Here is a 72089-nt window from a genome sequence, read left to right on the forward strand (position 1 = left end):
TACAAGATCTGTCGCAACATCCTCGGCTGAAAGAGAAAGTGCTTAGTTACAGCAGATCTGTAGGGTAGCGACGTGGTCAAGCCCCCACACGTTTACTAAACATTACAGGGTAGATACTAGGGCTAGTCAGGAGCTTTCCTTTGGTAGGAAGGTATTGTAGGCCATAGCACCTCCCTAAATACAAATTAATCTGTTATATCTCATGGTTTTTCCCTTTCATCCTCCATGACGGCATACCATATTACTTACTGGTAATTTCCTAAAAAAAAAAAAAAAAAGGAAAGACTCTTGGCAGTCTGTTCAGAACGACACTGAGGAGGAGCCGGAGGAGGGTCAAATTTATACTTCCTGTCCCTACCTGGTTGGAGGCAGGTCATCTCTCATGGCATGCCATCATGGAGGATTCATGAAAAGGAAATTACCGGCAAGTAATATGTTTTTTTAAATTTTTTCTACAGCGTTCAAGAGGTGGTGGTACGGACACGGCAATACGCAATATTTCCGTTTTGGGATATATTTTTTTATTTACTTGAAACTTTTTATTCCTATGAAAAACATTTTATTTTACTTTATTTTTGTTCCACTTTGGGACTTAAACTCCTGGGGTCCGATGCCCTCTGCAATGTATTACAATACAACCTGTATTGTAATGCATTGTCTGTCAGCTTTTATGCTGACAGCCTGCCTGTGAGACCCAGCCAAAGGGCTGGATCTCACAGGCTTCCGTAGGAGGCAAGCCCTGATGCCTATGGAAGGGCCGCCCGCACTGCCTGCTGTTACCGGAGCTAAGACAGAGTAAGGTATCCAGTAAACAGTAAAGAGATCACCAATGAATAAAGTTAAAGTTACTGATTAGTTTTTAAATGTTCTACTGTGAGCGGCATGGCCCTGTATATTCTAACCCCCAGGCAAGCGTCCCTGTCACCATGGGAACGCCTGGGGGTTAGAATATATATACCATCGGATTTGAGTTTTCACAAGCTCACTGAGATCGTGAAAACTCAATGATTTACTGTCAGGAGTATGGATTTTCCCAATGGTGTTCATGGATGGGGTGCAACTTAAAAAAACAAAACCCTGGAATCATTCTTCCAGTGCTTCATACTATATATTTACACTATACACAAGCTGAGCCATGCTCATACACAACGGGTGCCAGCTGTATAATACAGTCGACACACTCCGACAGTAAATGGCAGGAAAGTCACAGGGGTCTGATGAGTTTCTATGCCAGCCTTGGGCACTGTGAAGGCCCCCAGGCCTGACAACAAACTTTCTGCTAAGCCCTGACTCAGGAAGGACTGAATAGGCAGTGCAGAGCATTTCCAAAGGCTGTAATAGCGCACTTTCTATAATTAAAGTACTTACTGTCTCTTTTCATTCAAGGCCCATGCTTCAAGTATTCTGTCTATTAAGTGGCATTTCAAAAAGAGCTGGAGGAGAATTGGAAGACAAATGAGAATATTGTGTGGAAGCAGAAGGGACAAATAGTACAAAAGCCTGAATGGGAACATACATGTTTTAATAAGATGTGGTCTCCTGCAGCATTCTGCTCACTAAGCGTGCTGTCTGTATTCTCACAGGGACTAGCAAGTATCAAAGCAATGCAGATTTCCACTTGCGTGTGAAGAAAATTGTTCCATGTGTATTTAAAAAACATATCCTATCAAGAAAAGAAAATATTAAATAATGTTAATTCATAATAGAGGAAAAACACAGAAGAATTACAAGTAGCTGTTCTAACACTAGAAAAACATTGAATAAAGCAAGGAACCAGCCTGTAACTGCAAAGCAGTCTTCTCTTTGGCACATTTATGGCATAGCAACAGACCCCACACTATTGTGGAATGGGGTCCTTTGATTGTATCCACTTTTTTAAAGAAATGTTTTTATGTAAAAAAAAAAAAAAATGCAATAGGTACCCTGAAAGCAGAATGTTGCTCATAGCCAGGGCATAATGAAGTAGCTGACAGGTGCCCTTTAAAAGTTTTTTTTTTACTGCACTTCCAAGAACCTAAAAAGTTATGGTGCAACTGATTTAACCTCTGGTATAATTAACAAAAAAAAATAAAAAATACTACTTACCAAAATAACTCCTATAGTGTTTAATTCAATTATCTCCATATTAATGCTGCGCGTGTTAGTCTGTAGTAGACTGGCTATTAGTCTGATCACATGTAACCGAGTATTCCCTACAGGTGGATCTAATACTCCCCATGTTGTCTTCATGACATCCGTCTATAAAGTGAAAAATTAGATGGAAAAAAAAATGCAAGAAAAAAAATATGATAAACGTGAGGTCATAAAAAGCAATAGGAACAGAGATGTACCAATAAAAAATAATGTTTGCCCAAAAAAAAAAAGTTACTTTTGGAGGGTCCAGGAGGAGCTGGTGAAAGGACGGAAGCTTTTCCTGAATGGCAGTCAAAACTGTTCTGTTAACTGAAAAGGCAGAATGGTTGAGACCTGGAGGGCAGAGGTCTATGTGCCCTTCAAATCTGAAACAAAGAAGGGAATTTACCTTACTATATAGACTGACGCAACCCAACGTTTCCTTTGTTTAAGAAAGTTACAAGCAACCAAGTAAAACAGATAAAAGTTCCAAAAGTTAGACTTTGTGATAGCCACACAGTTTGAAGTTACCAATGAGTCTCACAGTAATACTGAGACTTGACTGTCAACATCGGGTGCCCCTCCATGAAAACAATTATCCTTTACATTTTAATTGTGTCCATCAGGATTCTTCATTTAGGTTCTCTCATGCAGACCCACAACAGGCAGACATTTAACAACGTAGACAGCAAACATACAGAATTGCTTTTCAAACCAATTAAACTTTCCGACTTACGCTGGACGTCTAGTTTCTAGCAGAGTGAGCAGTATTTGGATTGCACTGACGATCGCAGAGTCATTCTTCTCTTTTACAAATATATTTGACAATAGCTGTTCTAAAATTTCTTGTCTAGAAACAGATGAACATGTTAACGGCATGTAAAACCACATAGGCATACAACGATCATAAAACTGTTCATCAGAAGTAACCGTAGTCTACCAAGTAATTTAGTCTGCGATTTCCGTACATCAACAAGACCTGACTTCCAGCGCAGAGGGAATATGCCTGACCTTTTGGAGCGCTGTTCAAAGTAAAGCTCTATTACAGCAGCAAACAGACTTTTAAACTGGTTCTGAAGGGGGCCTGATCTGAGGCCATTGGATGGGGTTTGTGATCTGAGGCTAATGAAGCCCTTGGAGTCTGAAGAATTGGGAGCCGTGTGATGAAAATTTTTATTTTTTCCCCTCTAAATCCTAGGTGCATCTTATAGTCTGAAAACTAAGGTAGGTAGTCTTTTTTTTGACGGAAGAAAAGCAGACAACCAGAAGGTCAGAGATCAAACTGATTGAACAGATTGAAAACAGTCTGTTTAAGGGTACTTTCCCACTAGCGGCAGGACGGATCCGACAGGCTGTTCACTCTGTCGGATCTGCCCTGCCACTATTTTTCCATTGGGATGGGGGTGGAGTTCTGGTGCAGTACGACAGTTCGCGGTGAGAGGCCACCGGACTAAAATCGACTTGCAGTACTTTTAGTCCGGCGGTCTTTCGCCAAGCACTGCCGTGCTGCGCTGGAGCTCCGCCCCCGTCTCCATTATAGTCATTGGGGACGGAGCGGTGGCACGGCATATCCGACAGGGTGAACAGCCTGTCTGATCCGTCCTGCTGCTAGTGTGAAAATAGCCTTAAGCAGACAGAACACAAGCTTAACATTGCTTGTCTAAATGAGCCTATACACTATTGATTGACACTATACATGCAATGTATCTAGGATGTTATTTTGAAATAATTCCACATAGTGTCTCAATGTAATCATGGTGAGGTAAACTCAGCTAACAGAACACTTCTTGCATAATTTAGAAATCTTTAAGGCCCCTTTCAGACGAGCGAGTTCCATGATTAGGACTCACACCGTATGTCAGCCAGAGAACCCGTCCTGACATCCCAGCACTGATGGAGGTTGCATAGCATTATATTGATTTATGATGCTAAGTAACCCTTACAGTTCTGGAATGTATTGGATAACACTGACATAATTCCATTACTGTAAGGGTTACATAGCATCTTAACTCAATATAATGCTTTGCGACCCCCGTCAGTGCTGGGAGGTCAGGACCGGAGCTGCGGCATACTCTCGCTGCGAGTCCAATGTGGGGAACTCGCTCGTCTAAAAGGGGCCTTAATCTTAGTTAAATTGCATACTTTTCTAGTGTAGCCAGAAGGGGGTCTGGTTCCGGGCTGTTCTGAACTTGTAACATCTGATCTCTGCTGAGACGTATAATTTCACAAAGAGATTGCGATGCATTTGAATGCCTCTGTAAGACAAGAACAATTTAAAGACTATGCACAGATCTAGAAACCAAGGAATTAAATTTTTTTTTAGAAAAAGGCAATGTAAAAAAAAAAAAAACAAAAAAAAAAAACTTTTTATAGTAAAAAAAAATAAAATCACAAGAAAAAGCCATATAAATGTGGTATCAATTTAATCGTACTGACCCGGAGAATAAAGATAACTGGTCAGCTTTACTGCATAGGGAACTTCGTAAAAACAAAACCCATAAAACTATGGCAGAACTGCACCCCATTTGGAAAATTTTCCCACTACATCATATGTAATATTAAATGGTGCCATTAGAAAGTACAACTTGCCCCCACAAAAAAAGCCCTTATACGGCTATGTGAACAGGGAAAAAAAAATAAAAATAAGTACAGCTACATGAAGATGGGGAATAAAAAATTTAGATGGAAAAAATAAAGAAAATTTGCAGGTACTTGAGGGGGTTAATATACTGAAAGCTACCTGTAAAAGGTACATGCTCAAGCAACATTGCTCGGGATCAGTACTCAGACAATCACCATGTTAGTCAGGCACCTGCTGTCCAGGATGATAAATCACCCATCCGAACTGTTAAACCCCCTAGATGCCTGTGTCAGTGAGCATGGCATCTAGGGATTCCCATTATCAGGTTTACAGGAGAGTGCCGGCTGATTACATTTAAGAGGTATTTTAGCTGTGGCAAGTTATCCACAATATAGGGAACAAGTAGATCTGTAGGGGTCCTACTTCTGGGAAATCCACCAAATGAAAGGAGACAGGTCGGGCATGCGCACAGCCACCTATTCAACTCTATAGGAGTTCTTGAGACAGCAGAGTTCAGCCCTCAACTATTTCCAGAATTCCCACAGAAATGAATGGTGCGGCAATGCACATGCTGAACCAGATGGTCCTTTCATTTCATGGCGGGAGCCTCACATGATGGGGAGTACCTGTTTTTAACTGGTGGGTATCCAAGCAGTAGAACCCACACTAATCTAATACTTATAACTTGCCACAACCAGAATACCCCTTTAAGCTGATCATAGAATACATACATACTACTGGTTTTACTTACATCCTCATCCTGAGTGGGGTGAACTAACTCTACAAGTCTCTGAATTATCTTCTCTTCATTTAGCCACTGCCGAATAAAAATTAAAATACAATAAAAAGTGAATGTTTTAAAATCAAAGCAGCAAATAGAGAACAGAACAAAAACACCAATACTTATACAAAGACTGCACTCCATCAGTCCTATAGATGTGAATGAAGGGGTGGACTCAACATGCACACTACCTCTCCATTCAGGGACAGGACTTGAGGATCCGATCAGACAACCCCCCCCCTCCCCAAACTCCCGATCCAACCCTCATCTATCCTGTGGACAGGTAAAGAATAGTTTGTGGTAGAACTCATTTAAGGCTAGTTTCACACTTGCCTGCCGGATCCGTCCTGCCGCTGGTCTCCCTGTCTGATCCGTCCTTCCGCTGTTTCGCCGGACCGGCGCTCCGTCCCCATTGACTACAATGGGGATGGGGGCGGAGCTCCGGCGCAGCACGGCAAAAGCCGCCGGACTAAAAAGTCCTGCATGTCCGACATTTTAGTCCGGCGGCTTTCACCGTGCACCGCTGGAGCTCCGTCCCCGTCACCATTATAGTCAATGGGGACAGAGCGGCAGTCCTGCGATACAGCGAAAGGACGGATCCGACAGGGAGACCAGCCTGCCGGATCCGTCCTGCCGCAAGTGTGAAACTAGCCTAATACTGCATATCTGAACAATCAAATAAATTGTGACACTTTAATGCTGCATCTAGAATTCCTTTATATTTCTTTAATTTTGTGTAGGAAGGTTTTTATATATAGAACAGAAAATCAAACAGATTGCAGAAGTTTTTTGGACCATGATTTGAATGGGAGTTTCAATTAACATTTTTTTTTTATTTTTTAACATGCAGTTTTTCACCCAGTACAGTAAAAATACAGTATGTGAGAAAACACCTAAGCTGTCATACACTCCGCAAAACACAGATACCAGCCATGTGCGTTCTGCAACTTACTCACTTATTAATATGCACAGGAATGTCCCGAGTGAGGTGTGGCTAGTCACTTCTCATCATTGCTAGAGAAGGTGAGGTCTCCCCACTGTGAGGTTCTCTGTCACACAGCCTCCTAATCTTGCGACTTCTTGCGAGACCACGCTGTACCATAGAGTCCAAGCGGACAGTGTCCGTCTCAGACCAGACTAAGATACTGTCCTGTCAGAAGCTATGGTGCCGCGTAGTCTCATGAAGTCCGAGCTCTCACAAGATCCCGCTGTATCAATACGCGCTGTGTTACGGAGATAGTTACAGCGGGGAGAAACCTCTAGCAAAGAGACGCTACCAGCCACACCTCTGTGGCTAGTCACTTCTGATGGACAAGTGTGATGCCAAAAAGCTTAGGGGACATTACTGCGTACTATTTATAAGTGAAAGTATGCCATGCTCAGGGACAAATGGCCAACTAGAATATATAAATACATAAATCACTGCAAAAGGTGCACCACAATGATATGCAACTGACAACACATGCTAATCCCTCAGGCTGATGTAAAAAAAATAAAATAAAAAAAAATTACTTTAGCCAATGTATTCCAGTCAGGAACACATCAGAGCCCTTTTGCACCACAGTCCATGCATCTCAGTGTGGCATGGGTTCCTACCACTAGACCAGTGTTTCCCAACCAGTGTGCCTCCAGCTGTTGCAAAACTACAACTCCCAGCATGCCCACACAGCCAAAGGATGTCCAGGCATGCTGGGAGTTGTAGTTTTGCAACAGCTGGAAGCACACTGGTTGGGAAACACTGCACTAGACTACCTATGGTGTGTGAACACGGTCTGAGAGGTGCTAAGATCCAACTCACAGCCAAGCTCCCACATACCTCCATAGTGACATCACTCATGTAGTGGGAGAAGGAATAGGGCTGCAAGCCCCCCCTATAACAGGCCATGTGACACAGGCTACCAGGTGCACTAGATTACCACCAGCATGTGGTCCTCTGCCAAAATCCTCCAATGTATGCATTTTTTGCTGGGGATTGCAATTAGCAATGGATCACATGTGGAGGAATTGCTCCTCTGGCTATAAACACGCTACAGTGTTTGGGGTTTTTTGAGCATTTCCTCCCATTTAGGCCACTTTATTTGTGATTTCTCTTTATATGTATGGAATGTGCTATTGTGTACCACTGGTAGCATTCTGTTGCACCTGGTAGCCTGTGTCATATGGCCTGTTATAGGTGGGGCTTACAGCCTCATCTCTCCCACTACCTGAGTGATCTCACTATGGAGGCATGTGGGAGCTTGGCTACGAGTTGAATCTTAGCACCTATCCGACAGTGTTCACACATCGTAGGCAGTCTAGTGGTAGGACCCATGCCACACAGATACCTTAACGGTGGTGCAAAAGGGCTCAGATGTTATATACTTACATAGTTAATACAGCTATATAAAAAAAAAAAAAAAAAAAAAAAAAAAAAAAAAAAAAAAAAAAAGACATACGTCCATCAAGTTCAACCAAGGGAAAGGTGGGGACTCGAATCCCAGAAAAAAAGTGAGACTCAGATTTCTACACATTTTCATAAGCATGTTTTTTACTTTTATGAATTCGTCTAACCCCCATTTAAAACTGTCCACTGTTCCTGCTGTGACCACGACCTGAGGAGTCTATTCCACAGATGCACAGTTCTTACAGTAAAGAAGCTTTGACGCTTCTGGAGACAACTTTTTCTTCTCCAGTCGGAGGCAGTGCCCCCTTGTCTTTTGTGCGCATTTTACATGGAACAGCTTTTCACCATATTTTTTGTATGGCCCATTTATATACTTATATAGGTTAATCATGTCTCCCCTTAGAAGTCTCTTCAAGACTAAATAAATTCAATACTTTTACTCTCTTCATAACCAAGACCCTCTATGCCCCTTATCAGTTTAGTCGCTATCCTCTGTACTTTCCAGCTGCAGTGCGTCCTTTTTATAGACTGGTGCCCAGAACTGGACTGCGTATTCCAGATGAGGCCGCACCAGCGCTTTGTAAAGTACATTTGTCCACATTAAACCTCATTTGCCAAGTTGATGCCCTAACAGGAATACATTGGCTAAAGTCTCAGTTCTTAACATCAGCTTGAGGGATTAGCCAGTGTTGTCAGTTGCATATCATTGTGGTGCACCTTTCGCAGTGATTTATGTATTCTTATATTAGCATCCACACATTATCCCATCTTGTGTAGGATGCTTTTATGGCACACGTGGTCTGCTGCTGACATCCTCCATTGTATGCCTTTTTTTGCTGGGGATTGCCGCTAGCAACGGATCACATGCAGAGGAATTGCTCCCCGGTTACAAACACGCCACAGTGTTTGGGGTTTTTGGGCCACTTTATTTTAGTGATTTCGTTTTTTGTATTTTTTGTTAGAATATATAAATCTCACTTTTTAGGATTAGTGAATTGGTAACAGGTACTCTTTAAAGGGTTTACCAAACTTCCATGTGCCACGTCCAATGACTGGATGCAGTGGCGCATACGACCACGGGACCTAAGCACACTGAATAGAGTGGTGGGAACAGAGCGTTGGGAAGCAGGTAAGTATACTTCCTTCCACAGGTCCCACTGGGTGCAGGAGTTATTTAAAAGGGAACCTGTCACATTAAACATGGTGTCTGAGCTGCAGGCAGCATGTTATAGAGCAGGAGCAGTTGAGCAGATATATAGGTGTATGGGAAAAGATTCAGTATAATTTGTATTTCATTCATCTGTATCTGCTTATTCTGGGCTTTGATGTCCAGGAGGCGGAGCCATCAGTGATTGACAGCTATATGTATGCATGGTCAGAGGGAAGACTGTCAATCACTGATAGCTCTGCCTCCTGGACATCAAATCCCAGAATGAGCCTGGATATGGATGAATGCAATACAAATTATACCGAGTATTTTTCCATAAACTTATATATCAACCTGCTCAGCTCCTCCTGCTCTATAACATGCTGCCTGCAGATTTAGCATTTTTTATGGGAACAGATTCCCTTTACCACACTGAAGTCTGACAACTCCTTTACATTACAAGAAAGAGGTAAAGACTTACATTTAAGACGTCTTGCCTTAGTTGTGGTGGCTCAATGCACGTGAGAAGTCTTAGCAGCAAATCCATAATAGCAGAGGTTCCTATATGTTTTATGATCAAGTCAACAAAATCATCTTTTTTCTTTAAAAAGGCTACAATCTGAAATAAAAAATAAAAAAAAACACATGACTTTACACAGGTGCCAAGAAGTGTCCTAGAGCTAGTCTCCCTCCCCAATATCAAAGTGTTACAGATACACCGACTCCTACAATTCAAGGGGTATTCTGGAAACTAGAAGTTATCCCCTATGCCAGAGCTGGGCCCACAAGATCCCTAGTACAGAGGCCCTGATTGAGCAACAGGTCAAGGTTCATCCTCTAGGAGTCTTCTAGATATAGATGCGTGCTGTGCAGTCCCATAGAGATGAAGGGAGCCGAAATGCCCATAGCTTGACATCAGCAGCTCCAATTTATCTGAGTGCAGGACCCCCTGTGATAGGCCCACCACCGATCAGTTACTCACCCAGGGAATTGGGGATAACTTTTAGCACCTTCTTTCTGCTAACCGTAGGGATATTCATATAAATAAAATGAAGCTCCAAACTAACTTCGGAATTTGTCTTTTATAATCCCTGTACCCATTTAGATGACCAACTTTGCTTTACGTTTTTTTTTACTGACAAGTACGATGTATTTCAAAAGCTAGCCGACTTCTTACAGAGATGTGAACTGCATAACACTGTAAAATGTAATTTAAGTGTTTTAATATGTAGCAGTAAGTGAATGCTTCAGGCTGCGATGTGAAGTAGGTCTGCCTATGACTGAACATCTAATACTGGATTAAAAAAAAAAAAAATCCAAGATGTGCAGAATAAGGGTGGATACACAGTTTTTGGGAGTAGCCCTTTAAGACAGTTTACTGCTGTATTTTATGTCCCTTGGAGTTTTTTTTTCGCTTTAGATTTCCTATAAACTTCTCCATAGGAGGGGAAAAAAAATACATTCAGGGGGAAAAAACGCAAGTAAAATACATGATTGGAAAATGCCCCACCCCAAAAAATAAAACACAAAATAGTAAAATACGTATGAATTTCAAGTTTTTTTTGTTTTGTTTTTTTATTAAAAGTACGACAGCACCCTTAAGGTTCTGCATTCTGATACAGGAACGGCTGTAACTTCTAAATGGCCTCTGAAAAGATTTGTATGCAAGTCTTAATAACTAACCCCGCTGATGTGATGCGCCACACTAAGAGGTAATCATTCTGGCACATCTTCAGGAGTTTTGTGCACCAGAAAGCGGCAGAGAGCTGGCACAGATTTCAGCTACAATGTGCACCAGTTCCCTGTAAATGTGTCGGGCAGAGGAAGGCCCGCACATCGCCCTTGCCCTCTTTTTGTAAAAGTGCCAAGCATGGCAGAAAAAGGGGATGGCGGTGAGGCAATTGAAAATTGTACGGCAAAACAGCACTTGCAACAAAATATACAACTTTTGTATGCCACAAAACCAGCACACACTAATGATATATTCCCTCCCCCAATCGTATATATACCTGTTCAGGTTTCCGGCTGATTAAAATGCTTAAAACTTTGCTGAAGAAGCTGGCGAGCAATGGATTCAACGGTGAATCGTTTAAAAGAAAGCTGTATAGTCTTTTGAGTAAAGACTCGTCTTCGCCAAGTCTGTCATTTATCTGCGACACATCTGAGGTCAGTAACTCGCAAGATAAATTGGGGTACCTATAGGTGAATGAAGACAAACATTAACGGCTTACATAATCAAACGATATAGGAATCCCCTCTTTTCAGGTACGACTACGCGGTTTATGCGGCGGCCAAGGCTCTTTTGCTATGCCACAGAGGGAGCCTGCTCATGGTTCGGCTCCATTCAATGGATCTGCATGAAAACCCACAGCAAAAATGGCTGCACGGTGCTGTGGTTTCTGCTGTGGGACACAGAATATTTTGTTGCAGACAAAATCCTCATTGTGAACCTACCCTTAAAGGGAATCTTTCATGTGAAATTTGCGGTACAAACTGTAGGCAGCAAATTACAGAGCAGGAGGAGTTAAGCAGAAATATTAGCGGGAAAAGATTCAGCAGAACTTGTAGTTCACAATCAGAGCTAAACCTCTGGTCTTTCAATGCTTAGGAGTCCAGTGGGCGGTCCTACTCAATGACTGATAGAGATACATATAGAGAGCTGGCAGTCACTGAACAGGACTCCAAAGCACAAAGAGCAGCGAAGTATGTTAAATACTGTGCACTCATGCTGGTAGTAATTTGATTTGGCCGTACTGCACGTTGTGAGCACCATGTTCTAGTGCGGTCTTGCACTCCTTGTCATGTGTCTACTATATAAGGCTGAGATTCCTCCAAAGTTGATCCCCAGTCAAAACAAAGGGGATTAGGATCCATTTTCTGTCCGCAAGAAATACATGTGCAAAACTGGTCCCCTATATGTCAAGTGGAGACTTCAAATGCATAGTAGCCAGTCATGTAATCTTCACTAGCCAGTTACCAACACTGTGCCATAGTAAAGGATCATTTTACTCTGACCGTCATGAGTTGCTACAAAAAAAAAAATAGACCACCCACACCATTACACAAGGCCCGATTCTGCATCCAAACTACAGCTGCAAACTCCAGGCTGATCAGTTTTTATGAGCCAAAGTAACAGCATCATAAGGGCCACATTCGAGCACCCATATTACAGCTGCATGTCCTTCTGATGCTGTTAGTTTGGGTTATAACACCCATAGTCAGACCAGGACGTGTAGCTAAATTACGATTAGCATGTGCCCATATTATAGCCATCTAGACCAGACACATTGGTGCATTTAGATGAGTGCATATAGGCAATGATATGACTGCATTCAGTCATTTAAAGCTGATGAGAAACCAGCATTTTCATGCAAAGATTATTGTGCACAAATTTGTTCGCATGCGATAGTTTACTCGCTTAATCAAGGATCACCGACTGAGTAGATATTAAAGCAATCATTTACATCAACCATGGTTTTTTCATCTGCGAAATATCACATGATGTACATTTACATAGCACAATTCAAGGGCGACTAACGATAAATAGTTTATGCAAATGATTAAATTAACAAGTGAAAGAACGTTCTGCACATTCGTTCAGTCGCTACATTTACATTACGTGATCATCCAACATGAACCGTTAGCATTTGAACAGTAACAATCTGCTCATCTAAATGCGCCATCACACGGCTCTGTTCTATCAAAGAGGGGTTATAGTGATAACATTTGGTCTACATAGTTGACTAGTCTAGAAGATCACAAGCTCTTACTTGTAGCGAATTTTCTCATCCATGTCCTGTGGAGGTTCCTCGGTGATGAACGTCACCAGATCTTCCAAACATTCAGATTTTAATAAAAACTCCACAAGTTTACGATTCTGGGCTTTGCATTCTTGCAGAATGTCCTCCTCGTCCATGAGCTCCTTTAGTGTCACCTCATCTCTTTCTAAGAGGGTGTCTATGTGAGATGAAGAATGTAGGTCGAACTTCCAAAACATACTTGGCTGACGAAAAAAAAATAAGTTAAATTTTAACACATTAAGTACAAATTCTGTAGTTTTCTTGAGACAAACAGGTGATGCAAAACAGAGGTTTTCAGATAATTCTGATGGCCGAGCCTCAGGAGAGGTCATCAATATTAGATCAGTGGGGGTCCAACACCCAGGAGTGCCTGACGATCAGCTGTTTGAAGAGACTGCGGCACTCTAGTGAGCGCTGTACATCGTTCATTCACTTGAGTGGGACTGAGCTACTCCTAGGCCATGTAGCCAATAAACAATGTCACTGGAGCACAGCAGCTTCTTCAAACAGATGAATCGGGTGGCGGGCGATTTAGTCATGGGGGTGCAACGTTATCGCTGGGAGTCAGACCCCCATTGATCTGATACATATGACCTATCCTTAGGATAGGTCATCAATAGGGATGAGCGAATCGACTTTGGATGAAACATCCGAAGTCAATTTGCATAAAACTTCATTAGAATACAGTATTAGAGTGTATTGGCTCCTATGAGCCAAAGTTAATACTTTGTGAAGCCTCGCGGGACTTCGGGTAATAACACCGGATGTTTTCATGTCAGTGTGCAGGGAGAAGCAGCAGTGAGTGTGGGGACCAGGAGCGGCGCCGGGTAAGTATATTACCTGTGAGGGGCCCGGCACATGGTGGAAGATGTTTCAGAAATCGGAAAACCCCTTTAATACCGACTGTAAAAAACCTTTTACCGAACTCCGGCTCTGTTTCAAGGTTCCACTTGGAACCAAAACAGTGCGGTAAAAGGTTTTTAATAGTAGAAATTAATTTCTGAAGTTATTACACAAAGTTCCACAAGACTTTGCGAAGTAATAACTTCGGCTCATATGCGCCAATACACTAATACTGTACGGAGCACTTGCTCTGTACAGTATTCTAACGAAGTTTTATGCGAATCAACTTCAGATGTTTCATCTGAAGTCAATTCACTCATCCCTAGTCATCAATATTGAACTCCTGGAAAACCCCTTTATTAAGCAGGAGTATAAACTAAAGGTGCATTTACACTGCGCCGATGAGTAGACAACTATAGGGAAGGCAGCGCTCCCTCCCGATAATGCCTGCGCGGCAGTGGAGGAAAGACCAGCACTTACATGCAGCAATCACCTCCACTGTATGAGGATGAGGGATGGTTACCATTATCACTCTCTCTCAGACAGATTCATTGTTTCTGGACAGCAGATCACCATTCACACAGTAAGATCTGCTGCCCAGAAACAATAATTGAAGGCGTCTGTATGAAATATGAATTGACCCGATGTTTCACTCATTCATCAGGTGATCTGCAGCACTTTTACACAGGCAGTTTATCAGGAACGAACATTTCTAGGAACATATGTTCCCGATAATCTGCCCGACCATTGGGCAGTGTAAATGCAGCTTAAGACCTTAACGAGAGCTTTAACCATTAAAATAAACAAGCTGGAATAGAAAAATAAAAGGAAAAAAGCATTACAAACCCCTGAAAAAGGATATGCAGAACAAATCATATACAAATCTGGAAGAAAAAAAAAGCAACTAAAACAGTCACTGACCACTTAATAGAAGTACAAGGGGTTGAACGTTATACATAGGAAGGCAGTTTTATCAGTCATTACTGAACATGCAAATTAATGGGGTTTTCAGGTTAAAAAAAATAATTAAAACAATGAGGTTTGTTTTTTCTTAGCACTGCATCACTCCAGTTCTTCCTTCAGGTAAATTGACAACTGGGTGTTACTGTTCAGTAGGACGTGTTCCTACCTACTAGAACGCTAATCAGAGCAGAGAGTGCAAGGATACTTTCGCACTAGCGGCAGCCTTCTCCGGCAGGCTGTCCCAGTGGGGAAACGGCCTGCCAGATCCGTGCTGCCGGAGGTCCGGCCGCATCGCAGAAAACATACCGATAGGCGGCTGGAATAAAACTACGACATGTTGTAAGACAAAGTGCAATGCAACAGCTCACTGCAAACCAAATAAAGTACAAAATTGCATCATAATTGCAAATGCTATACTAATAAGTTGAGATGCTTGGCAAATCATTTTGTACAAAATTTTTTGAGCCCGTCTGCCGCACGTCAAGGCGATCTCTGACTGTTATTTGTCTAACAGTCTTGTTCTCAGCCATAGCAACGTGCCCCTGCGCTTTGGGATGAGCTGACTGACCCCCCATTTTTTTTCTTTGTAGCTTGTGCTGGAGGTGTGGCTGCCTCCTCAGTCGTGCACTCCTGACCAGCTCGTCTGCCCCATAGGCTGATTTTAATTAGTGTTAGTATATAGCTTGGCCTGCTCCCCCTCACTCACTGAAGCCATTTGGCACCAGGAGAGAGATAGTGTGTGGACTCTCATTGCAGTCCTTGGTGACCTTTTGGCGCCAGGGGTGATGTGGAGTAGGCCCGGCATGCATGCTGGTAACTGCTTTCCGTGGATATAATGGAGGCCATTTTGGCACCAAAAATGACAGAAATTCAGGCGGATCCAGCATGCATGTGGAACCTGCACTTTCTGAATCATGTGATAGCCGTCTTGGCACATGACAGGTAAAATTTAGTGTTAGGAACCAGTCTAATAATTTCGTACAAAATGATTTGCCAAGCATCTCTAACTTATTAGTATAGCTTTTGCAATTATGATGCTAGCGGCGATCTAGCAACCCATGTCCTCAGCTCTATACCCAAAATCCTGGTGACAGGTTCCCTTTAAAGGGGTTTTCTGAGATTTTTCTACTGGTGATCTGTCCTCAGTATCTAATCGAAACCTGGGACCCCTGCTGAAAAGCTGTTCGAGAAGGCACCAGTGCTCTCACCTTCTCTCAGCTTACCAAGCACAACGCCGGACATGGTATAGTGGTTGTGCTTGGTATTGCCGCTCAGCCTCATCACATGGCCTAGGCTAAGCTGGAAAAGGCTGTGGTACTACTGCGAGTGCCGATGCTTATTCAAACAGCTGATGGGTTGAAGTCCCAGATGTCTGACCCCACCAATCAGATACTGGTAACCTATCCAGAGGATAGGTCATCAGTAGAAAAGTCTCAGTAACTTAAATGACCATGCTCACATCTCTGCCACAATTTAGGCCAAAACAGCAAAGGGTGGGTTCACATCATGTTTTTGCCATCAGCTTAACGTATATGTTATATATAGACACACATACATGCACACTGTACGCTATCAGTCTAAGGCATCCGTTTAATGTATATGTTTACATTAAACATGGTAAAAACGTGATGTGAACCCAGCCCAACACGTGCGACTGCAACGTCGACATCCCGTATACTGCACATAATAGACACTGACCCCAGCATTCTCATGCCATACACTGCCGAGGGCAGTGACCGGCTGCAGCGATACACGGACGTCACCGCTGCAGCCAAAACATTAAAATCAAGGCTGCTGCAGCCTGGTGAAGACAAATTGGTGGCATGGATCAAAGAGGCCTCTAAAAAGGAGAGTTTGTGTCCTTTTATTACTAATGTAACTGCCTCCCTGCAGTTTTCCCCAGAAACTCCTGACAACCCCTTTAGTGCACTCTGCACCTTCGGCTTTGCTCAGCTTTCCTACAGTGTAAAGCACAGATCTAATATTTTATGAATCCGTATGCTGAAAAGTGGAGCCGGCAAGAGACGAGAAGCGCTGCTGGTGGTTTAAATAGAAGGTTTAGGTACCGTTTACACTACAGCTCTGGAGATGGGTTAGAGCCTTTCATGACCCCAAAACCTGAAAAGCGATCATACAAAAGCAAAAATTACATCTAATCAAATACATCACCCTATAGGAGGGGCTGCCCAATTTTTGGAGAAGGGAGTTAAGCAGTGCCTACCATAGCTAGAAAAGAACATATTGGTGACTTTCATAATGAATGTGGGTAAATGGATAGAACTGCCCGTCTACAGAATTGGATTCTCTTTTCCCCATCCCAATTATCAGACAAGGATATCATACAAGGCAAAAGGCATAGGCCAGGCATCCTCAAACTGCGGCCCTCTAGCTGTTGTAAAACTACAACTCCCACAATGCCCTGCTGTAGGCTGATACCTGTAGGCTCTTCAGGCATGCTGGGAGTTGTAGTTTTGCAACAGTTGGAGGGCCGCAGTTTAAGGATGCCTGGGAGGCTATGTATCAGAAAGTAGGAAGATTACAATATGGAGGCAAAAGGTTAAGAATCTGAGCAGAGTAACATTCAGTTACGACAATGCAGTGAGTACATGAACGCCATTGACATGCCTAAATGACAGAGTGCAAACAAGTTAATCACGTACATCTCAAATATATCAATACAACGTATCGCTGTAGCATGAATGCACAAATATAAAAACAAATTAAAAACGGAGAAGTGCTCGTACTGCTGCAAACATGTTACTGTGAAAGGTCAGAATGTTTCTTCGAGGCAAGATGACATTAGGGGGTTCTCATTCAACGGGGGCAGGTGAAGGCAAAGAAGATTAGTCCATCACATTCCAACTGAAAGCTGGGTCCCTTGGAATAAGGAAAAACAAGACTGAGAAAAGTGGCATGATGAAAATATGAGATCTTTTAGTGTAGATTCACTGTGGAGCCACCACCAGTTCTGGGGAATTGTTTGTACAGTTCCTTGATACACCCTAAAGCCATGATCGTGTGGGGATGCGCACACATTTTTTTTAAATTACACCATGCATTTCAAGCCTTTTGTTTTTCTGGCTTTTCATTTTGTAAGTTTTTTTTTTTTGTCTTTTTAGTTCCTATAAAAAGGTGACTTTGGAAAAAAAAACACCAGAAAATACTGCATTATCTGCTGCTTCATACGGCAGTCTGTAGACTGAGGGTACAACCGTCACGTAATCAATGTCACCGTACCCTAAAAGAAGCACTCCCATCTTTTTACCAGCGACTGTATTTGAGTTATCCCCTCCCTTCTGATCCTCAGCTTTGTCATGTGACCAACTCTGAGTTTCCAAATGACAGCATCTTGTGTGTTGACAGGATGCCAGTTTCTGTATATATTCGTATGGAAGACTCAATGTCAGTCTCCCAGGAATGACTAGAGAAGCAACCAACTTCCTTCCAATGCTGATCATGTGATACAGCTGAGGAACAGAAGGGAGGTTATAACTTGCAAATACAGTCACCAGTAAGAAGGTTATCTTAACTGCAGATTACAACTTTCCAACAGGTCAGAGAATAAGAATTTTTGCGACTGCTTCTTTATCACTAAGGCTGAGTTCACACTTCAGTGATTTCCATCAGCAAATGGGAGCCAAAGTGTTGGTCAAAAAACACAGAACAGGTAGAAATCTTTCCATTATACCTTATCTGTGTAGACTCCTCTCCTGGCTTTGGCTCACAATCACTGACAGAAATCACTGACCAAAGCACTGAAGTGTGAACTAGGCCTAATGCATATTCTGAAAGGGAGAACTTGCAGCAAAGCAAGTATATTAGAAAACTGCTGTGTAAACAATCAACTGGTGACAAGTAACTCCAAAGTGAAGCTACACTTAAGGTGGCAGACTATCAAGATTAGATCGTTAAGGCTAGGTCTACATGACTATTTGTCGCGCTACAATTTTTATAATGATAGTCTATGGTGTCGCACTGCGACATGCTGCGATTGACACGACAGTTGCAAAAAACCTATTCAAGATAAACTACCATTATAAAAATGGTCACGCCACATTAATGTCGCGCGACACATGTTGCAGCAGTTAGTAGTGCTTGTACCTAGTAATACAGCTCAGCGCCATCACTAGGATAAAGCTCCAGTGAGTTGTAATACCAGGAACAGCCACTGCTAAATGTATGGCGCTGTGCCTAGTCACCAATGGAAAGGATGCAGCACTCATCGCAGCACTGCAGCCCCTTCAGCTGCAGACTTATGGCACGCCGCGAGTCAGACCACCACTAAATAGTCCTGCACAACCTCTCTACCTTATGATTTGACCCAAGGAAGCAGCGAACAGTCACTGTAGTTGCTATACAAATAAGGCTACTTTCACACTAGCGTTTTGGCTTTCCATTTGCGAGATCCGTTCAGGGCTCTCACAAGCGGTACAAAACGGATCAGTTTTGCCCTAATGCATTCTGAATAGAAAAGAATCCGCTCAGAATGCATCAGTTTGTCTCAGTTCAGTCACCATTCGGTTCTAAAGGCAGACACCAAAACGCTGCCTGTAGCATTTTGCCATTCGCCTGACGAAGCGGAGCCAAACTGTGCAAGTCAATGAGGATGGATCAGTTTTCTCTGACACTAGAAAACGGATCTGTCCCCTATTGACTTTCAATGGTGTTCAAGACGAATCAGTCATGGCTATAGAAGATCTAATACAACCAGATCCGTTCGTGATGGATGCTTGCAGTTGTATCATTGTAACGGAAGCGTTTTTGAAGCTCCATGGCGGATCTGCAAAAAACGCTAGTGTGAAAGTAGCCTAAGAATTAAGTGCAGGGAGCCCTGAGTTACATGTAAATGTTAGTCATACACAAGTATCTCAGTGTTATGTGAATGTAAACTGGTTATTGCATGATGAAATGAACACACCATGATAAGATGAGATGGGGGTTGGGTAGTGAATACCATAGAACAGTTTTATAGGCATTATCACGCATTTTCTTGCTCAGCAGTCATGATGGGAAGGGGGGGGGGGGGGGGGACTGCTGCAATATAAAAGATTAAGTTACCATACCTGTCGTTCCTTGTACATCTGTGGTTTAAAACTAAGTTAATAAAACAGCAAAGAGTCTTAAAAATTCCCATTTAAGTTTGCAAACGTTTAAGGGGCCTAAAAAGAAAATGGTTACCCAACACTTACCTGTTAAAATGAGATAAAAGGTTAAGAAAATAAAACAATTCTTAGTAGCTTCAGCTTCTGGCCCATTACAGGGTGTCCTGACTACATTAAAGAGAAATCTGTACAGAACACTCTTCCTCCTAAAACAAAAGAAAAAATATAAAAATTAGGTAACTTCGTACCATTTCTATACAGACGTTTTACACAAAGCTATAATCAATGGGGGAAAACGAGGCAGGTTTGTGCAATACCCATGCCACTGCTGCCCTAGCGCCGCCGTGTCGGATATGGCAGCTCAGCCCTGTTCATTTGAATGGGGCAGATCAGTAATATTAGACGCGGCCATGTAACAAAGGAGTCACAGTTTCTGCAGGCAAGCTGCCATGTCTACTGAATCTCACAGAACCACTAACACTCGGTCAGCTATGTCTTGTAAGCCAGGTGGAACACATACACATCGATGGAAAAATCAAGGCAAATATATTCAAAAGTGTAGAAACTTATTACTTGTATTTCAGCTTTCCATTCAGTTTTGAAAACCTGGGTGCAAAAGTGTCTCTGCATGTGGCCCAGGGCTCTGACCACATACTAAAGCTCGACATGGGCCTGCTCCGTACATGGTGGAGCAGGCCCAACCCGTGAGCCTGCTCTATACATTCCCTTGAAAGTAATGACATATGGACATAATGCACACGTCATTGGTTGTCCTACAACTCTACTGCTTGGGAGTTAATCATAGCACTTTAGCCGGTGTTCCGGAATTTTCTGCTACCCGCGTCAATTCCGGTAGTGACGTAGGAGGTTTGTCTCTCACCTCTGCTTCTCATTGGCTCTGCCGGGGGTTTGTCGGCGCAGGCGCGGAGGATTCACCCATAGCGTGAACGCGCCGAGGGTAGCAGAAAATTCCAGCCCACTGAGCATGCGCGAAAAAGACGGCCGAAGGTAGCAGAAAGTTCCAGCCCACTGCGCATGCGCGAAAAAGACCCCCGAAGATAGCAGAAAATTCCGGCCCACTGCGCATGCGCGAAGCCGGAATTTTCTGCTACCTTCGGCCGTCTTTCGCACATGCGCGGTGGGCCGGAATTTTCTGCTACCCTCGGCGCGCTCACGCTATGGGTGAATCCTCCGCGTCTGCGCCGACAAACCCCCGGCAGAGCCAGTGAGAAGCTGAGGGGAGAGACACACCTCCCACGTCACTACCGGAAGTGACGTGGGTAGCAAAAAATTCCGGATAGCAGAAAATTCCGGAACACCGACAGCTTACCTCAAGGACCATCATTGTGAAATCTGACTGTCCGTTTATTCTTTCACATCTGCTATTGGGGTACAGTCAGGTTAGGCCATGGTGTTTGGCCTGCTTAACACCAACAATCATTTTTGTGGTTCTCTGCCACTAGCAGCATACTAAACATGAAATCTGACATATCAGAACTGGTCACCCAGATTAAAATATGTGGATTGTCTCACGTGGATCACCTTTATGGCAAACCAAATGGTCACTAAGTAATCCTACAACGCTGGTTTGGCCACCGCTTCCTCTAGTGTCAAACAAATTTAGTTTTTTTTTATCCAGCACCACTATATAAATAAAAAAAAACATTTACTGGATTTTTCAGACTAAAGATGCAATTTCCACCCCCAAAAGTGAGAGAAAAAATAAATAAATGTCGGTGTGTCTTGAGGCTAGGGCTACACGACAATTTTTATAATGGTTTCGACACCATAGACTATAGACATTGGTGCGACAGGTCGTAGTGTAGCCCTAGTATTATAGTCCAAATGCCAATGGGAGCAGCACTGTGCTGGCTGTACTCACCCTCCCTGGTCTTCTCCCAGGTCCCGCTCTGCACTGTGTCCTGACCGCCTACAGTGTCAGGATGTAGTGCACGTTGGTGCGTCCTATGACCTGAGGCTGTGTCACAGTGCAGCACAGGCCAGAAGAAGCGGTGCAGGGAGCAGCAAGTCCTAGGATGCCGTCCAGAGCAAACAAAGTTAGTTAATTTTTTTAAGGTCTGGTCTGATTGAGCTTGGGGGGTCTGATCTGAGGTCTGATCCAAGGTCTCCTGAAGAATGGGGTCTGATCTGAGGTCTGATGGAAAAATATATAGTTTTTTTATTTTCCTCCTCCAAACCCTAGCATCTTATAGTCCGAAAAATACTACATGGAGAAAATAAATAAAATCAACGCCCCCCCCCAGATGAGAAATTAATGAAGCCACTCCCAAAGCAGATTTTTTTTCGTAGTCTATGTAAAAAATAAGTCAATTTTTGCGTTAAACGTGAAAGGTTTGTTTGTGTGAATGTTACTCCACCAGGTTTGAGGAAAAAGTAACTCAGTGAAGTAATGTGCATTTTAGCATCCATAGATGACCGATGCACTTGCACACACTCCGCTCTTCATAGACAGGAGGCAGCAAAGCGCTAGGCATGATGGAAGATGTCACAGTTCTTAACTGCGACAGTCATCTCCAGACAGCAACGGGACATTTCAGGTGATGTGCAGCCTGCAGCCTCCGCCACCTCCTGTCTCTGAAGAACCCTACACCCAGCGGGGTACAAGGGTAGCTACAGGTTTCATCTAAACTAGCGTGTTATGTTTACTGTGCGTCATTATGTCGAATCACATGCTTTAATCACGGATCTCAGTTATGGAAAAGCATCATATGACTTATGCCAATATTTGGCCGCTGCTTATTGTTCTTGCATCATATGCTCCCACATACTATTGATTTACTAAAAATTGCCGTTTTGGCTTGCACAGCTCGCAAGCTGGGGGGGTAATCTATCAAGTGACTGCACCACTTTGGAGGCATAAAGTCACAAATTATGGTGCAGGTTAATAGTGACATGGACTCCAGCATTGATAATTTTTGTTTTGCTGGCATCAAGCACTGGCAGAGAGGAGTCCGGATTATTCATGAGCTGCCACTATCCCCACCTACCCACCGCTGTTTGCTAGTTTTGTTCTAGGTAAGTACTTCACATGTGGCAGATTTTACTGTAGAAAATTTGTCACTGAAAATCAGTTCCACTCACCTGAATGGAGATTGCAGAAATTTGCTTGCGCCAAAAGGATTCCATTCAAACAAATGGAAATAATTTCCATGCAATAGGCCCACGCCTCCATAACAAACTTCTCTGGCAGCGCTACCAGCATTAACCTGTATAGGTGCCGCAAGGTAACTCAGTGTGCAAGACATGTATGGAGCGGGCTCAGCATGCACCGGATGTGTAAGGCTACTTTCCATTAGCGGCAGCCTTCTCCAGCATGCTGTTCCGGCGGGTGAACATGTTTGCCGTGCTGCGGCCGGATCTCAGTCACGCCCCATTATTGTGAATGGGGTCGGAGCAGACTTCCCGCGGCAAGTCTCATGTACTAGCGGCAGAACGGATCCGGCCGGCTGTTCACCCGCCCGAACAGCCTGCCGCTAATGTTAAAGTAACCTAATACAGCTGACACGCAGTTTCAATGACAGGGATTGGAGAGAACTCGAGTGCTGGTAATTCAACCCCCTAAGATGCTGCTTCCAGTAGCAACCACAGTATCTGGGCTGTTAGCGAGGGGGCTTCCTGTCCTCCGTTCGGACCCTCTTTGGCAAAATCGAAAGGATGTGATCAGTGGCTCTGGCAGCCTAAGCACCACGCCAGTACTTAAAGGGAACCTGTCACCTGGATTTTGGGTATAGAGCTGAGGACATGGGCTGCTAGATGGCCGTTAGCACATCCACAATACCCAGTCCCCATAGCTGTGTGCTTTTATTGTGTAAAAAAACAAAACGATTTGATACATATGCAGATTTACCTGAGATGAGTCCTGCCCCTGACTCATCTCATGTACAGGACTCATCTCAGGTTAATTTGCATATGTATCAAATCGTTTTTTTACACAATAAAAGCACACAGAGCTATAGGGACTGGGTATTGTGGATGTGCTAGCGGCGATCTAGCAACCGATGTCCTCAGCTTTATACCCAAAATCCTGGTGACAGGTTCCCTTTAAGGCTATGGACACCTCTGGGGGCAATTTTTTTGTATTATTGCAGTTTGGGCTAAAAATCATTTACAATTGGCTTATTAAAAGTTTTGAGTCCGTCACAAAGGGCTAACTGTTTCTCTAACTGTGTGCCTGGTACATTCACTGTATGCCATCATCATCATCTAATAACCCTCATCTCTAAACTACTGAGGAGGTCATAAATAGTGTAGAATTCACGGACCATAACCTGTGATTCACGTAGCAGTACCCATAAGGGAATTTCTAGATAAACTGAACTTGAAACACAAGTTCACTCATCCCTAGTCATAAACACTTATTTAAGCTACATTCTTATCAGTTCGATAAGGATTGAGCTATGAGTGTTTATAATGTCAGAGCAGAGATAAGAAGTCTGTCTGCTCCCCAGATGACGGGAAAAAAACTAGCGCATTTCAGCTCTGTACATAAAAAAGGATTCCATATTTTTAATAAAGACCAATTAAAAAGAATATTTAGCTCAAAATTAGTATAATAAAAAAAATTGCCCCCAAAGGAGTACATAGCCTTTTAAAGGATAACTCACATTTAGACCCTAATTTCAATTTTCATATATGTAGTTACTAATAACATGATATTCCAGAATCAGTTACTATTAGACTGACTTGCCCCATATTTAATAAGATTAAGTCCTTAGCAACCAGTCTGCATAAAACTGCAATTTCACTATTCAGTTAAGATGGCCGCCACTGCCCTCCCCCTGAGGCTAATCCCGCCTGTCCTCATTAGCCAGTAACAATAGCCCCCCAAAAGTGTCAGTAACCAGAGTCCTCCCCCTAAAGGGTTAATCTCCTGCAGCACAAAGGGGTCCTCTTACCACATGTTGCTTTCATTTATGCACTGAGCAGATGGCAGATCTCCCTTCCCTGGTCTGCGCTGCTTCGGCCCTGCTTCTCCAGCTCTGCTGAGTGAGGGAGCGTCTGCCAAGCGCAGGGACAGGGAGAAGTGCACACAGCCCAGGCACTGTTATCAGCTGCTGGGGACGACCTGGCTCTAATCATTTACACACAGTCCCTGGCTGTCAGCAATGTGACCTTGCACACAGCGTGACGGACCATGCCTAGCAACCCTATTTTACGCTCAGGTAAAAGTAGGCAGTACAGGGAACAAAACTGTGGAATTAAGGGGTAATTGAATACACAGTGAAAAGTTGAAGTAGGGCCACCAAGAAGATATTAATCACCACAATCCAATACTCAAAAACGAAATAGAAATATGACAGTTATCCTTTAAAGGGGTTCTGCACTTTCAATTAACTGATGATCTATCCTCTGGATAGATCATCAGCTTCTGATCGGCGGGGGTCAGACACCCGGGACCCCCACCGATCAGCTGTTTGAGAAGGCAGCGGCGCTCCAGCAGCGCCGCTGCCTTCTCACTGTTTACCGCCGGGCCGCCCGCCCACTGACGTCACGACTTGTATCAACTAGAGTGGGCGCGGCTAAGCTCTGTTCACTTGAATGGAGCTTAGCCGCGCCCACTCTAGTTGATACAAGTCGTGACGTCAGTGGGCGGCCGGCCCGGCGGTAAACAGTGAGAAGGCAGCGGCGCTGCTGGAGCGCCGCTGCCTTCTCAAACAGCTGATCGGCGGGGGTCCCGGGTGTCGGACCCCCGCCGATCAGAAGCTGATGATCTATCCAGAGGATAGATCATCAGTTAATTGAAAGTGCAGAACCCCTTTAAGTTTCTCTAGTAGCAGAATCTGAATCTTCACTCTGTTTCGTCAGGCAGCTCAGCTGACGGCTCCTTATCGATAACTTTATAAACACTCACTATAGCTCAATGCGGTATAAGACTGGTTTCACACAGCGTGCACAGCCTTTCGGCATAGGATGACGGGAATTGGCCGGACACAAACCCAGCAGTATTTGTTTGGCTGATTCTCAACATATGCCTGCTTTCAGCAGGATCACCACCGGACCTCATTACGATCAATGGGACCAGACAACATTGCGGCCAGGTGTAATTACCAGTCATCCCATTCACTGCTATAGGACGGCTCTGTAGTATACACTTGAATAGAAAGGATCCACCCCACTAAGGGCTCATGTACACGACCATTGTTGTGTTCTGTGTCCGTCGTTTCGTGATTTTCTGCGGACCCATTGACTTTCAATGGGTCCGTTGAAAACTCGGATAATGCACCGTTTGTCGTCCGTGATCAGTGTTTACAGTCCAAAAAATATGACCTGTCCTATTTTTTCACAGACAACGGTTCGCAGACCCATTCGAACCGATGGGTCCGTGAAAAAACACGGATGCACACAAGATTGTCATCCGCGTCTGTGATCCGTGTCAGTTTTTTCCCTATCATTTGCAAGGCAAACTTGACTTAGATTTTTTTTCACTTTCCTTCATGTCTGGTGATCCTCCAAATATCAAGGAAGACACACGGAAACAAAAACGGATCACGGAACCCCGTTTTGCGGACCGTGAAAAAATACTGACATGTGCATGAGGCCTAAAGTGAATGGGACGGGTTGTAATTACATCTGCTCACCGATTTGATGTCAACGGTGAGCATGTAAACAACGAAGGGAAGGCTGCGCTCAAATGGAGCAAGGCCTTCTATATTTCAACCAGATGATTAGTAGTGGTGCCGAGTGTCAGAACTCCTCCGAACCAATATTGATGACCTATTATGAGGATAGGTCATCAATATTAAGATCCCGGAAAAGCCCTTTTTTCTGTCTGTAAATTGATGTGCCGTGCAGATTTGCAAATCTGCAGCACATCCATTATGTTTGCCGTTTTAGCTGCAGATTTCACCCTTTTTCAATGAAAGGCGAGATCTGCTGCAAAACGGCATCAAATCTGCACCAAAATCAATAGTTAGAAATTGCGGATATGGTGCAGGTGGTTTACAACATTTAAAGGGATTGTCTAGTTTCATGAGGATAGGTCATCAAAATCATATCAGTGGGGGTCCAGCTCCAAGCAACCTGCTTGATCATCCGTTTACAGATTGTGCCAGGTCCTCTTTGATTGCTTTCCTGCATGCTGTCTACTTTGTAATGGCGGTGCAGTGTAAGGGTCCATTCACACATCCGTGGTGTATTGCGGATCCGCAATACACCCGACCGGCACCCCCCCATAGAACTGCCTATTCTTGTCCGCAATTGCGGACAAGCAGACATGTTCTATTTTTTGGGGGCCGTGCTCCGGAAATGCGGAAGCAGAGAGCACATAGTGTGCTCTCCGTATCCATTCCTGCCCCATTGAGAATGAATGGGTCTGCACCCGTTCCCGATATTGCGGAACGGATGCGGACCCATTTACGGATGTGTGAATGGACGCAGTTAGGGTTCTTCATCCCATTCACTTCAGTGGCAGAAGCAGCTGTCATTACACTTCACCAACCACTACAAAGTAGACAGCGTGCAGGAAAATGACGAGGACACAGCGCTCAGACAAGCATGGCAGCCCTACAAACAGCTGGTAGGCGGTGGAGCTGGACCCCCACCATTGTGATATTAGGGACTTATCCTGAAAATAGGTCATAAATATCTTAAAACCGTACGATCCGTCACATCGGACATCTTCAGCCACTAATGGTTTGTTTTTAGAACAGTCAAATTAAAGGGGTTTTCCAGGATTTTGGCCTGTTTTAAATAACCCCCACAGCATGCAGTACCCAATAAATTAAGCATACCTACCTGTGGCTCCATTCCGCCACCTTGGCTCTGCTAGATGACCCTCCTGTCCCCAGCTTAGTTACTGCTGGTTGAGATACAGATGGGTCATGCGTGCTGCTGCAGCCAATGAATGGCGTCAGAGGTGACTTACCACCAAGCAGCACATTACGGCCGGGTCACATGCAACTTGGGGAAGTGTGACCGCTGAGGTCAGTCATTGGCTGCAGTGATGCAAGTAATCATGTCCATACCCTGGCCAGATCACCAGCCAGAGCAGGTAAACCTGACCCTTTCATTAGGCAAAACTCACAAGTGGGGCTAATGAAAAAGGGTCAAAAACCTGGAAAACCACTTTAATGGCAGAACTAATGGTATTGGATTTCTTCTCCTCTCTTCTATTTCTAGTTTTAAAGGTTTATGGTAGTTATCGGCCAAAAACATGCAAGATTTAATTCATGTGAATAAGGATGACCTGCAGCAATGCACAATGCAGGACGGGCCTATGCACAGAAATATCTGAAGGGGCCACTATAGTGCTACAGCCAATTCATTCTAGGGATACACCACAGCTTTTTATAGCAGTTTTGTCTCACAACCGCTCTAATTACAGAGGTCACATGACCCACATTTGACAAAGTCTGTGGCAATTGTCACACAAATTAAGTTTGCGTCACCATTGCTCTTGTTGCACCCAAGCTCCGCTCCTTTCTGTGGCTGGCAGCTTTATCACTGTCTGGCCCCATCAATACAAGCAGCCAGGGAGAAAGGAGCGGAGGTTGGGTGCAACAAGAGCAATGGCGATGCCCCAAATGCCTAACTTTCATAATAGAAAAAAGCATAACTCTGGAATGGAGACTCGGCTAACAAATGAAACACTGGTAATCAGTTGACGCACATCTATGAGTCTATGTAAAATACAACTTGTACCACAAAAATATTGGATTACACGCATCGGTAATCTGTTTTCTTTGAACCTATGACAGCACCCCTGGAGAATAGGCAAGAATTTGCACTCACCGCATAGGGGATATGTTTTAATAATTTAATAGTTTGGAGTTTTGACACAGCGCTATGTAATATGTTTATTTGTTTATAATATTTATATGTAAAATTGGGAAAGGGGGGATTTAAACTTAATATTTTAGGGTACTTTCACACTAGCGTTCATTTCCGGCATAGAGTTCCGTCACAGGGGCTCTATACTGGAAAAGAACTGATCAGGCATACCCCCATGCATTCTGAATGGAGAGCAATCCGTTCAGGATGCATCAGGATGTCTTCAGTTCGGTCATTTTGACTGATCAGGAAAAGATAAAACCGTAGCATGCTACGGTTTTATCTCCGGCGAAAAAAAACTACTGCCGGATGCGTCCTTCCGGTCTGCACATGCTCAGACCGGTAAAAAAAATGTGCAAAAAAGATACATGACTGATCCGTCTGTCCGCATGACAAGCGGAGAGATGGATCAGTCCTTGCAATACATTTGTGAATTGGATCCGCATCCAGATGCGTCTCACAAATGCCTTCAGTCACATCCAGATCGGCGGATCTGGCAGGCAGTTCAAACTACGGAACTGCCCGCCGGATCACACTGTCGCAAGTTCCTTAGTGTTTGCGTTTTGCTTTTACCTACCATTAGGCCCCTTAGGTGCTGGAACCCTTGTCCTATTCACCCTTAGGCCCCTTTCACATGGGCGAGATTTCTGTGCGGGTGCAATGCGTGAGGTGAACAGATTGCACCCGCACTGAATCCGAACCCATTCACTTCTATGGGGTTGTGCACATGAGCAGTGATTCACGCATCACTTGTGCGTTGCTTGAAAATCGCAGCATGCTCTATGTTGTGTGTTTTTCACGCAACGCAAGCCCCATAGAAGTTAATAGGGCTGCGTAAAAATCACAAGCATCCGCAAGCAAGTGAGGATGCGGTGCGATTTTCACGCATGGTTTCTAGGATGAAAGTCTATTCACTGTTATTTTCCCTTATAACATGTTTATAAGGGAAAATTATAGCATTCTTTGATACATAATGCTTAGTAGAAGGTCAATTGAGGGTTAAAAAATAAAAAAGATTAACTCACCTCCTCCAATTGATCGCGTAGCTGCCAGTCTCCTGTTCTTTCTTCAGGACCTGTCAAAGGACCTGTGGTGACATCACTGTGCTCATCACATGGTACATCACATGAGCCATCACCATGGTAATGGACCATGTGATGAGCTCAGTGACATCACCACAGGTCCTGAAGAAATAACAGGAGACCGGCAGCTGCGCGATCAATTGGAGGAGGCAAGTTAATATTTTTTTAACCCTCATTGGGACTGCACCACCAATGTTTATTATACTGGGGTGTTGGGGGGCACTGCGCCACAAAGATAACTGACCTGTTAAAACAAATACAGGAGGCGGGTGCCGGAATCAAATAGCCGGCACCTGACCTCTATGACAGGGAGCTGCGATCCACTGCAGTTACCGCACCTGAAGGGTTAACTCAACTGCAGCGGATCGCAGATACCTGTCAGAGAGGTTGGGAGCCGGCTATTTGATTCCGGCACCTGCATCCTGTATTTGCATTAACAGGTCAGTTATCTTCATTGGTGGCACAGTGGCCACAGCCCCTCCCATCTCTTATTGGCGGCAGCAGCACAGGGGGGGGGGGGGGGAGAGACTCCTTCTCGACTGCGCTGCTGAGAAGAACCTCGGCAGCGGGGCAGAGAACTATCATCTCCTGTGCCCCGCCGCTGTATTCAACGGCAGAGCTGCGGCAGCGCGTCTAGTCGCGAAAGGCGACAAGACTAAAAAGTCTTGTCGCCATTTGTAAATTCTAAGTCGCATTGGCGACCATACTATACTATACTCGACCAGGAAGAAATCATTGCGCATGCGCAGTGGCCATCGGCGAGGGACGTGCAGAGAGGCACGAATGAGCACGCAAGGACGGAGTTCTGTGTGATGTCATAAAGAGGCGTGGTCGGCCTTGCCTAAGCCCGCCCAGCCTTAGAAGCAGGAAACCAGGAAGTGAACGGCAGAGCTGGCTGCAGGTGAGGAGGAATTAGCAAGATGGGAAAACCCTTTTAAAGGGAGAACCGATTCCCTGGTCCAAGGAACTCCACTCTCTAGATTTTTTAGATCCATCCACCACCCCAAGGAATCTAAGGTCTGGGAGGATAGAGATATCTCCGAGTCCAGAGAGGGGAGACTCCCGTCCCAATCTCGCAGGATCTGAAGCTGAAGCTTTGAATGGTACTGGGCCCATTCCATCCCTGGAATAGTGGCAGTCATGAGACCCAGTACTGACATGGCCCCTCTTATAGTGACTGACAGACGAGAAGAGAAGCTGAACTCTTGATCTGATTAGTAAAGTTTTTGCAGAGGTAGCAGGCACTTCTGGGAACTGGAGTCCAAAATCACTCCTAAAAAAACTGCATCTCTGGCCTGGGCATAAGCTGGATTTTTTTAGGTTTATCTCCCCTCCCAGCTTCTCTAGAACTTCTCTCAACCAGGCTATCTGACCCTGAAGAATTTGACTTGACTGGGTCACCAGCAGAAAATCATCTAGGTCAGGTATAATGATGATGTCCTTCTCCCTAATGTGGGTCATCATTTCCGAAACGATCTTTGTGAAAACCCTCAGACCTTGAGCGAGGCTGAAGGGTAATGCTTGGAATTGAAGATGCAGAATCTCCCTTTCTAACCGAACTGCTACCCTCAGGAACCTCTGGTGGCTGGGATGAATGGGGGACATGATAGTACGCATCCCTCAGGTCTACTGTGGCCATAAAGCAAAACGGGTAAAGATTGTTCACTGCAGACTTGATTGACTCCATACGAAATCTCTCGTGCTACAGAAATTGGTTCAAACACTTCAAGTTTATTATAGTCCGAAATGAGACATTTGGGGTTTTTTTGACCAGAAAAAGTTGAATAAAACCCCTGTCAATTCCTGCTCTGGGACTCTTTAGTTCCATCAGGGAAAAAACTTCTGCGACGATGGCAGAATCTAAACAGTAATCTAATTACAAATCTCCCTACTGGAAAACTCTGGACATTTTAATTTTAGGCCCTATCCAAGGGCTGCTGGAGATCTGCCACTGAGGTGCAAAAAGAGCCCGACGACCCCCGACAGGTGCTCTGGCGTCATTGGGACCGCTTTTTCTGGTGTCCGACCCGGAAAAAAAAAATCCCTTACTAATAGAGGGAAAGCCCTTCTCTAGTAAGTCATCCAGGACAGGACCAAACAAAAAGGGATAGCACAAAGTTTTGCCTTTGAACTAGCATCCCCATTCCAGCTTTTCAACCGAATAGCCCGCCGGGCAGAGTTAGATAGGCGGAAGCCCTAGCGGACAAATCTTAAGGTATCCGCAGAAGCGTCAGCTAAGAAATCCAAAGCATTACTTATAACAGGGAAGGAAGACAATAACTGCTCCCTAGGGGGACCCCCTTTAGGGTCCATTCACACGTCCGTTTTTTCTTTCCTGATCTGTTCCGTTTTTTGCGGAACAGATCAGGACCAGATCAGGACACATTCATTTTCAATGGGTCCTGGAAAAAAATCGGACAGCACAATGTGTGCTGTCAGTTTCCGTTGTTCCGTTCCGCATGTCCGTTTAAATATAAAACATGTCCTATTATGTTCCTGAAAAATCGGATCCTGGTACAATGCAAAGTCAATGGTTCCGCAAAAAAACGGAAGACATTCGGATGTCATTCCGTATGTCTTCAGTTTTTTGCGGAATCCGTTCCTGGAAACACATAGCAAATATTTATTTATTTTTTTTTCAAAGAAATCCAAACAACTTTATTTGATTATTGAAATGTATACATGTTTCCGTTTTTTGTGGATCCGCAAAAAACGGATGACATACGGAAACATTTTCAGGAACAACGGATCCGCAAAAAACGGACCGAAATTCGGATTATAGAAAAATACTGACGTGTGAATGTAGCCTTAATGTGAGCCTGTAACTCCCCCATCCACACTTAGTGATCTGGCAACAGACGTAGCGGCAATAGCAGGTTTAAAAGCCACCGCAGAGGCTTCCCAATTTTTCTTTAAATAAACCTCTGCTCTCCTATCCATAGGGTCCTTTAGCGAACTCATGTCCTCAAAGGGGACAGTGGCTTTTTTTTTTTTATAACATTTTGCTACTGGGGCATCAAGCTTTGGGGTCCTATCCCAGGGGGCAGACAACTCCTCAAATAGATACTTCCGCTTCAGCGAAGAAGGGATAAAAGACTTCCTATCCGGCCTTTTCCATTCTCTGGCAATCACATCCTGAATGTTCTTATGCACATCAAAAACACCTTCCTCTCCCTGGGAGCTAACCCTTCAAACAGAGTCCTGGACTGAATGCATCATCCCAACCCCATAGTTGCCCAAACCGCCTCTACTAGGGAATTCGTATTTTCCCACATGAAAAAGTGGTCTCCCTGCAGCCTCGTCCTCAGAAGACTCGTCTGTTGACCCCCACTCTCCTTCCAGACCAGAAAGTATCTCACTATCGCTGGAGGAGGAGTCTTTTGCAGCAGTTGTGGAAGTATTGGGACGGTGCTTTCTCAGACCGCTAACCGACTCCCTGACCTCTTCACTTATCTGTTTTATGCTGCCCATAAAAGATGGAGCTTACTCTTCCATTAATTTGCTGATACACCCCTGAAATAGGGGTTTTGCCCAGGCAGAATTAAGCTTCTTACACACACACACCACATCCCTTCTCCTTTACTCTGGAAGTCTTCCTACAAGACTCCTTTGAAACCTAGGCAACAGAAAGTGACCCCATAAGCATTAAATGAAATATATGCTGGGGTATAACCCCTCTTACCCCACCGTGGTACCAATGTATCATTGGTAGGTCTCAGTGGGATCAGCGTGCTAAGCCTGCTCCATGTTTCGTACAGCCAGAATGGAGGAACTGCCACGCTTCTTCACCCAGTGTGACAGTGAGCCGGCTGGGCTTTTCTGCCTTGGCGCGCGCTAGCCAGAATTCCTCCCCTTCCGGTCCGCAGTGTCCGCTTCCTACCACTGCAGCAACGCGGAAGTACTCGCAGATCATCGCACGGGCCGGCGGCTGAACATGCGAACATGGCCGCAGAGGTTCGCAGGAGCCCAAGAAGGCCAGACCCTCCCAGGAACCAGGAAGGAGGACGGAAGGGGTAAGGACAGATAAGGGAGCCCAGACTTCTGCAGCAGCTCCAAGAGGAGACTTACGCCGCCCAGGGTAACCCTCCACACACTATTTTTAGTTAGGGCTCCCACAGCTCTTTTCTTGATATCCAGCAGATCCGATTCCCTCCTGCCCCATAGGACAGGAAACAGAACTGGAGATAGAGGGAATGATCCCTCCTTTAAAAGGCGGTTCTAGTTCCTGTTTCCTGTCCTGAGGAGGTGGAGGCGGTCTCTCCAGGGGTGCAGTCATAGGTGATAAAGAAAACAAAAAAGATTTTAAAAAAAGATTCCAGCTCTTGGAGTGCTACACTAGAGGGGGGGTTGTGTCCTCAAAGGAGAGATAAACGATCACTGGAAGTCTGAATTCTGGGACCCCCACCGATCACCCCCTGTAAGGCCTCATGCACACGACCGTTGTGTGCATCCGTGGCCGTTGTGCCGTTTTCCGTTTTTTTTCGCGGACCCATTGATTTTCAATGGGTCCGTGGAAAAATCGGAAAATGCACCGTTTGGCAGCCGAGGCCGTGATCCGTGTATCCTGTCCGTCAAAAAAATATGACCTGTCCTATTTTTTTGACGGACAACGGTTCACGGACCCATTCAAGTCAATGGGTCCGTGAAAGAACACGGATGCACACAAGATTGGCATCCGTGTCCGTGATCCGTGGCCGTAGGTTGCTTTCATACAGACGGATCCGAAGATCCGTCTGCATAAAAGCTTTTTCTGATCTAAGTTTTCACTTCGTGAAAACTCATTTCCGACAGTATATTCTAACACAGAAGCGTTCCCATGGTGATGGGGACGCTTCTAGTTAGAATACACTGCAAACTTGGTACAAGACTGCCCCCTGCTGCCTGGCACCACCCGATCTCTTACAGGGGGATATGATAGCACAATTAACCTCTTCAGGTGCGGCACCTAAAGAGGTTAATTGTACTATCATATTCTCCTGTAAGAGATCAGGGCTGCCAGGCAGCAGGGGGCAGACCCCCCCCTCCCCAGTTTGAATATCGTTGGTGGCACAGTGTGTGCCCATCGCCCCCCCCCCCTTCCTCCCTCTATAGTTAAAAATCGTTGGTGGCACAGTGTGGGGCGGAGGGAGATGGAGGGGGGCGATGGGCACACACTGTGCCACCAACGATTTTTAACTATAGAGGGAGGAAGGGGGGGGGGCGATGGGCACACACTGTGCCACCAACGATTTTTAACTATAGAGGGAGGAAGGGGGGGCGATGGGCACACACTGTGCCACCAACGATTTTTAACTATAGAGGGAGGAAGGGGGGGGGGGCGATGGGCACACACTGTGCCACCAACGATATTCAAACTGGGGAGGGGGGGGGTCTGCCCCCTGCTGCCTGGCAGCCCTGATCTCTTACAGGAGAATATGATAGTACAATTAACCCCTTTAGGTGCCGCACCTGAAGAGGTTAATTGTGCTATCATATCCCCCTGTAAGAGATCGGGTGGTGCCAGGCAGCAGGGGGCAGTCTTGTACCAAGTTTGCAGTGTATTCTAACCTGAAGCGTCCCCATCACCATGGGAACGTCTCTGTGTTAGAATATACTGTCGGAAATGAGTTTCACGAAGTAGCTCATATCCGACAGTATATTCTAACGTAGAGGCGTTCCCATGGTGATGGGGACGCTTCAAGTTATGTTCGGGTGTCCGCCTGGCCGTGCGGAGGCAAGCGGATCCGTCCAGACTTATAATGTAAGTCAATGGGGACGGATCCGTTTGAAGATGACACACTGTGGCTCAATTTTCAAACGGATCCGTCCCCATTGACTTGCATTGTAATTCAGGACGGATCCGTTTGGCTCCGCACGGCCAGGCGGACGCCAAAACGACTTTTTTTTCATGTCCGTGGATCCTCCAAAAATCAAGGAAGACCCACGGACGAAAAAACGGTCACGGATCACGGACCCACGGACCCCGTTTTTTCGGACCGTGAAAAAAAACTGTCGTGTGCATGAGGCCTAAGACTGGAGTGTTAGTACAAATGCATGACCACAGCTTCATTCCCAGTCTATAGGGCTCACCGAGACAGTCAAGCGCTGTCCTCCGTTTCCTCTAAATACATGGTAGAGGAGAAAAAAAGAGGAAGGGGGGGGTTAATCTCTATTCTTCCACGGAAGAAGTTCGAGAATATCCAGCAGGGCGCAAAAGGAAGGACCTGTGAAAGTATCGATGGAGGTAAAAAATTGCATTTGTTTAGTGTAAGAGGGATATTAGGCTGCCAGGGGAAAAACCACCATCGGGGGAAAAGCAATTTTGACTCACTTCACCCAGGAGGTATCGGATGGGATAAACTCAGAACACCCTCCAAATTACCTCCTGCGCCTGGGTAGCCTGTTAGATCTCACGGAATGACAGCAGTCCAGTCGTGCTTCTTGTCAATCGTCTTTATTGATCCACAGGGTAAGGGTGAAGGCATCTTGCTCAACGCGTTTTGGGGTATAAGAAAAAGCATATGCTCCTGAAGGGGTTTTTCTTATACCTTTTCTGAACTCTGCCTGCCGTATCAAGATACCGAAGACATGAACCTAGCCCTTTTTCTACTACTCGGTTGCTTGACTGAAGAGCTGATGCTGCTGTAATCACAGGACCTTATTAGTAAGTTTTACATCTGAAGTTCTGAACGCAGAGAGCATATATTTTAGCTATATGGGATCTTACCGAAAGTAGGAAGTAATGGGCTGCAGTACCAAATGTACTTCTACTCTTCTACAGAACAAATGATGCAGCCTAAGGGTCCATTCACACATCCGCGTGTGTTTTGCGGACACCAGCAATGTGCGTTCCACATTTTGCGGACCACACATCGCAGGCACTAATAGACTATGCCTATTGTTGTCCGCAATTGTGGACAAGAATAGGGGATGTTCTATTTTTTTTCGGGTATTAAAAATGTGGACCCGGAAGTGCGGGTCCGCATTTCCGGATCGGGGCCGCACATCATGTGATTGGAGCCTAATAAACAGCATTGCACATGGCTACTTTCACACTAGCGTTTTGGCTTTATGTTTGCGAGATCCGTTCAGGGCTCTCACACGCGGTCCAAAACGGATCAGTTTTGCCCTAATGCATTCTGAATGGAAAAAGAATGCGCTCAGAATGCATCAGTTTGCCTCCGATCAGTTACCATTCCGCTCTGTAGGCTGCCTGCAGTGTTTTCGTGTCCGTCTGACAAAACTGAGCCAAACTGATCCGTTCTGACACAATGTAAGTCAATGGGGACGGATCCGTTTTCTCTGACACAATCTGGTGCAATTGAAAACGAATCCATCTCCCATTGACTTTCAATGGAGTTCATGACGGATCCGTCTTGGCTATGTTACAGATGATACAAACTGATCCGATCTTGACGGATGCATGCGGTTGTATTATTGTAACGGATCCGTTTTTGCAGATCCATGACGGGTCCGCCCAAAACGCAAGTGTGAAAGTAGCCTAAAACTACACTCTTTGTCCCTAATCCTATCCTGACCAGGTCAGAAACCACAATGAAAATTAGCGGTACTCTACAGGGTTTTCAAGGAGGTTAGCTAAGATTTTTTTTTATTTGCAACCAGCAGGAAAATGTATAACAAAAAAAAAAATGCTGCAGAAGAAAATACTGCAATCGGTGCATTCACATCAAGGGTTTAGCCCTGAGTTTTCCAAAACAGTCTAAGGCCTCATGCACACAACCATATGTATTTTGTGGTCCTCAAAAAAACGGATCCGCAAAAAATACAGATGACCGTGTGCGTTACATATTTTACGGAACAGCTGGACCCTAAATATCCTCGTCCGTAATGTGGACAATAGGACGTTCTATTTTTTTTGCTGAACGGAAACAGAATGCACACTAACTGTTTTTTGTTTTTGCGGACCCATTGAAATGAATGGTTCCCTATACGGTGTGCAAAAAATAAACAGAACGGACACGAAAAGAAAATACGTTTGTGTGCATGAGGCTTTAGGATGCGATTTTAGAAAAAAAAATAAAAAAAATCACACCAAAAGCAGCAATATGACAGACATGTGAATAATCCCTGAGGCCACAAGCACGTGCAGTAGGGCGGGCAGGGAGTATTTATCATCTCCCCAAGACACATTGCCATCATAATAGTCGCAAACTCTGCGTTTTCTACTTTATAAACGCAATGTGACGCAACTGGTATTTATATATCACCGTCATTTTCCAACAACGCGTCAGGAGGCCTAGGGTCCATTCACACGTCCGCAATTTCGTTCGGCATTTTACGTAACAGAATTGCGGACCAATTCATTTCTATGGGCAGCACGATGTGCTGCCCGGTTCCGGAATTGCAGACCTGCACTCCCGGGTCCGCAATTCCGTTCCCCAAAAAATAAATAAACTAGAACATATCCTATTCTTGTCTGCAATGGCGGACAAGATTAGGCATTTTCTATTCAGTGTCGGCGATGTGCGGTCCGTAAAATGTGGAATGCACATAGCCGATGACAGTGTTTTGCGGATCCGCAAAACACGGACGTGTGAATGGCCCTTAAAGGGGTATTCCAGTTGGTTATCACCTATTAGATCGGTGAGAGTCCTACCACTGGAACCCCCACTAATCTGAGAACGGGGCCACCATACCCTCTGCAGACCCCCTGAAAAGAACAGAGGTGGTCAGAAATGCACACGGACGCTCTATTCATTTCTATAGGAGCTCCAGAGATAGGCGAGTGCCGTAGTCCTTCTCCGGAACTCCCATATAAATCAATAGAATGGCGACACGCATGTGCGACTGACTTCTACGTTCTTGTCAGGGGGTCTGCAGGGAGTACGGGACCCCTGTTCTCGTGATCGTTGGGGTAGGGAATAACGTCAACCAACCGGAATACCCCTTTGAGTTTTCTGGCATCAATGAAGACAAATCTACTACAGCTCTGAGATGCGTTAAATTCTATTTAGGCACAGGTACTGCCAATTTAGGGCACATGCAGGCGGCCATAGCCATTTTTGAAGTGCGCAAAAGACAGATACCAGGCGTGTACGTCGCGCATTTTGCAGAACGCTATGCCCTGCCTTCTATAGAACTGTCCTATCTTTGTCTGCCAAACGGACAAAAAAATTTTGGGGGAGGGGCTGCGAAACAGACATACGGATGCGGACAGCACACAGTCCACATCTTTTGCGGCCCCATTTAAGTGAATGGGTCTGATCGTCAAAAAACGCGGATGGGATGCAGACAAAAATCACGGTCGTGTGCACGAGCCCTTATGATGAGGTCTACGTAAAACATCGCTCTATGATCAATCTCTTCTAGGGGGAGATTCATCAAAACTGGTGTAAATCAAAACTGGCTTAGCTGCTCATAACCAATCAGATTCCATCCTTCATTTTTCAGAACTTCTTTGGAAGATGAAAGCTGGAATTTGATTGGTTGTTATGGACAACAAATTTGCACCTATGTGTGGACTTCCGTCGCAAAAAAAAATCCACAGCGCTATACAGAACCAGCTAAGGGTCTATTCACACATCCGTAAGTGTTTTTGCGGACCCGCAAAACACAGACACCAGCAATGTGCCGGCACTTAATAGAAAATGCCTATTCTTGTCCGCAATTACTGACAAGAGGACATGTTCTATTTTTTTAATTTTTTATTTTTCGGGAACGGCATTGTGGACCCGGAAGTGCGGATCCGCAATTCCGGATCTGGGCAGCACATCATGTGACCCCATGCGGAACAGAATTGCGGACATGTGAATGGACCCTTAAGGGGGTGAGATCTTCAAAATCTCGTCTACATTGTGCAAAAACGTTCCACACAAATTGACCTGCAGATTTCCAAAATCCCCAGCGTGTCAACTGTTTGCGCAGATTTTTTGCAATGCAAATGGTGTGATTTGGGGCAAAATCTGCAAGTAACACATGCGGATTTGATGCCCATACAAAGCAAAATTTTAAATGAAATTCTGTATAAAGAACACTGCCATGTGCATGTATCCTAAGGGAATGGCCACGACATAATCCGCCACGTATTCCACTGTGGTTTGTGCAGTGGATTTTCATGTGGACACCGTTCTAGGTTTTGCTCTATTGAAAACAATGGCAGGCCGTTTTAGCGCAGATTGATACCCGTTTTTCAGCAGCGAATCCTCGCTGGGGGGGCGGGCGGGGGCATGTAGCAGAGCTGTGTGTGTACAGGGTGCATGCAGCAGTGTAGCATCATGGTACACTGCTACATGCACCCTGTACACACACAGCTCTGCTACATGCTGTAGCAGAGCAGGAAGTCTGGTAGGGACTCGGTGACAATTCTTTTAACTAAAACTCTCAATTATCACAGTCTGCTCCACTGCAGCAGAGCTGTGTTTGCCATGAGCGAGTCCCTCCTGACCTTCGGTTCACTTGAGAGCCGACTCAGCAAGTGAACCGAAGATTCGATGAGCTGAGCATGCGCATTGATCTTCAGTTCACTTGCCTCTGCCGGCTCAGGAAGTGAACCGAAGATCCGATTCATGAATCGGTTCATTTGAAAGATCCGAACTTCCCATCACTAGTAGGTACGTGCCAACTGCTCAGACTTTTTGGACCAGTTTTGAGCCAAGCTGCCTTTGTTTGTGACCTTCCCAGACAGATGAAAGTTTTGCATGCCGCACTATGGCGGCGGGATGACACGGTCAGACAAACGGTCGCTGCGGCCTGACAGTAATAAGGCATCCATTTCAATGATAAAAGGCGGCCATCTGAAAAGGCACCAATACATTTCAATGGAAATTAATGCCGGATCCTGCAAGTGTTCAGGATTTTTGGCCGGAGAGAAAACTGCAGCATGCTGCGGCATTTTCTCCGGCCAAAATACGTAAGAGGGACTGAACTGATGTAAACTAAACGGACTGCTCTCCATTCAGAATGCATTAGGGTAAAACTGATCAGTTCTTTTCTGGTATTGAGCCCCTAGGACGGAAAAGAAAAACGCCAGTGTGAAAGTAGCCTTAGTTAAAAGTGGTTGCCGAGAACCAACATCACAGTCATTGCAGACTGGGCCTGGAAGAGAGTCCCGGCCACCTGAGAAGAGTCCTGGTTATTCATGGCTTCCTGCTGATGACTGACAGTCTTCTACCTAGATTTTCTCCCTTTCTCTCTAGGAGAGAACTGCCAACCATCAGCAGATGGGTGAGAGCAGGAGATGAGGAATAACCAGGACTCTTCTCAGGTAGATGTGACTCTTCTCAAGGCCCGGGCTGCAATGATTATGATGCTGGTTCTCGGCAACCACTTACTTTTAGCTGAAATCAGCATTTCTGTCACCATTTTAGACTGCCCTCAGTGAGGTCAACATAAAGTTGGTGACAGGTTCCCTTTAAGTCACCAAAAAATTAAAAACCCACCACCTCCCATCCCCAGGTCGCCCCCATGACAGGGGCACATGACCGCACGGTGTAAACACTGCTCAGCTGCACACAACAGGGACGGTCTCAGGACCTCAGGCCTGACAGGGACTAAACAGGGAGGACACCGCCATCTCCATGACCTGTGACCCGGCAGGGGGCTGTCACCACAACACCCGGAGAGCAGGCCTCACACGGGGCCTACAGAGCCAGGCTCCTGAACAGCTGCCTCAGAGGAAGGACTCCCCTCCCCTCCTCCATACCCAGCACCACTATCGAAAGCTCTGCCCTGCGCCCCTCATAGGATAAGTTACCCACCGGACGACGGACGCGTTCCCGAGCCACCACCGACCCCTCCCGACAACCCCGAGACGTAATGATCAAGCAGCCACCTAGCGTTACCTTATACGACAAAATAACCCAATCCAGTCAGGCGGGAAAATTGCTCAGCACTATAGGCGACTTTTCAAGATGGTGGACATATCAACTCTTGCAACCCTTCCCCTCCTCCTCCAGGGGAAGCCTCTAGCCAATCAGAGGAGAAAGACGACCTTCGCCTTTTAGACGTCAACCGTGATTGGACGGAGTCGCTGTCAATCAGTAACGTCCGCCTTGTTGTGCATTCACCGCGGCCGCGGATAGGACGCTGCGGCTGTCAATAGCGTAGAAATGCGTGACGAACGTTCTCGACACCTCATTGGTCGCCGTTCAACGGAGTCTAACTTGAACCCTGCCAATAGCCCGTTATGGCCGACGCGGCGACAGCCTCCCAGGCCTTAGCAACAACGCTGCGCTCTAGTGACTGACAGCTCTCTCGGCCAATAGCTTGACGAGAGTTTTTCTCAGCCACCAATTAAAATGCGTCGTTGACAAAACGAGTAAACGAATGGCCGGGCTCGGAAGGCGGGTGGTTATGGTTCTGTATCGGGGCAGAAGTGAGGGGGGGGGGATGGGAACTCGTCGGGTTCCCGTCGCTTGGATAGTCACCGTCCGGGGCAGATAGAATAATGAATTGTCGCCTGCGACAATATACTGTGTGTGTGATAGTGTACGGTCACAGCTGGAATTACCAGCGGACTGACAGATAAACACTGTGTCTGTGGTGAGACCCTGTGTGACGTATGAGGAAATGGAGGGCGGAACCGCTGTGTGCTGTGAGCGGGGAATTAGCTCAGATGGTAGAGCGCTCGCTTAGCATGCGAGAGGTAGCGGGATCGATGCCCGCATTCTCCACGACTCTTTTTTTTCCTTCACTTTTTTAATTAAAAATTAATTTTCATTAAAAAAATATAGAATTTTCATTCAACATTGAAGTGTTTTACTCTGTTTTGCCCCATTTTTGCCATGTCTTGCAATATTCAAGCCTTTTCTTTTTTTTCTGTCCTATAAAGGTATATTCACACATAGCGACTGAGACGCAAACGAAGAAAATTCTGTCCTTTCTTTTTTTTTCTGGCTGCAGTTTTGCAATGCTGTGATATACATATAATTTTTTTATTTTATTTATTTTTTACAGGTAAAACATATTAGTTTTACTTGTTTCACCCAATGTCAAAATTGCAGAAAATCACTGTAAAAAGGTGGGGGTTTTTTTTGGTTTTTTTTCGGATGCAGGTTGGTCCACGTATGTGTGAATGAGGCCTTAACCGCACTTCAGCCGCTACGTGCGAATACAGCCTTAAAGGGGAATTCCCATGTCAGCTTTTCATGGCTGAGGTCGGAATACCTATTCGGGAGGCAGGGGCTCTGCTATGCTGTTTCCGTAGCAACCATTAACTTCTAGGGGAGTTACTAAAGAGCGTTATATGGCTGTTCCCGTGGCTCCAGACACCTCTGCTCATCTGAATATAATGATATCTTTCACTTATCGATCAGATGTTTCATTCTGGAGAAAAAGTGCTTTTGATGATCCATAGGCAAACAAGCAGGTAAGTGCACCGAGGGCGGGTCCAAGCCTCTGTGTGCACCCTTGCTCCGCCCACTTCCTCTACCAGCCCCTCCTTTTTCATGGAGTTACAGCAGTACTTATACTTCTGTCATGCTGCTGATTCCGCAATCTCAGGCTTGTAGCTGATCAGGATGACCCTGTTTGCCAGTTAGGTGGTCACATGATCACAGCCAAAATCGCTGAATCGGCGTTGTGATGGCTCAGCATATTTGCTGGGTTTCGGGCCAATCTCTAGCCGTCCTCATTATAGTTAATGAGGGTGGACGGCAGTGACAGATCAAACCGGATCTGTAAACGCTAGTGTGAAACTAACCTTAGGCTGGGTTCACATGGGCGTTGTGGGTGACGTGCAGGAACAGATGCAGGTGCGTTGCGGGAAAATGAGTGATATTTTTCCCCCGCCAGTGCAAAGCGTTTTAATGCGCGTGAGAAAAATCGGCATGTTTGGTACCCAGGCCCGAAGCTGGACTTCTTCACAGAAGTTCAGGTTTGGGTTAGGTGTTGTGTAGATTTTATTATTTTCCCTAAGGCCTCATGCACACGACCGTTGTTGTGTTCCGTTCCGCAAAATGAGGTTCCATGATCCGTTTCCGTTTTTTTTTTTCCGTGTGTTTTCCTTTATTTTTGGAGGATCACCAGACATGAAGGAAAGTAAAAAAAAGTCTAAGTCAAGTTTGCCATGCAAATGATAGGAAAAAAACAGACGCGGACGCGGAGGACAATCTTGTGTACCTCCACGTTTTTTCACGGACCCATTGACTTGAATGGGTCCGCGAACCGTTTTCAGTGATAAAAATAGGACAGGTTATATTTTTTTGATGGACTGAAATCACGAACGGTGCATTAGCCGAGTTTTCAACGGACCCATTGAAAGTCAATGGGTCCGCAGAAAATCACGAAGAACGGAACGACGGACACGGAATGAAACAACGGTCGTGTGCATGAGGCCTTATAACGTGATGGATCATGTGACAGACCATGTGATGAGCACAGTGACGTCACCACAGGTCCTTTTCTCTCAGGTCATCAAAGAAGAAGAAAGAAGAGAAGCCGGGCTGCGCGAACAAGTGGATGAGGCGAGTATCACTATTGTACTATGTATTCTGTATTAAGAATGCTATTATTTTCCCTTATAACCATGTTATAAGGGAAAATAATAAAGATCAGGTCTCCATCCCGTTCGTCACCTAGCAACCATGCGTGAAAATCGCTCCGCATCCGAACTCGCTTGCGGATGCTTGTGATGTTAATGCAGCCCCATTCACTTCTATGGGGCCTGCATTGCGTGAAAAATGCACAATTTAGAGCTTGCTGGGATTTTCACGCAATGCACAAGTGATGCACACAGCCCCATTGAAGTGAATGGATCCGGATGCGTTCACCTCACTCATTGCACCCGCTTGGAAAACTCGCCCGTGTGAAAGGGGCCTTACTGAAATAGAGAAAGGAAACTCCCTTTAACAAGCAGCCATTTTTAAAGGGCATCTGTCAGATTTGTCCCTACGACACTGGCTGACCTGTTACATGTGCACTTGGCAGCTGAAGGCATCTGTGTTGGTCCCATGGTCATATGTGGCCGCATTGCTGAGAAAAATGTTTTATAATATGCAAATTAGCCTCTAGGAGCAACGGGGGCGTTGACAGAACCAGGTATGATGAGTTTTTCACTGCCTGCTCCTGTCAATCAAAGTGGAGGGGGCATGGCAGCAGCCTCCAGGTGTAACGGCAACGCCCCCATTGCTCCTAAATTCAAAAAAAAATTGCTAAATATAAGCGTGTTCACTGCCCCCTAACAGGCTTTTTATGATCCCTTGGGGAATATTTTATGTGGTAAAAATATATTTAAAAAAAAATAGAAAATTATTAAAAAAATTATTAAATGAAAGAAAAAGTGCAGAATAATAGTGTTAATTGTCCCCCAACAGTCTTTTTATGACCTCTTGGGGGACATATTATGTGGCAAAAATCTATGTGAAAAAAATTATACAATTAATAATAAAATACAAATAAAAGGAAAAAAGTAAAAAATTAACAAAAAGTGTCAGTGTCCCCCAAAGGTCTTTTTATTATCTCTTGGGGGATATATTTTGTAGCAGAAATATATAAAAAATTAAGTTAAAAAAATAAAATACATAAAAGAAAAAACACCCAAACCAACCAAAACCGTCACCATGATCGCCCCATTCACATGAAACCATACATATTATATAACAAAACGACCGACACAAAATAGGGAACTAATTATAATAATTTATTTTGGTGTCAGTTTGCATATTAAAAAAATAAGGCTCCTTTCACACGGGCGAGTTTTCTGCACGGGTGCAATGCGTGAGGTGGACGCATTGCACCCGCACAGAATCCGGACCCATTCATTTCTATGGGTCTGTGTACATGAGCTGTGATTTTCACGCATCACTTGTGCGTTGCGAGAAAATCGCAGCATTCTCTATTTTGTGCGTTTTTCACGCAACGCAGTGAATGGGGCTGCGTGAAAATCGCAAGCATCTGCAAGCAAGTGCGGATGCGGTGCGATTTTCACGCATGGTTGCTAGGAGACGATCGGGATGGGGACCCAATCATTATTATTTTCCCTTATTGCATGGTTATAAGGGAAAATAATAGCATTCTTAATACAGAATGCTTAGTAAAATAGGGATGGAGGGGTTAAAAAATAATAATAATTTAACTCCCCTTAATCCACTTGTTCGCACAGCCGGCATCTCTTCTATCTTCTTCTTTGATGATCTGTGAAGAAAAGGACCTGTGGTGACGTCACTGCGCTCATCACATGGTCCATCACATGATCCATCACCATTGCTTAATAATACAATATAATATAATTTTTATTTACTGCTGGAGCCAATCCCTTAGGGCTCATGCACATGAACATGAGCCAGCCGTGCCCGTATTGAGGCTCACAAACAGAAGGTCCGCAATATACAGGCAGCGGCCATGCGCATGCAGTATCATAGAAGCAGACCCATTCACTTGAATGGGTCCGCAATCCGGAAGATATGGAGCAGAGGCACAGAGCGGAAGGCCATGGAAGCACTATGGAGCATTTTTTAGTGGTGTGGACAGATCGTGGCCCCATTCAAGTTGAATGGGTCTGCATGCATCAGCGCAAGCCACACGAACGGTCCCTATGTATTGGGGACCGCCCCCGTCTCTTTCCGTCACTGATTGAAAGCCCTTGTGGGCAGGACACTCACTCTTGTATCTTAAAGGGGTTGTTCAAGACTTACATTTTGATGACCAATCCTTAGGTAAATGATCAATATTAGATTTGGGGGGGGGGGGGTCCCTGCTAATAAACAGTTTGAAGAGGGCATGGTGCTCAGATGAGCTCTGTCGCCTTCAAAGTATACCAAGCACAGCGCCATACATCTATAGTGGCTGTGCTTGGTATTGCAACCCAGTACAATTCACTTGAATGAGCAGCAGCCCATTTCAATAGCTGATCATGGGGGTGCCCATACTAATCAGATATTATTGACCTGCCCTAACGCTGGGTTCAGACCTGAGCGTACTGAACGTACGCTCTGTATGCGCGATTGTACGGGCGTTTGCAATCGCGCATACAGAGACAAGCGAACGCCCATTGTCACGCGTTCCCGCTGAAGTCTATGTACGGGAACGCGCGACAAGACGCCCCAAAGAAGCTCCTGTACTTCTTGGGGCGTCGGGCGTTTTACAGCGCGATCGTACGCGCTGTAAAACGCTCAGGTGAGAACCATTCCCATAGGGAATCATTGGTTCTTGCCAGTTGAGCGTTTTACAGCGCGTAGCAACGCGCTGTAAAACGCTCAGGTCTGAACCCAGCCTTAAGGTAGTGCGTTCAATATTTAACTCCCGACAAACTACTTAAAGGTGTTTTCTGAGATCGGCCATCAATAGTATCTGGTTGGTGGGGATCTGAATCTGAGCACCCCTGCCAATCAGCTGTTTAAAGCAACTGTGGCGCTCTGGTGTGCGCTGAAACATCTTCCTAGTCCAGTGATATCATGTTCAGCGGTCACGCGGTCTAGGCGCAGCTCACTCCCTTTCAAATGGATGGGCCTGAGATGCAATACCAATCACAGCCACTATACAATGGATGGCGTAGCGCTTAGTGAGCTGTGAGGAGACTACGGTGCTCACCAGAGCCCCACAGCCTCCTCAAACAGCTGATCGTAGCGGTGCCGGGTGTCAACCCCCCACAGAACTCCTTTAATGGTACCTTAAGGCTTTATGCACACGATCGTATGTATTTTGTGGTCCGCAAAACACGGATCTGCAAAAAATACGTTTGACATCCGTGTGCATTCCGTATTTTGCGGAACGGAACAGCTGGACCCCAATAGAACAGTGATATCCTTGTCCGTAAGGCGGACAATAACAGGACACGTTCTATTTTTTTGCAGAACGGAAATACGGACATAAGGAAACAGAATGCACACGGAGTAACTTCAGTTTTTTCTTTTTTGCAGAGACTCATTGAAATGAATGGTTCCACATACAGTCCGCAAAAAAAAAAAAACGGAATAGACACGGAAAGAAAATAAGTTTGTGTGCATGAGGCCTAAAACAAATGCTAATAATACTTTTCCATTCAGGACTGTAGGAAAGCTGAGTGAGCTGTCCTGACTGCCATATCGGTCACGCACTTTTCTCTGGAAAGAAATATATATAAAAAATGGGTAAATGAAATTCCAGACAGAAAAAGACAACTCGGGGACATATTTACGAGTCATACGTTTTCCTTAGTAAATGAAGGGCTGCATCAAAGGGATTGTACAGGATTAGAAAACATGGCTGCCTTTCAGAAGCAGCAACGCACTTGTCCATGGTTGTGCCTGGTGAGCTCCATTGAAGCAAATGGGGTTGAGCTGCAATGCCAGACACAACCTGTGCACAGGCGTGGCGCTGTTTTTGCAAGAAAGCAGCCATATTTTTCGAATCCTGTACCGCCCCCTTTAACTGACAAACCTCGGGAGAGATTTATGAAACTGTCTAAAAGAAATGCTTTTTTTGTTGCCCGCAGCAACCAATCACAGCGCAGCTTTTATGTTTTGAGAGCTGAATATGAAACAAAGTTGCACTGTAATAGGTTGCCACTGGCAACAAAGAGTTTTCCATATCTTCCCCTCTGCTTCATGATGGCGAAGCTTCTGGCCCCTGATCAGACATGACTCGGCTCATCTGGCTATGATTAAAATATCAAAGCACGCTAATGAAGGCAGCGCTACATAGTGTCATTTTATGTTTTGATTGTTGCAATTTCCTGTAGTGGGATTTGAAGTCGCTGTTTACCATGAGGGCTTGTTGATGCGGTTGCTAGCTCATCCTGTTAGATCATTGTTATTGGTCTACCGTTGCCTGGTTACCGCCCGCGTTTGGAGCTGTTGTCATGGTAAACCATGATATCACAAGTGTGACTTCCACGTTCCACTATCTGTGTACTAGTTTTTGGCTCAGAGGGGCTATATTAGATAATTTTCAGATGGTGCTGTAACATTAATATTAATATACAAAGTATCCGGCACATTTACTTGTGTATGTTTAGTTTTATAGTGCATTTAGATACATTTGGGCTGTGAACCACTTTATACGTCAGGAGGGGATCCACGTATTCTTCTTCAAAGATGTTTCTTAACATCCTTGCAGAGATGGCAGCTGCATGCAGATCGTGGCCTCACTGACAGTTTATTTTACAGCCCCTGCCTTCCTCATCGCTGTATGTACAGGGTTTAATGAGCAATGCATACATAGATCAAGCAGCAACCATGCCACTTCCTGCTTCGGTCCTAGAAATCATGTGATCACCAGGTAATGCAGGAGCTGCTGGGTCTTAGCATATGCAGATCAGCTGTTCGGAGGCTGAATTCCACTTGTAGCTGGGGCTAATATGTCAGCCCCAGTTACAGAAAAAGTCTGAAAAAAAACTAAATGTACTGTTATAATGTTCCCCAAAAGTCTTTTATGACCTTATGGAGGGGCACAAAGTGTAGAATAAAAAAATAATGATCATTGATTTCTAATATTAATCTGTTTTCCCTTAGTCCTAACAGCAGCACAATAGTACGTCTTTCTGCCCCTGTGTACTAGTAGGATAGGTGGGATTTTTAATTTAATCTAATTAATTAAAGACCCCTGAGCCTATATAAGGATAGCCCCCGCTACCATGTGTTTATTATAAAGAAATAACATACTTGGGGAGGGAACATACTGCTTTTAGGACTAAGGGAAAACAGATGCCGGAAGCTACATGATTGCCATCCGGCCACTGGATCAGCAGCGGTTTTAGTTGGCCAATATGCTGAGAATTGGTCCAGATCTCTGCTGGTCCTCAGTTTATAGCAATAACCCGACAGGCTATTTGTTAGTGATTATCTGGCGGTGTAAAGGTGACGGCAAACGTTCGTTCGTCGGGTAATTGGATGTTTTGTGTAGGCACCTAAATTGTTGTATGTTGGCAGCAGATTGTGCTGTGTAAAAAGCCTCTGCTGTCGACAAGCAACGAGCCTGTATGGGGACGAGCAATGGTATTAGCGATCACTACTCAAAAAGCTTCCTTCCCAACAATCGCCTGCAAAATTGGCCAGGGTAAAGGGACATCAGAAGGCTGATAATCTGTGGCTTGGAGATATCCATACCCTGAGTAGACTCATTTGATCCTTGTGTAATCTTTTTATGTGGATTGAGACCTGGCTATGACAAGGTCTTCATAACTATGTCCAACAGGCCACTACATTGTCCAGTTGAGTCTCCCCAGGTCCTGGCAGAGTTGCGTGCTCTATGCACACACAATTTGCACTGGGAGGTCTTCAGACATATCCTTGACTCATTTGAATGAGCTGGGAATAAAATGACCTTTTCATGGATTGAAAACCAGAGTGTGGCAAGGAGAACCTTCAGGCTGTCAGACTGAACCTCCTCAGGTCTTGGCAGAGTTCAGTGCCCTAGACCCACTCGATCTGCAGTAGGGGAAGTCTCCAGTTACACTCTTGCAGGCTCGCTCACTTTGGGGGACCTGTTCTAGAGATAGGTGCATGTCCCAGAGGTGGGACCCACTGCAATCTGACAATGGTGGCATATCCTAGCCATATGCCACCAATGTGTGAGATGGGCCAACTCCTTTAAGCTTTTGACGTTTTTTTTTTTTGGCATCTTAACATCTCTTACCATAAAAAACTATGGTTCACACCATTGTTTAGAAACGAAACCCGGCTAAAATCCATAAAAACTGTATGCGGTATGGAAAAATGTGAGTGATTTCAATGGTATTTTTCAGTGAGTAGAAAACTTCTGAAGAGATTTGTGTGTGTAGGGGCCCTATCTGATCACAGTTCTGTGTTACTGTGCTCATCAACATGACACCATCGGACTAGAAAGAGGAGTACCGCAGCGTCTTCAAACAGCTGATTGGCAGGGATGCCAGGAGTTGGATCCCCAGCAATGATATATTGATGTCCTACAGAGTAAATAGTTGTAATGTTATGTTCCCAAGTGAAATGTTGTGATTTACTATATTTGTCTACCTAATAGCCCTGTGTGGACAGTTTAGGGTTAACACCTTGGTTCATCCCCTTAGGTTGCCAGGAGATGGATTTAGGTCAATTTCCTGGCTGAGAAGTGAGAGTCTAGCTGAAGAAGAGAGAGGACCTACTTGTGCGAGCTCCTTAGACCTAGGCCTGAGCTCAGAGAACCTTCATCTCTACCTTCAATCTATGGCCACTCGCCAAAGAAAAGAAGTCAGAAGGTCCAAAATTTGCAAGGTTGTGTATGTTTATGACAGATAGAGTTCGCTGCTGTGAGAGGGAACATTGCTAGTGCGCCCTTCCACACTTGGAGACAGATTGGCTAGCCATGCCTTAAATCTGCACCCTTCAGTCCAGGAATTTGCAGAAACATTTAACAAGAACTCCATTGCATGCTTAAGGTTCTGCAGAGAGACTTTAACCCCTTAGGGACCCATGACGTACCGGTACGGCATGGTTCCCGAGTCCTTAAGGACCCATGACGTACCGGTACGTCATGTGTTGTTCCGATCACCGCTTTCCGGCAAGCAGTGATCGGAACCCGGTGCCTGCTCAAATCATGAGCAGGCACCTCGGCTTTTACCTGCGGTTTGCGGCTTTTACCTGGTGCGGCGGCGGCGGTGCCATCGGGTTCCCATTGGGCTGTGGGGGGGACCCGATGGCATGGAAGGCAGCGCAATGCCTTCCTGAGGCATCTGCGCTGCCTTCCAGTGACGAGCCTGTGAGATCCAGCCCCCTGGATCTCACAGGCCGGAAGCTGTATGAATAATACACACTGTATTACTCATACAGTACGGCGTTTGCCCACTAAAATAGTACCAATCTAACCGTCACCTCATCCCGCAAAAAATGAGCCCATACCTGAGACAATCGCCCAAAAAAAAAAAAACTATAGCTCAGAATATGGAGACACTAAAACATAATTTTTTTTTTGTTTTAAAAAAGCTGTTATTGTGTAAAACTAACATAAATAAAAAAAAAGTATACATATTTGGTATCGCTGCGTTCGTATCGACCGGCTCTATAAAAATATCACATGACCTAACCCCTCAGATGAACACCATAAAAAATAAAAATGGTGCTAAATAAACCATTTTTTGTCACCTTACATCACAAAAAGTGTAATAGCAAGCGATCAAAAAGTCACACGCACCCCAAAATAGTGCCAATAAAACCGTCATCTCATCCCGCAAAAATCATACCCTACCCAATTATGGCTCTCAGACTATGGAAACACTAAAACGTGATTTTTTTGCTTAAAAAAAGAAATCATTGTGTAAAACTTACATAAATAAAAAAAAAGTATACATATTAGGTATCGCCGCATCTGTGACAACCTGCTCTATAAAAATATCACATGATCTAACCTGTCAGATGAATGTTGTAAATAACAAAAAATCTAAACTTTGCCAAAACAGCTATTGCTTGTTATCTTGCCTTACAAATAGTGTAATATAGAGCAACCAAAAATCATATGTACCCTAAACTAGTACCAACAATACTGCCACCCTATCCCGTAGTTTCTAAAATGGGGCCACTTTTTTGGAGTTTCTACTCTAGGGGTGCATCAGGGGGGCTTCAAATGGGAGATGGTGTCAAAAAAACCAGTCCAGCAAAATCTGCCTTCCAAAAACCGTATGGCATTCCTTTCCTTCTGCGCCCTGCCGTGTGCCCGTACAGTAGTTTACGACCACATATGGGGTGTTTCTGTAAACTACAGAATCAGGGCCATAAATATTGAGTTTGGTTTGTAAAATCAGTTTTGAATACCTTGAGGGGTGTAGTTTCTAGAATGGGGTCATTTTTGGGCGGTTTCTATTATGTAAGCCTCGCAAAGTGATTTCAGACCTGAACTGGTCCCTAAAAATTGGGTTTTTGAAAATGTCTAAAAAATTTCAAGATTTGCTTCTAAACTTCTAAGCCTTGTAACATCCCCAAAAAATAAAATATCATTCCCAAAATGATCCAAACATGAAGTAGACATATGGGGAATGTAAAGTAATAACTATTTTTGGAGGTATTACTATGTATTAGAAGTAGAGAAATTGAAACTTGGAAATTTGCAATTTTTTTACAAATGTTTGGTAAATTTGGTATTTTTTTATAAATAAAAATGATTTTTTTTTTACTTCATTTTACCAGTGTCATGAAGTAAAATATGTGATGAAAAAACAATCTCAGAATGGCCTGGATAAGTCAAAGCGTTTTAAAGTTATCAGCACTTAAAGTGACACTGGTCAGATTTGCAAAAAATGGCCAAGTCCTGAAGGTGAAATAGGGCCGAGTCCTTAAGGGGTTAAAGAGACGAGAGGTACTATAACTTCCATAATTGCTACTGTCCATACATTGTTATGGAGGAATTGTTCTGTGATCGACTTGGAACTGAGCCTTGTTCTTGTCTGATGTCCTACTACTCCTATTCTGAACTTTAGTAAAGAGAGATTTATTTATTTATTTATGGCCTGGTTACTTCACCATTTGACAGCCATTGCACCTGCCTTGCACCCAGACCAACACCTAACATCAAGGGCACCCACCTGGCAGAAGCCCCAACACCAGGGTGTGCCCTGAGGGAAAAAAAGGGAGAGCCGTCCAGTCACTAAGAGGCCCCAGGAAAAGTCAGAGGGGCGATTGCCACCATGATCTGGGAGTACTACAACCAAGACAGGGCCCCAACCATCACTCCTTTTTTTCACACACTCCTCAGCGGACACCTGCACTGGAAAAGCCCTTTTAACCTCTGTATCTATGAAGAATAAGTAAATGCCAAGCGTATTGTAAACCTCCATGGATTGGAAGATGTTTTTCAAGTAAAGATCAACTGTGAGTTAAAGGGGTTTTCCAGGCTCCTGATATTTATGACGTCCTCAGGAAAGGTCATCAGTATCTGATTGGGGAGGGTCCAACACCCTGCACCCCCACCCATCAGCTGACACTGGAATTAGCACTCAAAGTATAGTGGCCGCACTGAGTTAGGGAATTGAATGGGAGCTGAGGTGCAGTAACCCATCACAGCCACTACACTTTTAATGGCGCTGTGCTTCCTGTTCCATTCACAGTCCTAGTTCCAGCGTCGGATCCTCACTAATCGGATATTAATGACCTATCCCGTGGATAGGTCATCAATATCAGGAGCCTGGAAAATCCCTTTAAAACAGCCCCTGCATCCTGTGTTTTCATGTTCCTGCTTCTATGAAATAGATCTAAGATACAATCTGGGAACTGCTCCACTCTTCTATAACATCTACTCCAGGAAGCAGTAACCACATGTGCAGAGGCTCCACCACCTTTATTTATGTCATCACAATGGGGAGGAGATCAGTATAGGGCATTGTGAGGGGCACCATTGCGGACCACCAGTTCTGCCCCAAGCACCTACCACCTCCAAGGTCTCTGCTTATCTAAATATGTAAATTCTCAAGTCTCCAGACCCCTCTCCCCCAATCTCTACGGTGCATTATATTAGCCCTATACAATAACACATCCCAATACAAGTTCCAACACTTGCATAAGGTAGCACTGCTTTCCGTCTTTCCTGGTCCCATATAACTATTTCAGAAGGGTTTGGTACATAATATTATTCTGGCTGCCACGTTCTTAATTCCATGGCTGTTTAGGTCACAGGATCCTCCTATTACGCTCCAATGTGCTGATACTTTGAAATATCTCACAAAGCATACCTCCCAACCATCCTAGATCAGGCAGGGCAGTCTCGGATTTCATTGGCTATCCCGTGGTCCCGGTTCGGGGTGAGATATGTTCCCCTCTCAGGAAGCTGTCTCTGCTTTCATAGGAAGCAGAGACAGTTGCATGTAATGATGAAGCAGAGAGCTGTCCGTCGGCTTCCTGCTCCATCATTCCTCCTCCTGTCGGCGTTCCACACTGCTGGTCTGTGCAGGGGGTGGAGCAGTCCGGGAGTCAGCTGTGCTCCTCCTCCTATACAGACCAGCAGCTCAGAGTATCCTGCTGCTGCTGGGGAATGAGGGGAGTATGTGGAGTTTTTTTTTTTAACTTACTGTGAGGGGGCACAACTGGGCATAATACTGTGAAGGGGCACAGCTGGGCATATTATTGCGAGGGGGCACAACTGGGCATAATACTGTGAGGGGGTCACATAACTTGGCATATTACTTTGAGTGGGAACAACTGGGCATATTACTGTGAGGGGACACAGCTGGGCATAATACTGTGAGGGGGTCACATAACTTGGCATATTACTTTGAGTGGGAACAACTGGGCATATTACTGTGAGGGGACACAGCTGGGCATAATACTGTGAGGGGGTGACATAACTGGGCATATTACTGTGAGGGTGGCACAACTGGGCATATTACTGTGAGGGAGGCACAACTGGGCATATTACTGTGAGGGGTCACAATCCTGGGCATATTACTGCAAGGGGGCATAACTGGGCATATTACTGTGAGGGGGCACATATCTGGGCATAATACTGTGAGAGGGAAAATATCAGGGCATATTACTGTGAGGGGTCACGCAACTGGACATATTACCGTGAGGGAGCACATATCAGGGCATAACTACTGTGAGGGGACATATCTAGGCATTGTACTGTGAGGGGGCACATATGTGGGCATAATCTGTGAAGGGGTCACATATTTGTCATAACTGTGTGGTGGCATAAATTGGGAATAATTGCTATGTGGGGGCATTTAAGGGACTGGGTGGGATTAGGTGTATAGTTATATTTTGGGCTGAGTTAGAGGTGTGGCCTAGTGCATAAAAAATTTGTCAAGGCGCGCTTCGTGCACCGCACATTGTGGCCCCCTTCCTTCTTTTCATAAGTTGAGAGGTATGATAAAGCTCAGAGGATATGGTTGTCCGGGATCAAGATTGTTTTTAAAAAAACTGTTAAATCACTGTTAATAGTGGATTGAAGGTCCCCCCAGATGTTTTTAGGTATTTTTACACTTCAGCTGGGCTCCTACAGTCCCCCACTGATTGTTTACCTCTATGTTTATGTGTGCGGTAACTTCCAGCGCAGCATCGCATTGTTTCCTTCGTGCAGCCGTCCCCCTAATTCATACGCCGCCTCCTGCCGCAACTATTCCTCCCTCTTAGTCACGCCCCTAAGCGCCTCCTGGCTCAGTCCCTCAATCCTTGCTAAGAATACGCCCTGCCCGGTGACGTCACTGGACCGGAGGGGCGGGGCTTGACGCGATGTGTTGCCGCCTAGTTTCCGCCCCTCAGTGCACTCAGAGGCTTTGCTCTGCATAAAGGGACCCAGTACGTCACTGAATCTTTGAAAAGTGGCACTTCCGGCAGAGAATTTAGGACAAGGACAGGACTGAATGTAATATTTATATGCTTGGTGTTCTCTTACAGCAATGTCATACATTGTCATGTATGTCATAATTATGTCATACATCTTGGCCTTGTGGGATTGATCTCACTTTGATTGGTATCGATTTCATGTACTGATGTTTTTTTTCTTTCAATAAACATTCTCCTAACTGTAAATTAAGTTAGGGCTCTCGTATGACCTCTGGGACACCCCACTGGGGCCTGTTCTAGTGATTTATCATAGTCCCATTGATTATACATTTATTAATGCACAACATATAGAAAAATACAATCTACAAAAGCAGCAGGAGGTTCCTGTTTTCTGTCTACATTATAGCTATATTATACATTGCCACTAGATGGCAATACTGACATAGAATGAGTTAAAAGGGTTTTTTCCAGGACTTGCTTATTAATCACCCATCCTTAGTATAGGTCATAAATATCAGATCGGCGGGGGTCCAAGTCTCACCACCCCCACCGAGACTGTTTTCACAAACTCTGGAACCATGCATTGGCACCACACAGTTCCATACACTGTAATCATGCCAGAAGCTGTGTCATTCCGGTGCCTGGCTCCAGTGCTTGTGGAAACAGCTGATCAGAGGGGGCACTGGAGACGGATCCCCACAGATCTGATGTTGATGACACTATCCTAACTATAGGCCATCAATAAGCGAGTCCCAGAAAACCCTTTTAAAGGGCCACTAACTTGTGTGTACATTAAGTAACTTTTTTCAAATAAAGTAAAGCGTTCCTGGTGCAACTGTAATTGCAGAAGATAAATTTTTGTCTTCCTGTACGCTAATCAGATTGAAAGTCTACTAAATAGGCAAATCAAGAACGTATCTACAAGGACCTGTCATGTCTGTTCAGTAAATGTGTGTGCAGTGGGTGGGTTTGGGGTAGCCCCAACGCTACGCTGGGTGCCCTGGACATCGTCAAGGTGTTGATACTCTCTGGAAGGGATGGTAAGGTGTGGTGCACCCCAATGGGAAATAAGTCCAGAGAGTCAGAGTCTGCAGTAACCAGGGTGCTTCTTTACTGGAGGAATTCAGGTGCAAAACAATCCAGGCGAGGCACAGGGCCGGCTTCTCCAGTCTCCTCCCTGGCAGAAGAAGGGTTTGATGCTGAGGAAAGGCCTAAGCTAGCTGTCCCCCCCCTCTCTCAGAAGGCTAGTACCCTGTCAAAAGGCTGGTGGCCCAGGGTCTGTGGCAGACCATCTCAGTATCTTCTTCTGGTCATTCAAGTACTCTGGCAGAGTCTCCTCTTCTAAGCACTGTTCCCTAACTGCAGAACACTAGGAGCTCTGACTGTTCTGCATATATATAGTTTCTGGCTGAACTAGAACCTTCTAGTGCAGGGATGTTAACCTGCGGCCCTCTAGCTGTTGCAAAACTACAACTCCCAGCATGCCCTAATATCTATAGGCTGTCCAGGCATACTGGGACTTATAGTTTTGCAACAAAGGGAGGACTTAAGGTTGGGCATCCCTAGTGGGAGGGGTAAAGTGGAGAAACTCAGCACAAACAAATACAATGTTACACTTTCCGTCTCTCCTAGACTTACATTAGACCTTCAATAATAGTCAATGGCAGTGACAGCAGTTTTTCCAGATGTAATAATAGAGCTAATCAAGACATTCAAATGGTCTGTCTGTTTGGTTTTGGTGGTAAACAAGTCTGACTTTTTATTTCCAAAACATGCTCTTTTTTAAACCTTATGGTAACTGTGGAAAATTACCAGCTTCTCATTATTAGCTAGAAAGTTCCAAAAGTCTCTCAGTATTCATTACCCCTTTCCACAATGCTGTGCAAACATAGTGCAAATGAACAGTATATATATATATACTGTAGTAGGGATTTGCTCTGTTAGGCAGGGTAAGCGGACGCGACACAGAGGCAAGACCATGGTTAAAAAACAAAAGTTCAGTGTTTATTTACACCAAAATAAGCAGAAAAAGAAAAACAACACTTTACAGGGTCTCGGTGTTAATTCACACAGCAAGATTCCACAAATCACCTGGCAGTCTACAGCAGGCTGCTCTCATGCGGCTCTCAGCCTGGCAACGTGGCGGGTCTCCTCAGCTCCCAAAACACAAAACACAAATTTTCTGCATTGTGAAAACAGTTTTGAGAAGGCGTTCTTCTCTTCCATCATGACTGTGACTCAGTGGACTTTGGTGTGGAAGAACTTGACTGGCCAACACAGAACCCTAAACTCAACCCCATCAAACACATTTGGGAGATTAAAAGCCAGTCCCTCTAGTCCAACATCAATGTCTAACCTCATGTTACTGTAGTGGGTGTGGAATTATTATGTCAACCAAACGTTTTGACTTTGGGCTGAACGTAATGGCGTTTCCTGGAATTCTCCTGGTATTCATCCTTTAACCCCTGTTCAGGAATCTGGACTTCGTTGCAGTGGAGCCACCAGGCTGCTACCTCTTGAAGCAGTCCTGTTGTGGTTGACAGCTGACTCCCAAGGCCAGTGCAACAGGTGTGGAGCACCAAAGGATCAGGCAAAACTCATAGTCAGTAACAGGCAGAGTTCATGCTAATATGTGGAACAAGTCCAAGGTTGGCAGCAGAGATTCACTATGGTAAATAGGCACAGATCTGATCAGGCAGAAAAAGGCAGAGGCTGGTACACAGGCAAAGAACAAACACCTTAGCAAGGAACGTAATTGCTTAGGCAAAGAGTGATAGAACCAGCATAGCATATATAGCCTTGCAGCAGCACAAAGAATCAAAAATGTATTAACCTTTACAGTACTGCAGAAAGAGGCACGAGCTGCTGACATAACGCTCTTCTGGATGAATGGGCAAAAATTCCTGCGAACACACTACAAAATCTTGTAGAAAGCTAATAAAAGATGTTTTAACTGTAAAATGGGGAGGAGGGGGCAACATTTGTCTAAACTTTTCTCCATATAGTTTATCTAGTTATGTATTGAAGAAGCCCTAAATGAACAGTAAGTACTGGTTTACATTATTTGTTTTTACTCTATAACCCCAATTTCAAAATAGTTGGCGCACTGTGTGTGTAAAATATATATAAATTAAGAACAGAATGCAATGATTTGCAATTCTCATAGACTTATATTTTATTCACAATAGATCATAGAACAGATATCTGATGTTGAAAAGTGAGATATTTTACTATCTCTTGAAAAAACTCATTTAATACTTGATGCTAGCAACGCATCTCAAAAAGGTTGAGAGAGGGGCAACAAACGGCTGGAAAATTAAATGGGTTGTCTCATTTGACACAGTCCCGACGACTAGCCGGCCAGGATACTGCAGAGCACTTTGGCACTTACTGTTTCAGTAGCTCCTATTGCGGTGCATGAGAGCTACGGAAACAGCATAGCACAGCAAGCTATGCTGTTTACAAGTTAGGGAAACAACTTCAGAAAAAATGTTCTTTATTGTAAATTGCAAAGACTTTCAATATCTCACCAACTACAGTACATAATATCATCAAAATCCATGTGTGCAAGGGACAAGGCCAACAGTCAATATCGGATGCTCATGCTCTATGGACCCTCAGGCGGCACTGTGTTAAAAAAAAGGTATGCTTCTATCAGGCCCGTCGCTAACCGACAGGCAAAACAAGCAATTGCTTGGGGCCCCGAGCTGGTTGGGGCCCCGAGCTGGCCCGGGGCCAAGCAGAGCCGGTGCTTGTTTTGCTTCCTTTAAGGCTGAGTAACTCAGAAGATCCGATGGTATATTCTAACCCCCAGGCGTTCCCATGGTGACAGGGACACTTGCCTGCGGGTTAGAATATACCATCGGATCTGAGTTTTACGAGCTCAGTGAGATCATAAAAACTCAAATCCGATGGTATATTCTAACCCCCAGGCGTTCCCATGGTGACGGGGACGCTTGCCTGGGGGTTAGAATATACAGGGCCACGCTGCTCACAGCAGTACATTTATAAACTAATCAGTAGCTACTTTAACTTTAATCATTGCTCATTGCTGAGCTCTTTACTTGGATTATTTGGATATCTTACTTTGTCTTAGCTCTGGTATTAGCAGGCAGTGCGGGGGGTGGCGCTCACTCACTGACCGACGTCACGCGGCTGCTCCTCCCACTAGGCGGCGCAGGCGCGTGACGTCAGTGAGTGAGCGCCGCCTGCACTGCCTGCTGTTACCGGAGCTAAGACAAAGTAAGATATCCAAATAATCCAAGTAAAGAGCTCAGCAATGAGCAATGATTAAAGTTAAAGTAGTTACTGATTAGTTTATAAATATACTGCTGTGAGCTTCGGGGAGGGGGATCTGTGGATGGCACTGTAGGGGGATCTGTGGATGGCAGTGCCATCCACAGATCCCCCTACAGTGCCATCCACAGATCCCCCCTAAACAGTGCCATCCACAGATCCCCCCTAAACAGTGCCATCCACAGATCCCCCCTCCCCTAAACAGTGCCATCATGGCACTGTTTAGGGGAGGGGGGATCTGTGTATGGCATTGTTTAGGGGGATCTGTGGATGGCACTGTTTAGGGGGGAGATCTGTGGATGGCACTGTTTAGGGGAGGGGGATCTGTGGATGGCACTGTTTAGGGGAGGAGATCTGTGGATGGCACTGTTTAGGGGGGGATCTGTGGATGGCACTGTTTAGGGGGGAGATCTGTGGATGGCACTGTTTAGGGGAGGGGGGATCTGTGGATGGCACTGTTTAGTGGGGGATCTGTGGATGGCACTGTTTAGGGGGGAGATCTGTGGATGGCACTGTTTAGGGGGGGGATCTGTGGATGGCACTGTTTAGGGGGAGATCTGTGAATGGCACTGTTTAGGGGGGATCTGTGGATGGCACTGTTTAGAGGGAGATCTGTGGATGGCACTGTTTAGGGGAGGGGGGATCTGTGGATGGCACTGTTTAGGGGGGAGATCTGTGGATGGCACTGTTTAGGGGAGGGGGATCTGTGGATGGCACTGTTCAAATTTCATGCACATTAAATGCAACAGCAGTGTTTGCACTGTAAACCTCCTTTTTTATTTATATAAAGTGTTGGTGAACTTAAACTGTATGGCTATACTGTGGTTCCTGTAGGCTTTGCGTGCATAAGGTGTGGAGGGGGGGGGGGGGGGGGGGGCTCCATGTCTATTTTGCTTGGGGCCCCCAAATTCCTTCAAAGGGCCCTGGCTTCTATACTGTATCACTTTATGGGCTCATGAACACCTCAGAAATCATTGTCTGTGAACACAGTTTGGTGTGCAAGCTACAAATTCAAGTTAAAGCTCTATCGTGCAAAGAAGAAGCCATATGTCAACACAATCCAGAAAAACCATCATCTTCTCTGGGCCAGAGGTCATTTAAAATGGACTGAGGCAAAATAGAAAACTGTTCTGCAGTCAGCTGAATCATAATTTTAAACTCTTTTTGGAAACCACAGACACCTTGTTCTGCGGACTCTTGAGGAGAGGGCCACCCAGCTTATCATTCCACAATATGAAAGCCTGCATTTCTAATGATAAGGGGTTGCATTAGTGCCTATGAGGTGAGTAGCTTACACATCTGGAAAGGCACTCAATGCTGAACAGAATATAGTGGTTTTGGAAAAACATATTCTCCCATCCAAAGAATGTCTTTCAGGGAAGGTCTTACCTATTTCAGCAAGACAATGCTAAACCACATACTGCACCCATCACAACAACATAGATTCACAGAAGAATAATCCAGATGCTAAACTATCACCAATATAAAACATTTGCCATATCATGAAACAAAAAATCTAGCAAATAAGACCCACGACTGTTGAGCGGCTAGAATTCTACATCAGACAAGAATGGGGCAACATTCCTCTCCAAAAACTAGATGTTTACAGACTGTTAAAAGAAGAGGGGATGGTTGCATCGACTGTTTCATTCTCTGCAGTTTTGCCTGTGCATAACCTTCAGCATGACAGGCAGATGCGCATTAAGGAATTCAATGTATGGCTTGGTGAATGGTGTCTGAACCAAGGAATTGGCTTTGTGTCTCATGTTAGCTCTAGTTGGAATGGAAAAGAACTGTACAAGAAAGATGGTTTGCATCTTTCTCTCAAGGGAATGAATGTCCTCAGTGAACAGTTCAAAGTATTTGCTAAGGAGCATTTAAACTAGGAAAAGGGGGCAAAAGTGTGATAATCCAGCAGTCCGACTGCCCCTCGGAACAATGCCAGAAGATGCCAGTAGCTTGTGTAGGTGTGATATATAGACCACCTGTCCAAGTCAAAGAATTAGATGATCTACTAGTTGAGGAAATAGCTAAATGACATTGAAAGGTGTCACAGGACGCCGAGGCGCTCGCTCCCCTCAGTCCCCCCGTCTCTGTGCAGGAGTGAGGACGTGCACAGCGTCCTCATCTCCTAGGGGATAGGGGGCGGGGCGGACACATGTCTCCTCTGCGCGGCCGGCATCCTCAGTTCCCCTGGCAACCAGGGGAGGTCTGAGCACTGAGCTGGGCACTCGGTGCTCAGCTGTATTTACTAGTGTGGGTCATGTGGCGCTGGCCACGTCACATGACCCCAGCTAGCCAGTATTTAACAGGCAGCCTGCTGGCCACAGGTTGCCTGTTAATCAGGTTCTTGGCGATTTTGTTTCCTGGCATACTTACCTGTTTCTGTGTTCCCTGACGATCCTCTGCCTGCTCCTCCTGTACTCTGCTGCTCTCCTGGCATTCTGACCCCGGCTTCCACCTGACGATTCTTTGCGGACTCCTGTTGTACTTCATTACTCGCCTGGTATTTGACCCTGGCTTCTCCTGACTATTCTCTGCTTTATCATTTTGTACTGCGTTGCTCTCTTGGTATTGACCCGGTCCATTCACTATCTGTTATTTGTCTTGTCTGTCCTCCCAGCACATATTCTAAGCTAGGGACTGCCGTCCAGTTGTCCCCTGTCATTAGGACTTGCGAGGCAAGTAGGCAGGGCCAGGGGTGAGGGCGGAGCCCAGTTGTCACTATCCTCTCCCCTGTGTGTTTGTACGTGACCGTTACAAAAGGGGAAGTTATCACTATGGGAGACTTTAATCTTCCTGATGTAAACTGGAAAACTAAAATAGATAGTTCTGCCAGGAGTACAGATATTCTAAATTCCCTACTGGGATTATCTCTACAGCAAGTAGTTGAGGAGCCAACCCGGAAGGAGGCTATTTTAGATTTAGTAATTACAAATGGGAATTTAGTATCTGATATTACTGTAGGGGAAAGCTTTGGATCTAGTGATCACCAGTCAGTGTGGTTTACTATAAGTACAGTGACTGAGTCACACCACACAAAAACAAAAGTTTTAGATTTTAGAAAAACTGACTTTTCTAAAATTAGATTAGTGGTATACGAGTCCCCATCAGACTGGAACAGTTTAAATGGAGTCCAGGAGAAATGGGACTACTTAAAAGTGGCACTATTGAAGGCAACAGATAATTGCATTAGGCTTGTCAGTAAAAGCAAAAAAAGGAAGAGACCACTGTGGTACTCAGCAGAAATGGCCAAAATCATGAAAAACAAAAATATAGCATTTAGTAATTATAAAAACAAACAAAACGAGGATGACAGACAAATTTATAAGATTATGCAGAGAGGCCAAGCAAGTTATAAGAGCACAGGCAGAAGAGAAATTAGCTCAGTCAGGGAAAAAAGGTGATAAGACATTCTTCAGATACATAAATGAAAAAAGGAAATTAAAACAAGGAATTACCAAATTAAAACAAAAGAAGGAAGGTATATGGAAGAAGATAAAGAACTAGCTGACTGCCTCAATGAATACTTCTGTTCAGTTTTTACAAAGGAAAATGAAGGAGAAGGACCTCAGTTAGGAAAGAAGACTAATGAATCTTTTGACGCATGTGTCTTTACAGAGGAAGAGGTTCTAAGTCAACTGTCTAAAATTAATACAAATAAGTCACAGGGGCCTGATGGGATACACCCAAAGCTATTAAAAGAGCTTAGCGGTGAACTAGCAAAACCATTAACAGATTTATTTAACCAATCACTGGCAACAGGAGTCGTCCCAGAAGATTGGAAATGAGCAAATGTTGTGCTCATTCACAAGAAACGTAGTAGGGAGAAATCGGGCAACTATAGGCCAGTAAGCCTGACATCAATAGTGGGGAAATTAATGGAAACCATACTTAAGGAGAGGATTGTGGAACATCTAAAATCCCATGAATTGAAAGATGAAAAACAGCATGGGTTTACTTCAGGGAGATCATGTCAAACTAATCTTATTGTTTTTTTTGATTGGGTAACTAAAATAATAGATGGAGGTGCAGTAGACATCGCTTATCTAGACTTTAGTAAGGCTTTTGATACTGTCCCACTTACAAGGCTTATCATTAAATTGCAGTCTTTGTGCTTGGACTCCCATATTGTTGAATGGATTAGGCAGTGACTGAGGGACAGACAACAGAGGGTTGTAGTCAATGGAGTATATTCAGACCAAGGTCTTGTTACCAGTGGGGTACCTCAGGGATCTGTTTTGGGACCCATATTGTTTAATATCTTTATCAGCGAAATTGCAGAAGGCCTCAATGGTAAGGTGTGTCTTTTTGCTGATGACACAAAGATTTGTAACAGGGTTGATGTTCCTGGAGGGATACACCAAATGGAAAACGATTTAGGAAAACTAGAGGAATGGTCAAAAATCTGGCAACTAACATTTAATGTTGATAAGTGCAAGATAATGCACCTGGGGCGTAAAAACCCAAGAGCAGAATATACAATCAGTGATACAGTCCTAACCTGAGTATCTGAGGAAAGGGATTTAGGGATCATTATTTAGAAGACTTAAAGGTAGGCAGACAATGTCATAGAGCAGCAGGAAATGCTAGCAGAATGCTTGGGTGTATAGGGAGAGGCATTACCAGTAGAAATAGGGAGGTGCTCATGCCGCTCTACAGAGCACTAGTGAGACCTCATCTGGAGTATTGTGCTCAGTACTGGAGACCATATCTCCAGAAGGATATTGATACTTTGGAGAGAGTTCAGAGAAGAGCTACTAAACTGGTACATGGATTGCAGGATAAAACTTACCAGGAAAGGTTAAAGGACCTTAACATGTAAAGCTTGGAAGAAAGACGAGACAGAGGGGATATGATAGAAACTTTTAAAAACATAAAGGGAATCAACAAGGTAAAAGAGGAAAGAATATTTAAAAGAAGAAAAACTGCTACAAGAGGACATAGTTTTAAATTAGAGGGGCAAAGGTTTAAAAGTAATATCAGGAAGTATTACTTTACTGAGAGAGTAGTGGATGCATGGAATAGCCTTCCTGCAGAAGAGGTAGCTGCAAATACAGTGGAGGAGTTTAAGCATGCATGGGATAGGCATAAGGCCATCCTTCATATAAGATAGGGCCAGGGGCTATCCATAGTATTCAGTATATTGGGCAGACTAGATGGGCCAAATGGTTCTTATCTGCCGACACATTCAATGTTTCTATGCTACACGATGGTAGACATGGCCCTCTCCCAACTTTTTTATATGATTTGCTGCCATCAAGTTCTAAATGAGTTAATTTTTTTTCATGAAATGTCTCACTTCCAACATCTGATCTGTGTTCTATGTTCTATCTTGAATACAAATTTTATCTATGAGATTTGCACATCATTGCATTCTGTTTTTTCTTACGTTTATTTACATTTTACAGCGTTCCAACGTTTTTGGAATTGGGTTTGTATTTCCTGAACATAATTATGGGGGTGGCCGTCTTTCCTGAGCAGCCTCATGGACCATAGACACAATAGACTAAAGATAATCATTGATTTCTATGGGAGAGTGTTTATGTTCTGTAACTTGAGCAGGGAGGGAGAGCATGTAGGCTGTGGCCCACTCCTATTATTCTGAGTGGTAAATCCGGTGTTATCTACCGTATATGCAGGTGTTATGTTTTATTTAAATCCTGCCTGTGACAATGATGACTCATGAAAAGTGATCTCTACAGAACAGGAACTGTTGGTATATGATTGGGCAAAGACACAAAAAAGGCAACAAATTGAAAAAAAAAATGCCACTAGCAAAAACGCTTGCATTTTATAATTAAAAGAGACTTTCAGCTAACATCTGGAGCTGGGTTTAAAAAACACAAAAATACAAAAACCTATGTATCAATCCCTGAAAAAAAAAGGGATTTTTTCCCCACTACTAGAAGTGATGGAATATCTATGGGATATTTCCATTACTTCCTAATTGGTGAGGGTCCAACCCTCTTTACTGGTCTTTCCTGCACAGTGACACGTCAGGTTTCTCACTTCCTTTCTCTTAAAGGGGTTGTTTATTTATTCATTGCACTTATATAATGCTACTATATTCCGCAGCACTTTACAGACATTAGCATCACGCTGTCCCCAGTGGAGCTCACAACTGATAGTTCCCTATCAGTATGTCTTTGGAGTGTGGGAGAAAACCGAAACACCCGGTGGAAACCCACACAAAGACGGAGAGAACATACAAACTCCATGCAGATGGTGACCTTGGTCAGATTCGAACCTAGGATCCCAGCTTTTTTAGATTTACATCAAGCTGACATATCAGGGGGCATGTCCATTGTGCTGCACCTCTCTCCCTATATGCGGTCATCTCAGTGAGCCACACAAAAAAATAAGAAAAAAGAACAAAAAACTGGTGGCATAAGGAGAAAAAAGACAGGAGGCAGCGCCTCATGTGTGGTGCTGTTTGGTTAAGGAAATTACATAAACAATAGTTGTGCTTACCCTTAGTTGTTGTGAAGAGTCACAACGGCTATATTTCACTTTGCTGATAATTGCCCGATTATGCGGGATGCCTGCGCTGTTGCCTTGGTTCCTACCCGTGCCGGAGATACGGTCATCGGGATAAAATGATCAGTAGCGAATAGAAGGAAAAAAGTGGAACCTCTATATCTGCGCTGTAAGTAGGAGTCTGGTAAAGCAGACGACGATTTATTTTCAATGTGTTAGGTATTACTGTCCTGATGAAGGGCCGTTCCGCCCTTGAAACGCGTTGACTTAAAATAAATCACTGTCTGCTTTTACCTATACCTACCTGGTACCAGACTCCTGCTTACAGCGCCGATATAAAGGTTCCATTTTTTCCCTTCTCTTCTCTACTGAAAAAACAGGTGGCGCTATGCAGATACATTTTATTGAATAACTCAGCGACTATGCTAAATTTGTAATTAAAAAAGTATTCAGATCCAGGTGAGGTGCTGATTTGAAAACTGTAGAATATTTTTCATGGGACAATCCTTTTAATTTCCAACTCCACCCATCCCTTGGTTGAACTTGATGGACTTGTTTTTTTTCTTTATGAAAGGCCAAGGTAGGTGCTTTCTATACCCATGCAACAAAATAGTGCAGCATGCCACACAAAAACATGCATTAGGTTGTGGTCCATCGCAGGTCCCCTCCGTAAGAGAATGGCCCCCCATAAACCATTCCTAGTCCCTCTTGGCCAGAAGGCTCCTGCAAAGGTCCAGGACAAAAGGCAATCCCCAGCCGAGGCCGACGGTACACCAGTCTGTGCTCCGGCTTCCACCCAGGCTGTCACTCAAGGTGTAGGCACGGAGCTCAACAAATCTAGCTCTGGACTCTCCCCCGAGGAAAAGCCCAAGGGGTTTGCAGGGGGGTGAGAAAGCAGATGTCCATACCCCCCCCCTTAGACCTCAGAGGTTGCCCATAACGGCGCTACTACCCTGAAAAGTCCTAGAGACAAGCAACGTGGAAAGTGAACAAAAAAAATAAATGTGAATGTATGCTTATATACAGGGAGTGCAGAATTATTAGGCAAGTTGTATTTTTGAGGATTCATTTTATTATTGAACAACAACCATGTTCTCAATGAACCCAAAAAACTCATTAATATCAAAGCTGAATATTTTTGGAAGTAGTTTTTAGTTTGTTTTTAGTTTTAGCTATTTTAGGGGGATATCTGTGTGTGCAGGTGACTATTACTGTACATAATTATTAGGCAACTTAACAAAAAACAAATATATACCCATTTCAATTATTTATTTTTACCAGTGAAACCAATATAACATCTCAACATTCACAAATATACATTTCTGACATTCAAAAACAAAACAAAAACAAATCAGTGACCAATATAGCCACCTTTCTTTGCAAGGACACTCAAAAGCCTGCCATCCATGGATTCTGTCAGTGTTTTGATCTGTTCACCATCAACATAGCGTGCAGCAGCAACCACAGCCTCCCAGACACTGTTCAGAGAGGTGTACTGTTTTCCCTCCTTGTAAATCTCACATTTGATGATGGACCACAGGTTCTCAATGGGGTTCAGATCAGGTGAACAAGGAGGCCATGTCATTAGATTTTCTTATTTTATACCCTTTCTTGACAGCCACGTTGTGGAGTACTTGGACGCGTGTGATGGAGCATTGTCCTGCATGAAAATCATGTTTTTCTTACCTTGCAGACTTCTTCCTGTACCACTGCTTGAAGAAGGTGTCTTCCAGAAACTGGCAGTAGGACTGGGAGTTGAGCTTGACTCCATCCTCAACCCGAAAAGGCCCCACAAGCTCATCTTTGATGATACCAGCCCAAACCAGTACTCCACCTCCACCTTGCTGGCGTCTGAGTCGGACTGGAGCTCTCTGCCCTTTACCAATCCAGCCATCTGGCCCATCCATCTGGCCCATCAAGACTCACTCTCATTTCATCAGTCCATAAAACCTTAGAAAAATCAGTCTTGAGATATTTCTTGGCCCAGTCTTGACGTTTCAGCTTGTGTGTCTTGTTCAGTGGTGGTCGTCTTTCAGCCTTTCTTACCTTGGCCATGTCTCTGAGTATTGCACACCTTGTGCTTTTGGGCACTCCAGTGATGTTGCAGCTCTGAAATATGGCCGAACTGGTGGCAAGTGGCATCTTGGCAGCTGCACGCTTGACTTTTCTCAGTTCATGGGCAGTTTTTTGCGCCTTGGTTTTTCCACACGCTTCTTGCGACCCTGTTGACTATTTTGAATGAAACGCTTGATTGTTCGATGATCACGCTTCAGAAGCTTTGCAATTTTAAGAGTGCTGCATCCCTCTGCAAGATATCTCACTATTTTTGACTTTTCTGAGCCTGTCAAGTCCTTCTTTTGACCCATTTTGCCAAAGGAAAGGAAGTTGCCTAATAATTATGCACACCTGATATAGGGTGTTGATGTCATTAGACCACACCCCTTCTCATTACAGAGATGCACATCACCTAATATGCTTAATTGGTAGTAGGCTTTCGAGCCTATACAGCTTGGAGTAAGACAACATGCATAAAGAGGATGCTGTGGTCAAAATACTCATTTGCCTAATAATTCTGCACGTAGTGTACAGCCCAGACATCCGTCCGGAATTATAAAAATTCCTCCTCCTTACGCCAGGCCGGAAGGCCGGAAGGCCGGGCAAAGAATACAGGTGAGTGCGCTCAAAATGTGTGAAAGTGAAGGCAAATGTGCGGTCATTCAGTGGGGTCCCACCCCCAGCGAGTTCAGGTACCTCAGGGTCACCACTCCTGGGGCACTTCTGCACCTTGGGCTTTCAAACACATCTCGATTTGGTGGTCCCTTGTTCATCTAGCATTGGGTGCATTGGCCCCAAGCCGTACACCCTAGGGATAACTCTGTTCTACATCCTGGCAGTGGCTCTGAACCATCAGGACACTGATAAGAACAGATACTACACTTGATCATATCAAAAAGGCCGAGAAGCGAAATTGGTGGGCTTGTGTCTATTTTCAACCGTATTAACGATGTGATTATGTATCTACCAGCTATGCATGAAAGCACTACATAGGCCCAGCGGGTAACAATTTCCTTGTGGAGAGAGCCTGGTACTGGCTCGACTATAATCCTAAAAGAAGTATCAAGGCCTTTTTCTAAGGTTGATTATTGACGTATAGGATAGCTACCTTCCAACTGGTGGCACCACTTCCTTTTTTTTTTTTTTAAAGGGCTATTTTTGCATATCCAGGCCCATTCACTTGAAAACAGTGTCTCTCGCTCTGTCAGACCAGGTTTTCCATGCATTACATGGATGGTTATTCATACACTTATTTCCCAGTACCCAACACCCACCCTTATTTCTCCAACTACCACCCTCCCAGGACTACACTACACTAGGACTATGAAGGTAAAACAGCGTGCTGCAGCATGTAAAGCAACATTACTCTTGCAGTAGGGAGACACGGCTTTCCCTGGCAATTAAAAAAAATTGTAGGGTGTAAGAGAAGCCAGAGCTGAAAAAAAAATATTGATGTAACTCCTGAAACTTTCTGAAAGCCCCATTTCCAACTCTTCCAAATCAGTTTTGAAGTACAGGAGTTTCCATTGGCTGTTGACACTGAAATGAGATTTTTTTCACTTCTAGTCTCCAAATGTTAAAGTCTTCAAGGGCTATACCCATCTCAGATATTAGTAGTATATCACCAGGATTTGTCACCAATGTCAAATAGATGCGGTCCCGCCTCTTGGATCAGCTCCTATATCCAAACCGGGGTCTTCGAAGAGAAGGAGAATGCACCATACATGCGTGGTGCTACATTCAATGCTATGGGAGTTCCAAAAATAGCTGAGTCCCATAGCGATGAATAGAGAGCTCACCATGTATGCACGGCCACCTCTCCATTCACAGCTATAGGACTGCTGGAAACAGCTAAGCCACCGCTCAGCTACTTTCAGAACTCCCGTAGCTGTGAACGGAGGGTGTCTGCGCTTGCGCCGTGTGCTCTCCTTCACTTTAGGGAGCCAGTTCTGGTAGTAGGAGTGAGTCCTAGAGGTGGCATCCACGTCTTTTAGAGAATGGTGGCATATCCTAGGGGCCACCAAGGTCTGAAAAGGGAATACCACTTTAAGTCAATGAGATATCCCAGGGGCAGACACAGAAGGCCTCCATGCTAGAACAGCATAAGGGCCTAAAACTCTTCAATAGCTCATTATTATACTGTAGCCTTCTAACAATCCATCAGTAATTTGAGAGCTATGAAGTCCATTAACTCAGTCCCTAACATGCAATCTATTAGACAGTAGGAAGCTGTTATTTAAGTGTGACGGTGGTCCCCATTGCCTACTGGGCCACTGTGTAGCTGCACTTGTTGCGTGATGTGCAGCTGCCAGCAACTTTTGCTTGATAGTTCTCCGTAGACGTCAATCAGGAGACCAGAGCATCTGCGCAGACAAACAGGACAAAATAAAAAATAACGTAAGTCACCCAAAGCTTGGAAGTTCCATAATATGGTTGTATTTATTGTGTTCTGTAACCACTAGTACCAAATGTTTTATTTGTACATAAAACATATTAATTTCTTTAACAACAATAGGAGGAAGGAAGGAATTCAGAAGAATAAACTAAAAAAGTAGCATTCTTAAACAGATATGCATTACTGCATGTCCACCACCAGGGGGTGACCCAGTCCACGCTATAGAATTTAAATGCTCAGAGCATCTGTAGAGTGCAGGAGCATCAGGGATTAACAGACGTGGACTGGGTTGCAGTTGACTCTTTTCTGAAGAGGATGAGGTGGCAACTTCAGAACAATTTGGTGTTTAGACTTTGCATAGACTAGATGCAATTTTTGGGGATGTCTGCCCCATTAATCCAATTTGCTTGTATCTCCAGCAGTAGTGTGGATTGTACACTCCTTAACTCCATATGTGGCCAGCTGCTCTTGTATCCAGCTGGTTCTGACACTTTGCACAAAGACCATGAGGTTGCAACTTTTCCTGTCGCGGCTTTGGTCTCCTACTTTGGCTGCCCTGGTACCCAGGTTCTGACTGTGACTGAGCTATAATGTCTGGGGTCACCAACTAGAATTCCCAGCAGTTTTGGTGACACAACAAACTGCATGCATATGGATCAGAGCATCCTGTGCCTCATAGAGACTACATCTTTCATGGGCCCCTGCTAACGTGAAGAGATGCAAAACTGACCTGCTGAAAAGAAGACTGGTGTTTGTGGAAGTAGCTGTTAGCAGATCTTGTAGTGGAGGTTTCAGGGAGAAGCCTGCAAAAAGCAAGGGGACAGCAAGAAAACAGCAAAGGACGATTTTAACAGACATTGCAGGTCCTGTCACATGTTGTTTGGTGACATCGTTATGTGTTTTGAAGTACTGGGCCCTGGAAAATGGTCTGTTATGCAACAGGGTGTGGCGGTGGATTCTCTAAGGCCTATCCATTTTATGTGGAGCATAGAGTCTACGGGATTATATGTTCTTCACCCTATACCCCTGCAAGGGATGGACTTTCCAGCAGTAAATCCCCAGGTCATGCTTACCTAGAGTAGCTTCAGATACTGTAGAAAATGTGGTCTAGTAATAGGCAAAGGTCTGAGACAAGAAGTCAGCCAAAGTACTAGGGGTCAAGAGAGTAACAAAGTCCAAAGCTAGCTGGGCTAAGAGCCAC

At 44.7% G+C, this 72089-nt stretch overlaps 1 protein-coding gene, 1 non-coding gene and 1 pseudogene across 3 annotated transcripts; 1 reads left to right on the top strand and 2 right to left on the bottom strand.

Moving 5' to 3' along the window:
• Window positions 1-1355: 1355 nt before the first annotated feature.
• Window positions 1356-41476, bottom strand: LOC122920367 (serine/threonine-protein phosphatase 6 regulatory subunit 3-A-like). 2 transcript variants are annotated; one of them, XM_044269808.1, is made up of 13 exons: window positions 41365-41476; window positions 19800-19918; window positions 17355-17487; window positions 12775-13007; window positions 11014-11200; window positions 9486-9623; window positions 5445-5510; window positions 4255-4367; window positions 2849-2962; window positions 2369-2498; window positions 2086-2238; window positions 1517-1663; window positions 1356-1433 (listed from the first exon to the last, which is right to left on the bottom strand). In XM_044269808.1, exons 3-13 carry the CDS (start codon window positions 17364-17366, stop codon window positions 1365-1367), a joined length of 1362 nt encoding a protein of 453 aa, XP_044125743.1. In that variant the 5' UTR covers window positions 17367-17487; window positions 19800-19918; window positions 41365-41476; the 3' UTR covers window positions 1356-1364. The 2 variants fall into 2 exon arrangements, with proteins under 2 accessions (XP_044125743.1, XP_044125744.1); XM_044269809.1 differs by lacking the exon at window positions 17355-17487.
• Window positions 41477-42122: 646 nt separating this feature from the next.
• Window positions 42123-42195, top strand: TRNAA-AGC. The gene has a single exon. It is a non-coding gene; the product is annotated as a tRNA-Ala (tRNA).
• A 27107-nt stretch (window positions 42196-69302) lies between these two features.
• Window positions 69303-69405, bottom strand: LOC122921158 (annotated as a pseudogene).
• Window positions 69406-72089: the final 2684 nt, after the last annotated feature.

This window comes from Bufo gargarizans, chromosome 10 (assembly GCF_014858855.1).
Source record: "Bufo gargarizans isolate SCDJY-AF-19 chromosome 10, ASM1485885v1, whole genome shotgun sequence".
NCBI classification, from domain to species: Eukaryota; Metazoa; Chordata; class Amphibia; order Anura; family Bufonidae; genus Bufo; species Bufo gargarizans.

Bases quoted from the DNA above. Each gene is read 5' to 3' on its own strand.
- LOC122920367 (XM_044269808.1), bottom strand. The intron at 11,201-12,774 runs GTAAGAGCTTGT...ATTCACCTATAG, and splicing joins GATGAGAAAATTCGCTACAA to GTACCCCAATTTATCTTGCG. The intron at 1,434-1,516 runs GTATGTTCCCAT...ATTCTCCTCCAG, and splicing joins ACCACATCTTATTAAAACAT to CTCTTTTTGAAATGCCACTT.